General features: G+C 38.8%; 2 protein-coding genes across 2 annotated transcripts in view; one reads left to right on the top strand and one right to left on the bottom strand.

Annotated features, from left to right (window-relative positions):
• Positions 1 to 5487: 5487 nt before the first annotated feature.
• Positions 5488 to 50203, top strand: caln1 (calneuron 1). The gene is made up of 6 exons (XM_068317982.1): positions 5488 to 5606; positions 13770 to 13891; positions 22261 to 22404; positions 28349 to 28461; positions 46028 to 46184; positions 50076 to 50203. Exons 1-6 carry the CDS (start codon positions 5530 to 5532, stop codon positions 50201 to 50203), a joined length of 741 nt encoding a protein of 246 aa, XP_068174083.1. The 5' UTR covers positions 5488 to 5529.
• A 3902-nt stretch (positions 50204 to 54105) lies between these two features.
• Positions 54106 to 60948, bottom strand: part of galnt17 (polypeptide N-acetylgalactosaminyltransferase 17) — a 13262-nt gene continuing 6419 nt past the window's right edge. Inside the window, exons 5-12 of the mRNA XM_068318286.1 lie at positions 60319 to 60493; positions 59639 to 59836; positions 59041 to 59158; positions 58181 to 58366; positions 57909 to 58046; positions 57480 to 57575; positions 56493 to 56654; positions 54106 to 55356 (exon numbers count right to left, since the gene is read on the bottom strand). Of these exons, the coding sequence (XP_068174387.1) occupies positions 55222 to 55356; positions 56493 to 56654; positions 57480 to 57575; positions 57909 to 58046; positions 58181 to 58366; positions 59041 to 59158; positions 59639 to 59836; positions 60319 to 60493 (1208 nt within the window). The 3' untranslated portion in view covers positions 54106 to 55221. The remainder of the gene's footprint in view (positions 55357 to 56492; positions 56655 to 57479; positions 57576 to 57908; positions 58047 to 58180; positions 58367 to 59040; positions 59159 to 59638; positions 59837 to 60318; positions 60494 to 60948) is intronic.

The raw sequence follows: 60948 nt of genomic DNA, 5'->3' as shown, positions 1-60948 counted from the left end.
TTATTGTGTTGGGATTTTAAATATCACTCCATTATTCCTGTGCCAGGCACTGGTTAGGATAAATTATGCATAATATAGAAATGGTTTTCTGTTGAAGTCACTCAGAATGAATTCTGAGTCCATTTTAAGACCTTAAGGCTACTTCTATCAATTTAGCAGAATGTCCTTGTGGCCAAGGAAAGATTAAAATAGACTTAGTCCTCAAATACAAATAACTTACGTAACTCTGAAGTGTTTGCTCTGGAACATCCGCTTTCAAACTGGATTGTGGGCTCACTGAAATGTTAGGCGAGAAGCCTTTGTATATTTTATTACATAATAAAAAGATAATATCAAGATATCCCTCTGCATATTCTCTACTTCTCTTTACTTTTCTTTCTAATTTACAATCCAACAAGATTTTTCTTGCACCGTTATAGACTGCTGTAGTTTGTAAAGAGCTTTGTTCAACGTTTTGTAAATTAATATGATGTTGTTATTCCTTATGGGTGTATGGTAATCCCACACAAACATAAAACTTTGCTGAATTATTCAAATGTGCCCATCTATATTCAAGGAGAGCACACGGGACATGCCAGCCCCAGTCTCAGGCCTTGTCTGCTGACAGGTAAACGTGAAGTGGAGCGCTTTGTATTGACAGCAGGCTCTTCTGTCAGGAACAAGGCAGCTGCAGGTAATGGATTAACAACTTACCTTACCTTACCTTACCTCCTCTTAAGCATGTTCAGCACCTTAAAAATTCTGCAGGGTCTGGTGTAATTACTGGTGTTTGCTCATTCATGCTTACATTGCATTCACGTGCAGTTTTTATAATTTTATCATCATGAAATGGTAAATTTAGAGCTGCTCATAAAGGAACCAATCCTTCTGCTCTGAGGAGAATCTGATATTGACTGTTGGGTGTGAATCTCTTGAACCATCAAAGAGGGATTAGTGCACGGTCATAGATGCTCCCTTCCTTTCACCACTGCATGCTTTGGAAGGAATCATCCTTAGTTCTGTAAACTAGTATACGGTATTGACATGTTAGCTGATGATTTGACTAGAAGAACAAATAAAGGAAAGGATCAACTGAATTAGAAATAATTACCAGCTAGTGTGACTTTGCCTCCAAGGCTTAATGTTATTTTAGACAATACAAGAAGGTCACAGCTCCTCCTAAAATCATTGAACATTTAGTGCATAGAAATGTTTCACAGTGGTGTCGGGTCAATTAAAAGCATTCCCTCTATTTGCCCCCTGCAAAGACACCAGACAGCCAGTGGCTTTTGTCCACAGCAGCTGTCAGACGCATCAGTGGGGACTTAAATAATTTCATTACAGCACATGATAACAGACATATTGACTCATCAGAGACTCTTCTGAAGAAGTTTCACAAAACCACAGAAACAGAAACTGTGTGACTCATTTCATCACGAACACACTGAGCACACACACACACACACACACACACACACACACACACACACACACACACACACACACACACACACACACACACACACATACACACCATACATTGCTCAGACTTGCAGTCAGTCACACTAGTGCACACACACCTCATGTTGAGGAGCTTTCAGAGGATGAACTGGTGCGGGAGCAGAGCGCCAATGAGACGGGACACATGACATGTTTGTATCTGCACACGCATGACATGTCTATGACAGGAACAGAACACGAACAGAGACACACGTTACACCCACACCTGATAAAACCGCTGCCGAATTCACGTTGTTGATTACTGCGGAGTTCCTCTGCAGTAGTGTCTCCTTATTTGAATTTGGTTATGTTCATTCTATATATGTTCATTTTGTTCTCGGTGGCGTCTGTTTGATCATTAGGTTGTTTATTTGTTTGACAGTTAGCATCACATAAAAATAATAGAGTGATTTTTATGGAGTGTGTGTGTGTTTGCATGGTTGTCTGTCTTTGTGTGTGGCGTCGTGCCCGGAGTGTCTCCCGCCCCATGCCCTATGCCAGCTTAGATAGGCTCCAGCTCCCCCGTGACCCGCTACAGCAGATGAATCGGCAGAAAATGAATGAATGAATGAATGAATGAATGAATGAATGAATGAATGAATGAATGAATGAATGAATGAAACATTCAGTTTCATTGTGATCTAGATAGGGGAGCAGATTCAAGCCATTTTTTCTTCTTTATTTCATATACTTCTTGATGGATTACCATAAAACTGCATGGGGTGGGGGGTAAAGGCCAATGGAAAGCATTTTGCATAGATAATATTTTACATTAAGATACAATCGAATCCAGAATAAAAGTATCAACCATTTAATAAATAGTCCTCTCCAGAGTTTTTATCAATGTACACTAAACTTATATAAAGATAAATGATTTTATACACTCACAGGTTGTTCCAACCTAAAATATTTATCACACACACATAATGGAGCTTATCAATCAGGGGAGTGGTGTTTTTACTAATGTATCTCTCTTCAGATTTGGATGCATGAAGACTATAAGACTGAGACAAAATGTCATAAATGATTGATTTGCCTCACACCCAGTGCTCAAGTGTAGCACAGAAACATTGATTTTTCTTCTTTTTTTTTTAATCACATGTATCTAACCACTCAGGAACTGTTTTAGCCATGTTTTATATAATCTGGTCACAGATGTGTTTTTCTGTAAATTCAGCTGACACAAACTTTTGCATTCTGTCCTAAAGGAGACATGTCACCGTTTTGGATAACTGACCTGTGAGGGACACTATGTCCTGTTTATCTCTCTTCTTTTAGTTCTACTTTCGGAGTATTAATTTAGACTGCTTGTGCATCATAGTGCAGGATTCCCAGGAAGGAAAATCTTGATCTCAATGGGACTTTCCTTTTCTGCCTTCTACAGGTCGTCAAGGTCTGTAAACTTGTGGTACATCTATACCAATTGGCTGAGTTACTGCCAGCTGTATTTACTACCTCTGCCTCTGCTCTCTCACAAGCTCATCACCTAATGTCTCCAGCTTCAGAACAAACCATGTCATCATAAGGAAAGCACAGACCTGAGGTCTGTCAGTGAGCCATTCTGATTTATTCTGTCTTTCATCACAGAAATAGTGGCTTCTCCATCTCATCATGCTTGTTTCTGGCTCTGTTGGAAATCAGTCTTCTGAACTATCTGGGGTAGGAACCACACAAACTGGGTTTTCTTCTACTATAATATGTAATTGAACCAAATTGAGTCACATCACGCTGAAAAAGAAGAGCAAATGAACAAAACACCCCTTTCTTCAAATGTGTTTTATTTGTATTGTAAAGATAAACTATTTAAGAGCCATGCTTAAGAGTTGTGTTATTGTGTCTAATGGTAATACATTTTATGTTGCCATCTGACATATAGTTTTGGTTTCTTTGACAATTAAAACGGTACTCTGACTCTCCCCGGGATGAAATGACACAATAACCCCGCACAGAGTAAGAACAGCCAATCCCTGCGCTCCTTTGGACGCGCATCGGTTTGATTGGAGCGTCCCCTTCAGACTCCGGGCTGCTCCCATCAATATCCTCGGCGCTGCGCACCTGTGTGTGTCTGGATGTCCCCACGGAATCTCACCTTACGGCCAAGTACGGTAACAGCAAACGTCTCCCTTTGACTAGAGATCACTTATCTTCAATATTTACCGAAACAAAGCTGAGTGAGAGAAGAAATTACAGCACATTCATTCAGTTCGGTGAAAAGTGTAACTCGGTTTCTCGGAGCGCTGCTGCTGGTCTTCATATTCAAAGAATAAGAACCGACCCGAACGGTGTGACTTGTCGGTTTTTGTGTTTGTTTGTTTTTTCACGATGGAAAGAAATGACTGCGCTGCATTCCGAAAATAAAGGAGTAAAATCTTTGTCCACTCAACAAACACCCCGGATCGATCAACGAGGCTGATTGAGGAGTCCAACTCAAGTCTCAAACTGGATCCTTCTGTGGGCATCGATCTGCGGATTTGACTGATCACCTCCAGGCACTAAGCAACCTCATAGGTAAGTTGGGGGAAATTAGACAATAAATTGACCCCTGGGGTAAATTAGAATCCTTGTTATTACCGCCTAGTGATGTTTGTGGTGAGATGTCCTCGTTTGGATTGGTTTTGTGGATGTGCTGTCAGGGGAGTCTGATAGAAATGTCTTTCTTTTACTGTCTGGAGAGATGATTAAAACTGAGAAGAACACGGGAGAGAAGTAGGATTTTAAAAAGAGTAAAATTCACATTATACCACATCATTATCACGGGTCAAAAAAATGCATCAATACGTGTTCTGAGCTATGTGAAGTGTGTTTATTATTATTATTATTATTATTTATTTATTTATTATTTATTATTATTATTTATTAACCAGCGACATGATTAAGATAAATGGTTATGAAATGTCCCGCATGTCCAACACACCACACGCTGCTTTCAGAGGCAAACTGGAGCTCTTGAGAAAATCTTAAGCATCGTTTTTCTCCCACTCGCCATGACATGAACAGAATTCGCAGCAGAATGTCTCTCAAACAGAACACGGACACTAACGCGTGTTGGTGACGATCGGAGCTGTGAGATGAATTTCTGTCACCCTCAGGACGAGCAGCTCACAGACGTGTGTGTGCGTATGCGTGCGCGTGGAGCTGTGAAGGGGCTCCTCGTGGCCCCCATAGTCTGCTGGCCCCTCGCCCCCCACCATACGCACACCACCACCACCACAAGCACTTTCCTCTTGGGGCGCAAAGCGCGACGCGCGTTCTTGTTCCACGCGGTGGCGCACTCCGTGACGCATGGCGCGCTCTCCTTAAGAAGTGTCCCTGTCGTATGACGCGCTTTTACGGCACACCGTGCTAACCTGCAGAACGCAGTCTAAGCAGAATTGTCTGTAATGTGAAGGCTTTGTCCATGTGTGCGCCGCTTCCTGGGTACGCACTCTCAGTCTTGTTCTTTCACCCCATCAGTCATTCTCTCCTGTCAGCTCCTGTTGGTCTGTCACTCTTGATTTTATTACACCTGTTTGTCTCTTTCTCTGTCACTCTCTGCTGCTGTCTTTTCTCTCTTCTCTCCTATGTGTGTTTTGTGAGCACAGCTGCAGGCAGACTGGAAGGTAGGGCTTAGTCTGTCATTGGGACTCACTAATGAGCCCACTCTGTCTCCCCATGTGCAGGAATGTTTGCATTGTACAGTGACTGAGAGAGGAAGGGGGGAGTCAGGGAGAGGAAGGGAGGGAGGGAAAGAGTGAGGTACCAAGGAGTGGAGCATGAGAGGAGCTGTCTTACCTGCATCTCTCGCTGCTCAAACATTTACAACGGCTTTCTTGGAACTGATGCCCCCGCTCTGAGACAAGCCCAATTGGTGGCGGCAGTCAGGCTCGGTGGTTTGTGCACAGGCAGTCTGCCAATGCTGCTAGAGGCACCACTGCATCTAAGAGTCTGATGGAGGAGGAGGTCACAGAGCCTGATCCACATACAGTGGAGCCCACCGGTATGCCACCGCCGGGGAAGCACTCAGAGGTAAATGGAGACTTGCCAGGCAACCCGTTCCTAAGAGACGAGCCGATGGACGTGATGGAGAGTCCAGCGAGGGAGCCTGTTCCACTGCAGGATCCAGCTTACAGTCAAAGCCAGCAGTGTGGGTAAGAATCAGCCTGAGAGAGACAGACAGAAAGAGAATCAGTTGCTGCAGGAAGCATGCTGGTAATACATGCAGAGATGTAATACTTCTTTGGGACAGTCCTTTCTTTTTTTTCTCAGTTTGAATAACAAACATCTGGCTCCTGCTTTTGCTCTGAATGCTTGATGAATTGTCTCAGATCACTGCCTTTTAATGCATGTAATGTTTCTCTTCTGCACAGTCCATAGCACCGAAAACCCATTCAAGCGTAAAATGCTTTCATAGAAGGTTTAGCCATGTGATTTGTCTATGATTGTTTTCAGCTTATTACAGCGCTGTTACAGCTTCGGGTGTCTGATGTTTGTGTGTGTATCTAAATGTCTTCAAATAACATGTAACAAAGGCAACCTGAGGAAACAGTAAAAAAATATTTTTTTTATTGAACCAAAGAGGTTATTGAATACTACAGTGCTTTACAGTGACACAGTGAGACACATCATTTATAAATGGAGTATTAGAACAACAGTTAAACTGTCCAGAAGTGGCTGACCTTCAAAAATTTCAACAACTGCAAAGAAGTCTCAAAAGATCACAAACAAAACATCCAAACAGCTGCAGACAACTCTCATCTCAATAAAGGTCAGTGTTCCTGGCTCCACCATAGAAAAGACACACAGAAACAACATCTGTGGTGAAGAGAAAGGCATTGCTAACCCAAAACAGTCTGAATCACAGCACGACTCACCTTAGTGAAGCTCAGAGATCTGTGCAGAATATCCTCTAAAGTGATGAGTCATTAGTTGATGTATTTGGAAGATAGGGGTTTCGTTATATCTGGTATAAACCAAACAGTATTCACAAAAGAGACTTTATCCCAGTGGTCAATGATGGAGTTATCAGTGTAATGTTGTGGGGATGCTTTGCTGCTTCAGGGCCAGGAAGACTCCATAAAAACGATAAGGAGAATTATGCTCCGTACCAGAAAATCCTGAAAGAGGTTGTCAGGTTATCAGTCTGTGAACTGAAGCTGAAGTTCTGCTGGGTCATGCAGGATGACAATGATTCAACGTGCAAGAGTGACACCAACTCTAATTGGCTCACAATGAACTAAACTGATACCTTTTAGTGGCTTTGTCCAAGTTTGTTGTGTTTATTGAGGTTTCCTTATAGTTTTATTTATATTTTGGTTAAAGGTCTGATGCAGTTTAGATGGAGATTCACACAAAATAGAGGAGATCACGATCAGACCCAGAACTTTGTCACACTATTGTATGAAAACTACGTGGGACATATTTTAATTCACAAGTTAAATTAGTTTTCTGTGTTGTATGACTTGTCTTATGCCGTTTTATACAGCACTCCTTAGGAACTGGTTGAAAATGTAATTGGGTATTCATCCATCCTAATCATTTTACTAGATGGAAAGCCTAATATAGTTGAAGTTTCTCCTCTACTTGACTGTTGGTCGATATTGTGCGACTGGTCAGTTAGTTAGTTAGTGTTCACTCAAACGTCTAAAGAAGCTTCAATAGTGCCGCACATTAAAGTGAATTTAAAATAATAATAGGTCAATTATAAACAGGGTAAGAGTTCAAAATGATTGTGACTTGTGAAAAAATTTTTTTTTTTTGATTTGGAGTTATAACTCTCAGGCTCATGAGTTATTGTTAGGGTGGAGAATGGAACGCTTCCTGCTGCATACTTAGGTGTTCTGTTAAAGTGATCACACCTGAGAAGGTGCTTTCCTTTCTTCCTTGTATATCTGTGATAATGTGATCCAAAGAAATGAACTGGAGGCCAGTAATGCAGTGTGTGTTTATCTAGAAAGAGAAGCTCACCTTTCTTTTGATGTTAGAAATGAGTAGTTATTCTTTTCCATCTCACTGGTAATGTTGCATACTTCATCTACTGGTGTATTTTGTCAACATAGATTTTTAGACCAACTCTCAAGGATGTCAGTTTTTCATGATCTTTTTCACACAGCTGATTTTCTACCTGGAGGCTCTGCTTCGAGTACCCAGTCGTCCCATCATGATTGGCTGCTACAGGGTATGAAGTGAGAAATTGCCTCTGGCCTGCTTGTCATACAGAAAGTTTTGAATGCAGTTATGATCATTTTGTCAAGTGCCGCTGTCCTCAGACATGAGGACTGGTATTTCTGGATGGTTGTGGGTTGAACTGTCAAATCATGGAAGTAAAGACCGGCTGCTCATTTGACCTGTAAAGATGAACATATGAATCAGCGCATGTTTAGGTGCTGTGATTGTAGACGAGGGTCAAAAAGTTTGTTCGGCCTAGCAATGTACATTTGATGTTTATAAAAAGTAGGAATTCCATATAGTTTACTTTTTATTAGGGCTGTAGCTTTAATGCGTTAATTAGATTAATTAATTATGCTGCAAATTAACGCGCTATAAAAATTAATGCAATTAATCGTGAGTGGCAAGTCAATGTGTAAGCATTTTAAATTTGGCCCATTGAGGGACCCGTAGGCTGCAGTGGCGTCACTTCCTACCTGCGCCACTAGTCAAAAGCATTGTAACTGACAACAGAGATGGACGCGACACAGGAGAGCGAGGCAAGACCACTCGGACCTTTGGGTGGAAAGTTTATTTATAAAAAGAACAAAGACGGGACTATCAACAAAAACACAGTGATTCTGCGCTGCCAATCTGCGCTGTAGACGCCTCCGTCAGTCTGCCCCAAGGCAGCTGTGGCTACACACGTAGCTTACCATCACCAAGTATGAATGGGGAGTGAATGAATAATGGATCCGATGTAAAGCGTCTTTGTGTGTCCAGAAAAGTGCTATATAAATCTAATCCATTATTATTATTATTATTATTATTATTATTATTATTATTATTATTATTATTATTATTATTATTATTATTATTATTATTGTATTATTATTATTATTATTATTATTATTATTATTATTTTACTATTATTATCATTATTATTATTGTTATTATTATTATTATTTTACTATTATCATTATTATTATTATTATTATTACTATTACTATTGTTATTATTATTATTACTATTATTATTATTATTATTATTATTATTATTTGTACCTTTTGTAAAAAAGAATTTTCAGCAGCTCCAGCCTAACGTATCATTTAAATGCAAAACATGTCAAGGACACAGAGTTGAACGTTAGCTTACCCTTTTAAAGGAAAAGCCTGTTGGCATCTTACTATTGATGATGCCTTATTTAGAGGCATGTTATACTATTCATTTTGAAGTGTTGTATTGAGTCAGCTTTAGTATTAATTTTGATTGAGAGTCTGCTTATGTGCCTATTTGAGACTCAGCCTTATTTTATTTCTGAATTGTATTTATTTTATTTAACTGTATTCATATTGTATTTTTGAGAAATGCACCTTCGTCTAATTGGTTTGCTGATGTGCTTGGTCTTTTTTCTTTTGAATTTCATTTATCGAGCACACTTAACCAATAAAAATGTGGATTTCAAATCTTCTTTTCTTGGTGTATTCTATTGATTAGTCATACACTACAATTTTGTAATGTCCTAGAATTCAAATTCTTTATTTGGGGGCCTTTAGCAGGTACGAGATTAAAATGCGATTAATTACATTAATTAATTACAAATCCTGTAATTAATAATTAATTCGACTAATTTTTTTAATCGCCTGACAGCACTACTTTTTATATGATGAAGCCACCACGGTGTGCTGGAGACACGCCCAGAGTGTCCCCTGCCTTATGCCTGAATAGATATACTTCAGCAACCCGGCAGACAGCGGAAGAAGAGCGTACTGAAGATAAATGAATGAATTAATGAACAATGAGACCATTATTATACTATATTATATTATACATGATTGAAATATATTTTGAATGTATAGTGTGAGTAGTTAGGACAAAAATGAGCATGAACGACAAACATATCAGCATTTTCACTGCCGTACAAGAATAAAGTGTAATTTCACATCCGCTACAGCAGGTGGCAGTGGCGCTTTCATGTCTGCTTGTAGTATGCCGTTAAATCTAATGAATAGGTGTGGATTTCATCACACCAAAACACACACACACACACACACACACACACACAAACACACACACTCAGTATGTAAAGAGTTCCTTTCTGTGCCTCAGGTTTGTTGGCAGCAGGGTAACGCCTGAGGAGTTTCCTCCAGGGTCAGAGTGCTAACTGGTCGGCAATCTTGGTCTTATCCTTGGTGTGTCAGTGTGAGCACAGTTTAGATGAGCATCTTCTGCTGTGATTGGGTTCAGTTTTGACAAAAAATGTTGAATAATGCTGGAAAAACTGATAGACTAATGGTTTGTTGTTCATCTGCCTGTCTAGCTAAAGGAAACAAGACCTAGAATGGTTGTTAACTTCTCCAGTTTGCAATTTTCTAAAAGAAACTAGAGCAAGAATTTTTCTGTCCATTCATTCAAAGTAAAAGTCTTTTCATGTTTTTCAGTTCTGAAATCCAGTTCGTCATTAGACTTCAGACACCATTAAACCCAGCTGTCATCCTCCACGCTTCATTGTTCAGGCTTTTATCCCTACAATCCATCAAGTTAAAAGAGAAGGATGACTGTCTGTGTGCTGTCTACATAAATCAGCATTATAAAGGCCTTCGAATGCTTCATAACAGTAGTGTCATATGAAGTATTTGGGTGACGATGCTGTACAACTGAAAGAGAAGTTGACTTTATTTACTCTCTGTGTGTCAGGTGTGCTTGATCGTTGAAATGAAAGAATAGATTCTGAGCTCTAGTGACCCGGCTGTCAGAGATGAATCAACTGTTGATGGTCGATCATAGTCCACGTCCATGTTCTGTGCACATGATACAACAGAACATCAGGATGCAGGAATTTACAAATGTGTTAATTCAAAGGTACTTTGAGTCACACCAACCTGCTCAACGGAAGTAGCTTTTGATGACATCATCAGCTCATGTCTTCAAGGTGATAAAATCACATTCAATTTCTCTTAAACATGATCAGATTTTGTTTCAACATTGTGTTCATGCGTGATTTATTTGAATTAGCTTTTCTGGTCATCCTAAATGCAACTCCAAAACAGCTCAGCCTCTTTATGCTAAGAAGAATGTCTGCGAGCTTTGAGTTCTGTTGGGCTCCGTCTGTAAAAGCGCTTCGAAATGTCTGTTGATGTGATTAAGCACTTTATAAACAAAAGTTAACTGAAGTTGATTGAATCAACTTTATTAATTCCCTGAAATTATTTTTCCACTCTAGTTGTTAGTAGCTTTTGATCACGCACATATTTATTCATACATACACACATGACGGCATATACAGAATAGAGGTTTGATAAACATCGACGAGGTCCAGTGTCTCACAGACAGCAGTGATTCTTTTTTAAATTAAGTAATTACTGTATTCCACTCTGGTCCTGAAGGGAAGATTAGCTCAGCTGAGACCTTAATCAATTTAATCAAGTGTAATGATGCTGAAGGAGACAAGCAGCTCCGTTCCTTGTCTTCCGAGGGGGCTGGAGAGCAGTTATTTTAATGTTTAAACACACAATCACAGCTAATCTACTGCATTCATAAACATGATCTGTGAGATGTTACAGTAAAATCTTATATTAAATAGTAAATCCTGCTAATGTGCCATAACATCTCTTTACTTTTTAGACATGACTACTTCTCCGATGTCACACCAGGATAGATGGAAGTGTCTGTTTCATCAATCATCATAGAGGACAGTTTGATTTGATGTGAAAGGCTCTGAGCTGCTGGGAAGATTCCACTGGAGAAGGAATTTCCAAATAACCAGAAGCATTAGATCTGAGTTACATCAAAACTACCAGAATATTTCATCAGTGGAAGTATTACGGCACATGAACCACACAGATTTATTTAGGGCAAACATAAAAACATTATGTCCTGTGATTAATACAATACTGATGTGCATTCTTTGGAATTCTTTGAATGAATATAATTAAATATTAATTCCTTAATTTCCTTAATTTATAATTTTCATTGCATTTATGACACTTATGGTAAAGATATTATTGCTGCAGGGTATTTAGTTTGATAAATGAATCATATGGTATCCTGAGACAACACACCAGTGGAAAAAAGTGTTAATGAACAAATACACAGTACATGTCAGTGCTGACAAGCAAACTATAACCTGTTAAAATAAATATGTCTGTCAAACTTTAAATATTGAAATTGCTCATCAGTGAAAACTCAAATAATTTGAATAAAAATATCAAACAAACAAAAGAAAACTTTCACATGTGTCACAACAAGATTCTTTTAGAAAGGAAGAGCCACTAAAGGAGAGTGTTTACTTCTCGTTCAGCTGTAGAGTATTCTGGTCCTCGCTGATGATCGCTCTCTGCTTGGTGCTGATTAGTGTAAATTATTAAAAAATGCAGATCCAAGGGACAGAAACGTGAGAAGGCTTACTGGAAGTCTGAGTCATCCTGCGTGCTCATGCTGCACATGCATGACTGACATTTGAGTTGCTTGATATGACAGCCTTTCATTTCTTAAATCACTTTGATAAAAAACAAAAAAAGATTCTTGTTTTAAGAAGTTATTTACTGAAAAATATGGTGATAAATTATTTGTACATGCTGTAAATCATTCCTAGGATAGCTTGCAACTTTTTTCAAACTGTATATTATACCTAACAGCCATTTGGGTTGTAACATTAATATAGAGAGAGGGGACAGAGAGCGATGATCGTAATATTCATAATGGCAGCTGAAAGACTTCTGAATAATTAATGAATGAGGATGTGAAAAAAAGTCTTGACAATGCCTGCAAAGCAAGCTGGCCGTAAAGCTCCAGGCGTTCTGCTTTCTTGATATGTATGCTTATTAAACTGACAAACAAGAAAGATGTGGGGACCACTTTTCAATTTGCGAGGTAGCAGCTGGCTGACAGCTCCAACCATGCACATTGGTAAGCGCTGGACACAGCGATAAAAGCCTCCAAAAAGTGTGAATGGTAGCATAAACTAGAACAAAAACCTGTACATTTATCATTATTGACAGATATTCCGCTATAAGTTTCTTTAATGGTATGTTTCCATGAAAGAAAATGTAAAAATAAATTCCGTTTGCAGCTGTTGACATTGTCTTAACCTCCACGTAACTCAGTGTAACATATTTATTTATATATTGAAAAGTCTAGATTAATTTACTGAGCTCAGATATAGTGTTCAAGATATATATATGTGTGACAGCTGATAAATTGCCATTTTCTAATTTATAAATGTTTACTAATGTATCGGTAATGAACCTGATGAGAACATTTGGGTTTCCATGTTGTGAAGTCTTTCTGCTGGTTTGTATCTGTCTTAACTTTGTCTGACAGACAGGATGACTCACTTCTAGATTGATGCATTCTCCAGTGATAGCCCATATTGATGAATTTGATTGCTAACCTGAAACAGCAGCTGAACATTATATACATTTCAGGAGATTTGTTTGCAAAATGTTTTTTTGTTTTGCAAAAATGTAGTAGCTGAAACTTTCATGACATTGCAGAAATTTGATGTAAAATTAGAAGCAGGTTGAGAAGTCCAGAACTTCAGAGCATCCCAAAACGTATACACTGCTCTTTGCGTAATGTCTGAGCTCATTCTGAACATTTTATTCTCTCTCACAAAAATCACACACACACACACACACACACACACACACACACACACACACACACACACACACACACACACACACACACACACACACACACACACACACACACACACACACACACACACACACACACACACACACACACACACACACACACACACACACACACACACACACACACACATTGTATTTATGTCCTGCTATGAGCTCCGTTCACTGTGTGACATCTCATTTAGTGAATGAGTTCTACTTCTTTATCGATCATGTTTCTGCTGTGGACCTTGAACACTAATGTGTTTGTAGATTCACCAGAGGAACAAACAAGCCCAGACAGGTGTCTGTTGCAGTGAGTTGTTTACATTGCAGTTTTCTTTTCTACATTAATTCATTTCAAGTATTTATTTACCTCACAGGTAAAAAGGGAATTTCCTGATTATTTAGAAACATATGAAAACTGTTGAGCATGTAAATTAATGAATCTTATACCAAACCTAAGGGAGTAATCTCTTCACCTTCTTGCTGTGGGTTTCTGCTGTCTAACTGTCTGCCCGCTGCCTCCAGGGAGAAGATGCCGTTCCACCATGTGACAGCAGGCCTGCTCTACAAGGGGAACTACCTGAGCCGCTCGCTGTCCGACAGCGACAGCGACGTGCTGGCCAGCATCTCTGTGGAGGAACTTGATGGTAAAGCCTCTCAAAATACTGTCTGGCTGTTGTCCCACCTTTAGCTTAATGCCCATTTAAAGAGATTTGGCTGCCGTTGACTGCTTGGCACATTCCATGAGAAATGAAGATGAGCAGAATGCATTTTTACATCGAAAAGATGTTACCGTAACCCGAATAATACACTTGATTAACTTGTTTTAGTAGGATTCATTTATTTAGTAGCATTTCGCTTATTGCTGATGATATAATCAAAGTGAAGCATCTCTTTTCAAATGAGGAAGTTTTTAATTCCAGGAGGATAACACATTGTGTCAGGTTTGCAGAGATTAAAAAGACAGTGACGTAAAAAGAAAGTGTTTGTGCTTGAATAATGGTTTTGCATATAAAGGATATTAACTTTAGTTCCACTTCATATCAGCTTCTACAAATTTACTAGTAGTTAAAGATGTTGGCTGAAGTAGAAATAGCTTAAAGTAGAGGATTGGGAGAGAAGTGAGTATTGGTTGATGTGTAACTGTGCAGCATGTCGTGAAAGAACAAGAACACAAGGACAAGAGTATCAAGCGCACAGAGTCTGAGCAGTGACGACTATCCGGCACACACTATGGTTTCCACAAACCATAAGCAAAAAATAATCCATTTGTTTAATAAACTAGACCGGAAGGCTAAGTTCTGATGGAGTGAAATATTTAGTTTTGAAGAACAAGGGCTGATTCATCCCAACCAAGTCGATTTTATAGGCAGTAATGCTATGAAAGAAAACCCCAAACTACAAACCAGCACTGAGCCTGGGCCAGAGAAGGGCTGTAATGTATTGTTCCCTGGATGTTTTATGTTACTAGAAAAATTTACCTCTGCTTGTTCTTTAGCCGGTTTGGGGGTTATCACCTGGGCCCAGAGAACACAAACCTGTGTATTACAGTCTAGTGGAGTTAGCAGTGGCACACACAGTCACACACAGCACAAATAAAACACTCCACTCCAGTCCGACAAAATATAAATCCACTGATGCAACATTAAACAGCCCTCTGGAAAATTGGTTGACAGCACACAGTAATAAGCTGATATTCCGTCAGGGTTGAGTTTTAATATGCATGGAGACATTTGCAGAGTATGCCTTTCATTTCTATTTCAACAGGTTCATTTTGTTTGAAGAATAAGCAGCTTGTGTTTAATGAGGTCAGTTAAACACTGGGAAATGGTGCCTGTTGACTGCATAATTACCTTATCAGTGTTTACTATATTTTATATGCAACATTTTGGTTGATTATTTGGTGGCATCACACCAGTTAGAGGGTCACCGGCGTGGCTGTTTTAGACTCTCTCTAGTTATCTGAGAACTGAGTGGGAGGAATTAGTCATTCATAATGTTCATTCACGTTGCCTGTCATCAAGCCACTGAACCCATGAAAAAGCTCAGAGAAATTAGTCAAACCAGAGTGGGCAGATGTCACACAGACAGCTTCACTGCAGATTTGTCCTTGCAGTGATGACCCTGAACAATAAAAGGATTTGAAATCACATAGAATATGAAAGATCTTCTTGATTGTGCCTTGCAATCAACAAAGCAGAGCAATTGTTGCATATGGACAAGAAACATTTATTTATCTTACTATTCAAATAAGAATGAGAAATATAATGTGTGTATTTCATGAATACAATTAGGTTTGAGTCCTGTCATAATCAAACTCTTATTTATTCAGCAATATATGGACTGTTAAATGTGGCTTAGAAACCAAATGAGGAGTACAATTTTGTAATTATGTCATATGAAGGAAATATTAAAGGCGACTTATTATATATATATGTTTAGTTTGTAAACAATCAAAAGGTATTTTGGGGTGGCGCAGTGGGTAGCGCTGTCACCGCACAACAAGACGGGTCCAGGTTCGAGGTGCCCTTGAGCAAGGCACTGTCCCCCTTACAAGTTGCTCATTTGGGCGCTCAACATAGGAGCTGCCCTCCACTCTACCTCCCCTGCATGCGTACAGGCCCCCTGTGTGTGTTTGTGTGTTCAGGGCCTGTACACACATATACTGTATATACATGATTTAACTAACTAGAGTGTGCCACTAATTTCCCTGCAGGGATTAAAATCAGTATATAATATTTTTTTTAAAAACCCAAGCAAACATATTTCTTCACTCTTGATTGCCATTTTAATATATTAATTATTGGCTTATTAAATGCCAAAAAAATATTCTTTAAAAATGTATTCAGGTATAGACAAAAACAATTACAATTTTATTGCACCCTAAGTTATTTTGAATAAATGTGTGCATGCATACTGAAAACATGCAGTAACTAAAAAAATAAATCATCCTTCCTAGCAAAGGTTATTAGTGCTGCAGCTTTGAATGTAGTGTTGGCAGTGTGGACATGTAAGGATTTAATGACACATAATTATTTTTCCAAGCATTAATAACAACTCCTGTATTTATATTTCCTACTGATGATTCCCCCAGAGCAGCTTCCACATTGTGCACAATCAGCACTTCTGCTTCACAATATTAAAGGATGCAATTTACTGAATTTCTCCTAGTCATTTTAAAGGTTTTCAGCAGCAGGGCTGTCAGTTGGTTGTGGATATGGAATCAGTCAGCTGGGATGGTTTTATAAATGTCTCGTGCCTCAGGTTGTCTTTTTGGATTTATGAAGATAACAACTGACCCTCTAGTCTGCCTTACTGTGTTGATCATACCTTCAGAACACAAGTCAGTCAATGAGAGGAAGCTGGCTATATTTATCTTACTGTGAAGTAGTCAGGTGTTTTCCAGCAGCTTTACAACAAGAAGAAAACTAATGTGTGATCATCTGATGAACTGTAACTTGGAGTTTTCTCTTTTTTAATGTCATAACAAGTTATTCGCATCAACAATTAACAAACTTTGTTGAAATAAAAAAAAAACTTTTTGGGGCATTTCTTTATCCGTTGTGGTGATGAAGTTGCATCATTACACTCATTTTAAAAGCAATGCAGGGATCCAGATCACAAAAATTCCTGCCAATCTGTGTGAACACAGACACCAAGCCTGGCTTCAGATCTGAGCCTCTGATCTGTGATTCGCTCTAGAGACTTCACTGCTGCCACTCAGCAGAGGACTGGCTGTGAAGATTGCTGTTTACAATTAAAAGATTATTATAAAACAATGTCAAACAAAACCTGAGGGCATGCATTGCAGTCCCTTTGGGGATGCACTGCTTTATGATAGGAGCGTACCCTCTAAGAGGAATCTAGAGGCCTGATCATTTTGCTTAGTTAAATTTCATTTTGCTCACCGTATGAATGACAAACTTATGCAGATTGATTCATATTTCTGGTGTGATTTGGGGCTGATCTTACATTCTTGCACAAGAAACATAGCGAACATCACACAATATGAAAAATAAAACAAGAACAGAGTTGCTTGTGCAAAGAGTTGGATTCCACATTCCCACAAGAACAACTGAGGGGATGAAAGTGCTCTTAAATTGAACATGATCTCTCCTTGACTGCCTTATCTTGCAAATAACTTTGCCGACAGAATTACCTTTTATGCTTTACACAATACAATGAATGCTGTATAGTGATTTTTTTTTTTAAAAACCCCTCCTGTTCTTTTTTCTTCAGTTGCAGCAGCTGCTTTTTTGTCTTTGCTATATGTTTGACTTTTGCTGAGTGAGACGCTTGCTCTACTTTTAAGAAAAAAATGTTTAATCTTATATCAAATTTTAAACCACAACCATCATAAGTGGACAACATTGCTGTACTCTCTATCTTTCTTGCATTGGCGTTACAATACACCAATGTGAAATCATCAGTTCACACACATTACAACTTATTTATTTACATATTATTTAAGAGTGTAAATAAATAACAAGTTCCATGGTTAGTCTGTATGTAAAGTCTGTTTATCATTTGCAATGGTTTCTCACACCACATTGTTACAGATATACATTTCAACCTGTTAAAAATGGTGATGATCAACTGTGTGTCTGCATATGAATAACATACTACATCCAGTGAAATCCCCTGTAATTTGTACATAAGGTAATACTGTATATATTCCCATTCAGAAAAGAGATAAAACAAGTTATTTTTTTCCAAAAGTTTGCTATCAGAGCCAGAATTGGCTGCACATTAAGTAAAACCTGAGAACAGTGGGACATTAATGCTTTTTTGTGTTAGGACTAAAAAATAACATCATTATTTTCACCACAGGTGTTTGATGAGGGCAGTGTTTTCGGTGTTTTTCGCAGTGTGTGCTCTATGCATTATATACAGTATAAAAATTAAGGGCTCCAGTCTGGCTCTAACAGCTGACTGCACCAATGCTCAACAGAGTCGAGTATCCACACACTCTCCACATGTTGAGCTGAGAATGTTTCCACAGTGGTTGTCCAGGGTAAATTTGAGACACACTTCACAATATAGAAATCCTGGACAGGCTTTAAAGCAAAAATAGGATTTTTTTATTAAAGGCTCAGTGAAAGGGCATGAGAATAAATCCTATAGCAGTTTTCTCTCAGTGAATGCTGAGCTGAACCAGATGGCAGTAAGCCTGCAGAGGGTTTATTTCTGCTCAACCCAGCAGCATTCATTTTTCCTTGAAGCAGAGCAAGAAGGAATCGGGAAGCTACCAGGCACCGGTGTTCAGCAGTTTGTTTCCAGCCTAATAGGCATGTAGAAGACAGTTCCCTCTTGGTAGCTTTTGGACACACGTTGGGCTGAGAGATTTGATGGATTTGGAACCAGCTGCCAACTGAAACAGCTTCTCTCAGCACTAGTTTGGGGAGTGATCTGGAATACTGCCAGATTTGTTTTGCGTCAATCCTGCTGGAATTTTACAAACATGTAGTGAAAAAGGATTCCTGGAAATTATACAAATGTAAAAATAAGATATTTTTACATTTGTAAAACATATTCTCAATATCATGTACTGTATGTGGTTCTACATGACCTAAAATATTTAGTTAATTATTTCAACAGTCAAAAGAATTTATTTTTAATAACAGCTAACTTTGGTTGTGACATGGGTATGTCCAGTTATCAGTTTATCACAGGAAAACATGAAAGACAATATAACAACATAATACAATAATATTCATGACTTTAAACTGAAACAAAACTAGAACCAAAGCAGTCAGAGACATCCTTACCCTGATCTACTTTCAGGGTAGGTAAGGGTACACTGAAAGTACCTGACTAGTGAATAGACTAGTGCATATGGAGAAGTCCAGTGTAAGTAAGACCATAGATCCAAAGCTAATGCATATGGTCTTACTCGCACTGGCCTTCTCCCTCGTCTTTCTATCTTATCTGGTTTCTGAGTGTACAAAAGTTGAAATTCGACCTTGGTCAAGGTCATCATCTCATTTTCATCCCCTTTGCCGCCTGAGTAATGTGCTTTTTGTTTCATCTTTCTATTTGCAACAGTTGCAAAAATATTTGGTGGACATGAACGGACGAACACAGACAACTACAATACATCACCGCTTTGAAACGGGATGTAAAAACATTTTCTCATGTCTTGTTTTTATGTCCTGTCATTGTTTCTGGTAATTCTTAGTGAATAGTACTTTTGTATTTAGAGTAGTAATGACGTTTAAATGACCTTTTATGGTGATTATAGATTGAAATTCAATAAATAACAACTCATGAACAATTCAGCGTACGAACAACCTCTCTAAACCAATTATCTTCCCAGCTCGGGGACTACCTGACAGAGCTCAATCTAAATTGAAGTGATGTTTAATTTAATGCATGGGCGAGACCCTCTTCCTTTGTTTTGGGTTTATCAAAATTGTGTATGTACAGTATGTCCTAAAAGTCTGCAATGCACTGGTGTCGCGCCTGGAGTTTTTCCCACCCCACGCCCTCAGTCAGCTGGGATAGGCTCCAGCTCCCCGCGACACGCCACAGTGGATGAAGCAGTAGATGATGAATGAATGAATGAATGTCCTTATTGTTTCTCAAGTATTGGTAGAAATGATGAAGATGCATTATTTGCTCGGTGCTAAATGTGAACATTCACTGTCCATAGTTTTAAATCAATTTATAATTGAAGCTGCATTCATGGTTTGTTGTTTTAACTGTTTTGCCAGCAGACCGGCTCAGGATAGGAACATAGCAGATGATAAAATGAGCGATGGTCCATTTCTTAAAACTGTTATTTGCGTCAGTTTCTGGGTCAGGCAGTTGTCAAATTCTTTGAGCTTGTTTGTTCCCTGACAAACATGCTAGTAAAGCATGTCTCACTTAGTTGATTAAATCTTCTTGTTATTTCTGAGATATTTTCCTTTTGTCCTCCGCTGCATTGCTTCCAGGTTACTTGTGAGAGCACTGCATCAAATTCCTGGAAACTGACTTTCCTTTTTCCAGTATTGAAAAAAACAAACAAACTCTCAAACAAACTTGGACATGAATGAACTCATAAACTGTAGTTGGTGAAACTTGCAGAGATCCATGTCCCCTTAAAAACTAAAACGCAACCTTTTATTTCCTGGGTTGATTGAAAGCCGTCTCTTCCAGTTTCCACGCTCAGATTATTCAGTGCTCAACAGTGAGCTCAAGCGTGTCATGCAGTCGGTGTTCTTCAGAGGTGACATTCCATCTCTATTTAAAAACACCAGATGCCTGTCAGTCTCCCTTCTCTTGCCATACGCCCTCCGTGTCTGTAGGCACACTTGTGAAATATGTATTTATGAATACATATTAAAGCCTGCTGACTTCCTGCATTGACATCTTGTTCACACACTAGTGACACAGCTTCTTACTGGATGGTGTATAAATGAGCCGTTTTTCTCTATGCTGTGGGAGTGACTTAATTTAGTAGCTTTTAGCATCAGCAGGACAACATGTAACATGTACATGTAGCTTAAGACCAGATTTCACACATTACAAACCCTTTCTCCAGCTTGCAATCATTTTTAAGGAGGTATAGTGAAACCTGAGCCTGTGGAGTTGTCTTGGACATTTTATGCTTACATCTAGTGCATAGTCTCAGCAGGCCTAGTGAGTGTGTGGCGTGTTTCCTTCCTAGCCACAGTTCGTAGCCTAATCAAATGTGTGCATAGTTTTCCATGTGCAATACACAGGTCAGAGTACAGTTCTCAGAAAAGTAGACCTTCAACTCAGACGGATGTGATTTGAATAATCAGTATCATTCAAAAATGTTGTCGGTGTCCTCAGAAATTAATATTATACTGTCATCGCATGTAATGCTATGCTATGCTATTCAATGTTACGCCATACTATGCTGTGCTTTACTGCGCTATGCTATGCTTTGCTTATTTCTTTGACAACTGAAATTCTCCATCAGGTTTCATGGTTTGATTGTTGTTAATTGAATTATATAAGATTTTATTTATGATATGGCATTTCTCAAACGCACTGGTCAGTAGAAAATATGAAAATTTTCCATCTTATTTTTTTTCATAAATAAAGTTGTAATTTGTCTGTGGACAGTTATGGAGATGTAATAGGTCACCATCAAGAACAAAGGAGTTTATGTGAAACCTGGTAAATGCACAGGACAGCAGTTCTCTGATCAGAGCATCTGATCACTGGGAACCATATTCTATATTATGGAAGACCTTCATTATCCTGAAGGTCACAGGTTTATTAATCCCCATCTGTCACTTTCCAACTGTCTGAATGTATCTTCAACTGGATGATCAGGAAATGAGATAGTCAGTCATCTTTAGATTACCGCTAAATCCGCCGCAGTGGGTCATGGGGAGCCAGAGCCTATCTCAGCGGCATAGGGCGTGAGGCGGGGGACACTCCAGGCACGACGCCAGTGCACCGTGGAGCACCATGCACACACACACTCAATCCTACGGGCAATTTGGAACGGCCAATCAACCTGAAGCACATGCTTTTGGAGGTGGGAGGAAGCTGGAGAACCCGGAGAGAAGCGAACTCCGCACAGAGCGGGACTTGAAACAAGGCGTGTTGTAAGGCGGCAGCGCTAACCACTGCACCAAAGGGAGACCATTGCCGCCCGCAATTGAGATAGTAAATGTCTTTAATATATGACAGAAAGACGAAAGCCTAAATGTTTGATCGTCTTTAGGGGACTAGGGAGGAATGGTAGTGACTGTGACGGCAGGTGGAAAAGAGCAATCAGTAGGTGGAATTGATCTTGTTGAAGCAGTGATGCGAGACCAATTCCTTTACAGGCAGCCAAAAGGGTCAGAAAAGAAGGGAGAGTGAGATACGTAGATAGAGGTGTGCAAATGATAATGACTAACTTATTATCTGCAAGAAGAATTGGAAGTTGTGACAAATAATGTGAAGGATGTCTGTCAAGCAAGCACACAATAATGTAAATTAATTTAATCATTTGTTTGAGGAAGTACTGGCTTTTGCTTATGCTGAGTCAATTTCCTGTTTGTCTTGGCAGAGATCCGGGAGGCATTTAAGGTACTGGATCGTGACGGAAATGGGTTTATTTCCAAGCAGGAGCTGGGAATGGCCATGCGCTCTCTGGGTTACATGCCCAGTGAAGTGGAGCTGGCCATCATCATGCAGAGACTAGACATGGACGGTGAGTCACATGCACACACACACACACGCACGCACGCACGCACGCACGCACGCACGCACACACACACACACACACACACAGGTTTATTGTGCAGTGTGTTCTGAAATGGCTTATGGCTTACTTCATGCATGCAAATTAAAACAAAAACTCTCTGAAATAAGAATGGAATTATGCTTATTCTTATTATGCTTATTCTTAAATACATTAAGAAATACAGTAAATAATGTTTTTCCATCAATTCTTGTTACACATTCCATTACAATTCTTCATGCATACCTGAGTTTGGACTCATTTCAATACCAAACACTCACACTTTCTTGCTTAGTACCACAGAGACACTGATGCATAACATAAATTAATGAGATATGTCAGGTTATTGAATTGGATGCATGTCAAGGTGATGGGGTAATTATTTATACAGAATGCATCACAAAAGTTCGGAATGCTTATGATTTCTGCTGTCAAGGGTTTTTATCCCCAGTATCTTTACCAGTGACCTTTTTGTCCATTGAGAGGAGTGAAAGATGCAAACGTCATCTATCCTTCTGCTTGTAGACGACATGCATATATGCAGAGTCAGGTGTTAAGCTAAGCCATCTGCATTAACTGTGACAGACATTACATAAAGAATTGGAAGTGGGAAATATAATGGAAAAATATATGCAAATGTCAGATCACGTGGAAATATTGAAATTCTTTACACTGCTATTGCAGCCTTTGACAAATGATTTTCAGTTTCACAGTTGAGAGAAAAAATCCTACAAATGTTACAGACTGAATATTAACGTTTAAGAAGTTGGACTACCTTTAGTCCTGTTCTGACTCATCTGTTTCAGAATCTCAGGAGACGGGAGCTGCTTGTGTGCCTCAGGATTAAGTCTGATGCAATTTGAAGAAGCATGCAAGACTCTTTAAAAGCTGACTAAGGTCACAGCAGCTCTTATCTCAGAAAGTAGGAAGTGTAATGTTGTTTATTTATTCATTCACATAGTTCTTATTTTCTCTCTGCCTGTGTGTGACAGATGTAAGATGGTGAGAACAGACCTTCACAATATTTTTAATGTGGGTGATAGATAACCACCAGCAGCCTTTCCAAATGGCGCCATTGTTGCAAGACAACTATTCCCTAATGTTTTATATCTGGCTTCAGTATTATGATGGGCCAGAGTCAAATCCTGGTTAACTGAGTTTTTGCTACTCACAGGTGGAGTAGGGAGAATATTAACTACATGCTGGGTTTGAACACTTTCCCTCCTTACAGTTGAAATACGACTGAGATGCCCGTTGATAAAGCAAAACGTATACGTGACTTTTACGTAGCCTGTTAACAGGGGGTCTGCGGTTCCTTTATTTCATCCTGACATTTTGTAGAAGGGTTTTAAAGGCATGAAGGGAAGTCTGTGTTGGCACCACCTCAGTGACAGCAATATACAGTGCCTTGCGAAAGTATTGCCCCTCAAAAATTGTGTCTCACATGTTGTTGATTCATGAAAAATATTTTCAGTTTGTTATCTTTAAGTTTGAAGCCTGAAATTTGGCAAAATGTTAAAAAGTTCTTGTGGGGGGGGGGGGGGGCAATACTTTCGCAAGGCACTGTGGGTAATGACGGTACAGAATCAGAATCTGTGTAAAAAACTCGAGCTGGTAAGGCGGTGGGACAGGACTGAGGTGTGATGTTTTGGCATCCTACTTAAAATAATTTGCTTGTATTTAGCGCTAACTGAAAGAGAAAATACAAATACGAATTCTTTCATGAAGGAAACGTAAAACAGATGATGAATGATGAATGTTTATGCCGTGTTAATACATGTGGACGATGACATACTAAAAGCTTGATGTACACAGAGGACAAATATAAGCAAAGATGATATCATTTTTCATACCTATTACAATGTGTATTGAAAATGATCAGTTTAAGCAAAGACATCCTGTCATGTATAAATAAGCGAGCAAAGGGAGACTGCTTCCTGCAGAGGCGGCGCATCGGCAGGTGAATTATATGATAGTGATGGTATCTTGGTGATGTGGCTGCTGTGAGGATTGTTTTCTTGGTCTCGGTCATTGATTGTTAGGCCAGCAGCCAAGTCCATCTGATGTTAGAAGATAGTGATGGATTATTCGTTCCGCTTTCTCTGCTGTCGAGACAGTCCATGTGTTTGCTGTTGGGCTCTGTTTGGCCTTCATGGAGAAGTGTGACGAGTCTCCCTCGTTCCAGATCCCAACATCACACCAGACTATAGCTCTTGCTTTTCCTTCTTTTTCTCATGGTGGTTGATGAACTAAGATAGTACAGCCTCTCATTTTTAAAGAATTTTCTTAATACGCTTTCAATCTCTTATCAGTAATTTGTTTAAAGTGAAGTAAGATTCAGGGTTTTGTCATAGCACAGTTTGTGTGTTGTGTGTGTGTGTGTGTGTGTGTGTGTGTGTGTGTGTGTGTGTGTGTGTGTGTGTGTGTGTAACTTTGCTTACATCCAAAGGCTTACATCTGTCCACATCTCCTTAAAAATCCCCGAACAGCATTCACTGACACTTCACACCTGCTTTGTCGGATCTCTTTGAATTTTGCTCTTCTTAAAGATAATTTTCATGTCATTTTCATGTTGAAAGTTTTGGTCAGTCTGAGTCAGCAAATATTGAGTTTATCCTAAAGCAGTTTCAGTTTGGAGCCTCAAATGCAAAATCACAAACTCAGCAGTAAATCAGTTTTGTACTGTACATACGCCATGTTTTTAAATCTAGCTGCACACTTATTTAAACCTGCATAATGAAAGACTTCTGGATTGTGTCAAATAAATTCAGTACTTTAACTCAGGTAATACGTTCACATACCTTTTCTTATGTAACTACTGGGTAAAAAATTTCATAGCAATGTAACAATGAATGAATACACAATAATGAATTAACCTCACTTCTTGCCAATTTGTTGTAAACTTCACAATCAGAAACAGATTCTTATATTAACATAAATCAGAATTATAATTTATAAATAGGTGTAGCTGCAAAATGGATCGAGGCTGTTAATTGTTGATTCTGTAATTTATTGTTGCTGGTCAGATATGCAGTCGCTTTCAGATATTGGATTTCAAGACAAAAAACCTTCACATAGTGCGACCTGACACAGCTCACCTGAGGCCTGTACCATAAAGCTGGATTACGGTTTAGCGAGATCACTTCAGGCTTAACCCTGGCTTTTCGGTACCATAAAGGTGGCTGACTTTCTATCAGGCTACGTTGTCACGGTAACCTATGCTGAACACCTAACCTGCTCCAGAGTAGGATAAATTCAGAATAAGAGCTCTGCAGGTATAACAGCCCCACCTACTGACCAATCAGAACTCAGTGGGTATAACAGCCCCACCTACTGACCAATCAGAACTCAGTGGGTATAACAGCCCCACCTACTGATAAATCAGTTCTCTTGGAAAATGGACTGTCTGTTTTATGAGAACCGGTGGATCTTGGTGCACAGATTGTGCGAAGAGCGCCAAGGCACGAGAGAATATTTAGAGATCGCTGTAATCCGTTTGAATTGCCTGAACTGTACGACAGGTACAGGTTTTGGGGAGAGGGGTTACATTACATCTGTCAGCTGCTGGAGCCGTACATCAGTAATGTAATGCAACCACGCGCTGACAGTCAAGCAGGCAGTATGCAGTGCACTGAGGTTCTTTGCCACAGTATATATATTTCTTGGTGATGTTCATAATTATTATGATGTCCTTAAATCCCTCGTTGGATGGGTTACAAGCAAGCCACAGATAAAATGCCATTAATCAATCATTTGTTTCAGTAAATCATGGATTGATTCATTCATTCATAGGTACTTTTATGTATTGTGTTGGCGATGCTGAAAACTTCGGGAAGAACATAGTATGTAGAGCTATTCATAAAGTCGAGGGGGCTACAATCACATGCCATAACGAAAAATGTTGTACACACATACATTTATAGAACACACAAATGTTACTGTAGTCAGATATTCAAGTGCAGTCATAGTGGGGAAGTAATATTATAATGGAACTAACTTCCTCATTGACACAGTCGGCGATTTTGTGCCAGTGATCCTTGCGCCATTTGGCAGCTGCAACTGTGTTGCTTTTTGCCTGGAGTATTGATTTGCATTGCTCGTATTTATTAATTATTATCGTTTGCTCCTCTGTTGTGAAATATGCGGCTCGGGCCGGTTTGTTGCATGTTTGTGATTGGTCGCATGCAGCAAACCCCGCCCTTTTTATGTGAGCACGCACAGATCTAGAGTGGACATGCCTGAATTGAATTAGTGAGTTGATAGCCGGCTTTATGGTACCGAAAATCCGGAGGGCGGATGTCTCGGTAAGTGAAGCCAGATAAGTAAGAGGAAGCCCGGCTAGGTTCATCAAGCTTTATGGTACAGGCCTCAGGTCATAGCCGATACACAACTGCTATACTTCATCCTCTCTTACCTTGAGTCTGTTTACTTACAGTAGTTCCCCTTCATCTCTTCTGCCATCCATCCTCTCATCCTGACATCCTCAGATCTCACTTGTGCACCATCTGGCCTGTGGCCCTGCCTTCACCCTGCTGAATATGCATGGATAGAAATGCAGTCAGTAGCATTAAACGATTCAGTGCCAGCATCCTCCAGAGTGACGACCACAGTCAGAGCAGCCGCAGAGGTTCTGCTGTTGTTGGGGGCACATTTAGTCACGCTGCACGGGTAACTTTCCACTGACAAAGTCCTGGTTTGGTCTGTAGATACAGCGCAAGCAGCTGACGAGATGAGAGGAAGCAACATCAACATTTTTGTTAAGAAGGAAACACAGTGGAGAATTTTTTGCTGTGAATTTACCAATTTTCTCTCACTGGAGGTTTTATCTATAATTGCTTTGAATGAGATGTTTTTGAAGTGTGTCTCCATGGATCATTCTTTAGAAATGTCAGGTCTGAATTCTCAACTAGGTTTGCTAAACCCTTCCAGCGGTTATTTTAGGTGCCCTGTAATCTGCAGGAAGAGTACGCAAGTGTAGCTTTAGTTTATGAAATCATGCACATAATAAAACAATATAGACATGAACAAGGGACATAAACAAAGCTCGATCAATACGGTAAATAAAAGCTGAGAAAAGCATTCATGGACTTTTTAATCAGCTAAATATGAACCAACAAATACGCTGTTGTTTTGAATGTGTTGCATTTGTGAAGTTAGATTTATCTGCTGATCTCAGATCATTGCTGGAGGAATTGATATACACATAAGGCTTTGTGACTGGAAACGTGGATCTGTGAGTGAGAGATCATTGTCTCTGTCTCTCGTTTCAGTAGTTACTGGTGTAGTGAACACATGTGAACACATGTGATTTGTGATTTGATGCAAACAAAAAAAGACAAGTATTTCCCTGTAAATCCAGACATTGTTTAATATTTTGTCTACAAAATTCTCAGAAACCTTTTGCAACCTTTAAAGCTGAAATTACATTTGTGCCATAAACCCATTTAATTCAAGGTAAAAGTCATTGTTATTTCCTTTTTCCATCAGCGTACAGAGCACTATGTATTTTATACCTTGACACTAAGCTGATAGTGTCAAACTATAAACTACAGAGCGCTCTGCTCAGGGGCACGTCAGCCCGACCTGTTCAGGACACAGACATCGTTTGTTATTCACTAAGTCTCGCCCCTGACTCCAAAATAATCAAGAAATACCAGCAAGGTTGTTGTCATGCTGTGTTTATCATTTTCGCAGTGCTGTGTAGTAACAAGAAGACAAACTCAACATTATTTTTATTTCTGCAAGTCATCACTGTTCAGAAAACATCATCATTTTATCAAATGGAAGAAAATTCAATCAGGATGACCAAGATGATCTATCTCCATCGGGGCGGTGAATAAAAAATGTTCATGATTGGAAGTGTCATTTACAACCAACAGCTAATTTTACAGATCAATCTTTTGTATCGTACCAGGTGATGGACAGGTTGATTTCAACGAGTTCATGACGATCCTCGGACCCAAACTCCTGTCGTCTGAAACGAGAGAAGGCTTCCTGGGCAGCACAATAGATACCATCTTCTGGCAGGTAAAGCTTTATTCTCTTGAACACATTAGCACTGATGACCTTGTTGAGAAATGAAAGCTATTTGTTTCATTTGCAAGGTAATGACTGAATTTGAGCTGGAAAATAAGAAGAATGATTTTCTTTTTTTTTTTTTACTGCAAACCTTGTCCTTAGATATCAGAAGCCTTTTTTTCCCATTAAACGCTCTGGTTGTCTTTGGTCCACGGCCCAGTTCAAGCGACCTCAGCTGTTCTCTTGTGCCTAAAATTGTACCGTGATGTAAAAACTAAAAGCATTAACCACTCTGGGACTTTAATACAACATGACGTAGATGTGTATGATATGTTTAAAACTTTTAAACCTGAAAGGAATATTTGGTCCTGAAAAAGGATACTGACTTCAAATCTCAGCACATTATTTTTACATCAGTTTGCTCACATCCACTTATGATAGCATGATCTATCCACATGATCTATCCACATGATCTATCCACATGATCTATCCACATGATCTATCCACATGATCTATCCACATGATCTATCCACATCAGTGTAAGGCTTTGGAACAACATATGCTGCTGTTCAATGTTTCCTCTCCTGTCCAACATTCATTGAATACCGTGGACGTGCAGTGGGGTGTTTGTTCGTCCACTTCCATTGTAAGGTTAATGGTGAACAGTCCCAACTATTTTTGTTTTTTGGGGGGTTTTTTTCGATCTGCTGCAGGCATCAAATTCAGAATGAGAGTACATTACCATATAAAATAAAGAAAATAAGTGACTGAAATAGAGAAAATGTGATGAGAGAAAAGTATGCCCCAAGGTCATGATTGTTTGATGAATGACCTTTTTATATATTTAAACAAGAACAACTTTTTTGGGGTGTTTTACTGTATTTTACACTTCTACATGATTTTACCTGAAGCCATCATGTGAGAATAACATGTGAAACATGCTCAACGGTCTACTCATCAATTTAATTAATTTATCTATTAATATTATATTTTCATTATCCAACATAATGAGAATTTCATCTATACAAACTAATAATGCACAAATTTTTTACTTTAGGTAAATTCATGCTCATGTTCACCACATACTTTAAGATGCTCATGTCTTTGAATTTAAGAGAAGTGCATTTTCCTGAAGAGGAGTATTTCTGCCTGGAGGGAGAGATTGTGGCCACAGAGTAAAGCATTCCCTACCCTCTAATCTAGTGCTATAAATCATGTTAAAGAAATTTGAATCTACTAAATTCAGTTTTACTATGTCAAACAAAACAAATCCTTAATATACTGTACCTGGCAGCCTGTATATATTGTGACTGATGACGTAACATGTGATCTGAACAGATGTGTCTCTGTACAGATGTGCAGCCATGTTGCTCTGCAGTAATCCGCATATAGAGTGAAACATATATACAGTAAGTGACAAAGATCGACTGAGTGACACAAAGAGCAGTAGCTGTGGAGACAACTGAAAGAGTGAGAGCGCTTGGATGGTGATGATGTCAAACTGAGCAGGTGGGAGGGAAAGAACAGGTCATTTGGCTCTGATAGTAACACTTGGCAGGCTCGTCCTCTTGATGTAATGATCAGCTTGTCCCATGGATTTTATAGGGAGCAGGCACTTGAGGTTTATACCATGAGGACACAAGTCTTTAGAGGTTGAATGCAGGCTGGGCCGACGTGCTGCCAGCTCCATTTGGCTGCTGCTATAACCTTGGCTTGTGCATGAAAGCATTTGGCTTGAATGTTTTTTATTTTTACTCTGGTGCTTGTGGGTTGAGGTTGGTGAGTTCTACAAATCCAGATTTCTTTCTGATGAATTCATGTCTAGAGGTGTGAATCAGAAATAAATGCATCATCTTATATGTCATGCATCTTTAGAGAGAAAAAAAAAACTTGACTGAACCCAGATTTGTCTTGAGATTTTCTCAAAATGTCTCACAGATGATTGGTTGCCTGATATACTTCACTTTTGCCTCATTTAGTTTGTTAATGGGCTGTGGTGTGTGACTCAGCCTCTTCTGTTCTGTTACTATACTTGAAAATGTGTTGTGACGTAAACGTGTTTCCAAGCATTAGAGTAACAGATCAGCTTCGCGTCTGGTAAGATATCCTTTTTTTGAGGTATTTCTGTTGTTATTACTACATACATTATGAAATGGCAATAAAATATTTGCTCAGCATGTCAGCATAAGCAGCTTAATGTTTGTGTGTGGCCAGAAAAATGGAAAAGATCTTAGTAATTCAAACAAATATGAAGAATATTAAACTGCTGTAAAGCTGACCAAACAGTTCAGCAGACACTGAATAAACCATAGAGGCCACCTCATGGTGTTGGCTCATTATGTGCTGCTCATCAACATTCAGAAACTACACCGAATCCTAAGCAACAAATATTGAATGCTTACAAAAGCTTTCTGGAGCTTTTCCACTTTATTCTTTGCAGAAAAAACCATAGAGATGGATTCTTGAAGCAGTTATTTTGTTCATTTTTAATACATTTTCTTTTAAATAATATACAAAACCTGACAATAATGTTCATCATATTGGGGTTTTTCTTTTTCAATTACTTCCTGCACAATATTTACTCAAATGTGTCGTCTTGGAACTCCATAAATCATCAAATGCTGAGATACAATCTCTTTTTAAGGATACAGGTTCCTAATCCTCAAATAATTATTCATAGACATGTGTAAATAGCACGTCACTTTACGATATATATTTTTCTCACCAGTCAGATACTCTGTCACTCATTTCTTGTGTCTTGAAGCAATGAAAAACTTCACCGACATTTTACAAAAACCTAGCTCTAGCTCAGAATATGGCTCCTTGCTTTCCAATGAGAGACTAAACAATGTGTGCTCGCTAGTTACTCTCATGGATAAAAAGTACTCCTGTGCAGCTAAAATCATAAATCAGTAGGTGGTGAATAAAACAATCTTAAGAAATGTCATGAAGAGAGAGATGGAAGGGTTTTATTTCACAGACAATCTCTAAAACACAGAGGGACTAACAACTACCACTTTGTGATTCTGGTGAGTCAGAGAAAAATAATGGTGATATCTAAAGTGATTGAGACTTTGTGTGAATGACTTTGTCATCATGGTTGAAGTTGTTTAGCTTCTTTCAGCTTATATTTTTGGTTCCATGACATATTTGTTGTCTGGGTCAGTATTCTATCATTTCAGCAGTTTATAAATAAAATATGTTAAGGCTAATTATTAGTTTTGATGTATTTGTGGTCATAGTGAAAAACAACAGCTCAACCAGGAGTTTGATGCATGAGCTATCTTTGGGCAGGATGGAAATAACCACTAACTTACATAAAATAATAAAATATTTCAGTGAACTGAATATTTATATGAAACTGAACTTGTTTTACTTTCTGATTTTGATTAATGATAATACACCCTTATCTGCTTCATCACCGCCCAGTCTTCACAGATTCACTAATGTCATCATTCATCCGCTTCACCAAGGTCATGGGCCACCACCGCCACCAGTGTCTGGACTCCACTGGGGACTATACATACCTGTATATGTCTTGTTGTTGCTCAGGCCCACTGACCTTTTCAGATTTGTCTGGAAAGTGTAAGCATCAAAGATTTTCTGACACTCTAATTATCACATGTCATCTGGTGTAATAATCAAACTCACTTCAGCCACTAGTATCTCCCAACTGAAGTAGATTTTGGGACTTTTTGGGATCATTGGGTCATTAAGAGTAGGTTAAAGGCAACGTTGAATTATTTAGCTGACATGGAAACTGCTGTAGGTATAACCAGCCTGTACGAAAAGATAAAGAAGACAGTCAACAAGGGAGGAAACCTATGGGACTTCATAATGTGTAGGATTTGGTGAATGAGTAGACACGTGTCTACACTATATTTGACTCCATTCTTCAATAACCTTTACTGTAGTATTATATAATGAGAGCGATTATAATATAATCTTAAGATCTTGTGAAATGTGGAGCCTAAATATTACCATTGGTCATTCAGTTCACATTTGACTGGATCTCTGACGATTTAAAAGAACCTGTCAGTTCTTTGGTTTCAGGATGATGGAGTCTTTTTCCTTCAGATAGCATTTTGTTGAATGTTATGAAGTATTTATTTTCCTGTGCTGAGTTTAGGCGACAAGTGCATTCTGGCTAACTCCTCTGAAGACCATATTATATTTGGTTCGGTCACAATGAACCATGGCAACAGTTCAGTTCCCGTCTACTGAGAGATTTCCTCATTCTACTAATGTCAGGGAAAGTGTCAAATCCTCACCAGCTGGAGTGATGGGATAATGATTCACTTGCTGTCACACGATCACCTTCCTACTCACTCGTTTCTGCTCTTGAACAGTTTGTTAATGCAGCCTTTTTTGTGAGGGTCCTTATGAGCTTCCATTGGAACAAATGTATAATGTGATCTATATTTTCATGGAGATAAAATTTGATCTCGAGTTAAGTTATATTTCTCTTTCTTTCTTTTTTTCTTTGCCAATAATTTGTTCACGACCTCTTTGCTTTTGAGGATTACATTTACATACCTTTGGTTTGCTCATCACATATGAGGACTTTATTCAGTGTGCGATAAATTAAAGCATATTGTGGACGTGTGGAATATCAAGACTTCTCTGTGTGCTTTTAATTGCAGGTCAGTTCCTCTTGCTCGGTACTAATAATCCCCAAACCGAACTCTGGCTCATCATAGAGATGGTAACTTATGCCAAGTGATTATAGGGTTCTGAATGAAACTGGAAGATATGCAGATCAAACTACGTATATGAGTACAGTCATAATTAATAACGTGAGAAAACTCATAAGCCTTCACTTGTCAAGAGTCATAAGTCATAATTTGTCAAACACAGTTTGTGCCATCTCTGTGTGCTTGAGATGCATCACATGACATCGCTTGTGGAGAACAGAGTGAGCTGATCGAGGGTTATGGTGACGATCATACTTGTCCTTATTCTCGATAGACAGAACACAACATTATATACAAAACACAACAATGTTTGGTTGTCTGGAGCACATTATTCTCAAATTAATACTGGATGCTTCTAGTAGTAGTAATATTTCATTCAAATGTATCTTACTTAAGAAATGAACCCACAGACAAACTGAAGCCTCCTTGTTTGCCACAGGCCATCGTGAAAGGAGTATCATGTAATACGGAAATGCTTTACTAAACCAAAGGAGTGCGTGAGGAGAGAAACAGGAACAAAGTGAAAGTTAATGAATGAGTAGTTCTTTACCTATATGTAAAATGTTTACATTTTCCTGTAATACATGTAGATTTCTGGGTGTGACAGTGAAATTCAGCAATATTAATTAATTGATAGGAACTCTTGTTCTACCTTTAAAGTGTTTTTCATAATAAAATCATATGATGAGAAACAGATTCAAGGACTATTCACAATCATACTGGGGTATATGTAAAAAATGCAAGTGTGACTTAAAATCACTACATTTAACTTCTGTCTTTCTGTCTTTCTTTCTGTCCCAACACTTGAAGACATTGTCAAATGCAACACAGATTAACATGAACAGAACAAAGACTTGTGGAATGTCTTCGAGCAGTGCTTCCTGAAATGGGTAATCACACTATTTAGGTTCTCAGCTTTTACTGGGATGAAGGAGAAGAAATATTTATAGAATGAATTTAAGACTGAAATTTTCTGATGACAAGTTAACAGTACAGCATTATGTGAGGATCCAGAAATAAAAAGCCAGAATAAGGGGCAAATCTGGGGTGTGCTGTGTTAGACCTGTACTTTATATTATATTATATGTATATGTATCTAAATGTGTCTGTTAGTACTGTACTTTACAGTCAAGTTCAGTTTCAATTCAGGGCGTTTCCTATTGAACACGGGTGTTTTACTGCCGTGCGACTCACTATAACATGTACATGATTATATAATACCTGAATGTGTTTAATTTGGGCTCTTTGACAGATATGATGACAAACCTGCCTGTAGGATGTTGTATAATTCATGACCACCTTCATCTTTTCCCCTGACTTCTTTTTAGACTTTGGTGTGTGTGGTTTGTTATTTTTCCTTCAAGCCATTTATTCCATGCTATCAAAGTGTACCATGATGCTACGTCAGCCACTGCAAGTGGTGCTCTTAAATTTTGCATGAATCTATACATTAAATGTTTAAAACCACAGATTGAAGGCAAAGTTAGATTCTTAAAATCAGTCTGTGATGCACTCGGAGTTATACCTTCACACTTTTTTTTGTTTGAGCATTGCAGGTTTTCCTTGCAGTGTAATGGTTTGAAAAATGGGCTTTCAAATGTGCAATTTTTTTTTTGGAGACCTGTGTGGCTGTGTTTGTACAAAACTGCGTGTCTCAGCGGAGTATTTGGTATTCCCAGCAGCATCATGCTTATTATTTAGTGCTGGCTTTAAAAGCTGGCTTATTATTTATGTCCTCACTTGTGGGGAAGAACAAGCCAACTTTTACAAGGTATTTTTTTGAGAAAGAGTAAGAGTATACGGACTTTATCCATACACCAAATACAACCTTGAATGAAAAGATGGAATACCAAGATATTTTTAGAACAGCACATGTTGATCGTGTTTCTTCAGACACCTGCAACCATCAAGTGCTTTCTATTTTTATGGTCTTTTATTAATATTTTTTGCTGTCCCTCCTTTGTTTAACACATCCTGCAAAGAAGTTTTACGATAAAATCTTTTTTTTAAAACATTTTTTTGTAGCTGTGAGGTTTTTCAGAGACTTGTTTAGAATATTGTCTTACATCCCATTATTTATCATAGTTCCATACCAGTGTGGAGATGCACAACTTGAAAATCTAAACTGGTTCCTATCTTAGAGAGTTTTATGGCGTTTCAGCACTTAATGCTTGTGCCATTGTCAAACTCACATCATTGCAAGGTCAGCTGTGTGAGTACTTTATTCCTTGCGTCCTTGTCCCTGTCAAAATGAGCTGGTTGCATTACCCACAATGCAACTAATCCCGCTGTTTGTGATGTTATTAGTACCTAATGTAGCCTTGAAATGCTAACAGTAAGCAGAGATGAGGAGCAATCCACAGTATAATTATGCAGTAAATGTTCGCAGACTCAAGCAAAGGCTGAGGTGATTGTTGGTGCCAATCATATATCTCTCATAAATATTGTGATGCCCCCCACCAACAAACCCTTCACTCCAGGAACCTGATTGGTGGGGTTGAGTTGTTTGAATGACTCAGATCAGCTGGACTCACGTAGTCATGGACATGTGACACAGTCAGCCCTTGCCCGTCTCACCTGGCTTCAGTACATTTTTGTTTTACTCGATTTGTCTTTAAGTTATTTTTTGGTTTTATGAAGTTCTTCTGAGTTCCTCACCTGTGAGATCTATCCTTCTCCGTCAAGCCTTGAGCATGGTTTAATAAACCTGACAAGCCAGGAGCAATGTTTTATTAACGGACGCCTTCGCATGAAGCATGAGTGGGTTTATTCAGGAGCCGTTTGCGCCACAATTATTCTTCCTGCACTCTGACTAAACACCTTCTTTGAACATGATGTGTTATTGCAGCCCTCAGAAGGAATATTGATGGAAAATGAATGCAAATGAATATGACACAAAAAGTTGAACACCCTTAAACATAGTGTAGTTGTTGATGTGTTCACTCTCTTGTTCATCTGTGGGTCAATTCAAATTTGCTTATGTAGAAAGCAGAAAACGTCCATACCCTACCTGACCATCTAGCATTATCAGTACTGTCAAATACACATTAACATGTGAGAAAATTTTTAGTAATTTATAGAACAATTTGTCCCGATTGATTGACATTATTCTCAAATAAAAGTGTTGATTGTAAGGAGTCGGGCAGTTTATGAAAGAATTGTTTTGTTTTCATATCATTAAGATTTTGGAACCTAGCTTGCATTTTTAAAGAAGACGTGCCACAAATTACAGCTATAGAGTAGCTGTCAAGAGAAATATTCCTTACTTTAGTAACTCAAAATGAGCCATTTTAAAAAACAAACAAACAAAATGTTTCTGGTTGTTTTATTCGGATTTTAGAAGAGGCTTATGAGGAGAAAGAATCATGGTGAAACTCATAGAAACAACATGTATTTATTAGAGCATTGTGTTTTTGAGGAGTATAACAATAAATTAAGATTTTCAAAAATGAGCAGGATTGAATTGAAATCTGAGTTTTAAGCAGCATTTATTGTTGTGCACATAGTTCATATAGTTTATTTAAAAATATACTGCAGTTCTGAATATTAAAAACTCAAGGAAACTCAACACATCAATATACAGTACATAATTTAAAGTGGAATGATGCATTTTCACTGTAAACACACATGCTTAATAATATTATTAATAATAAATATTATTAATAATAATAATAATAATAGTAATATATGATAATAATATATGATAATAATATATGATAATAATATATGATAATAATAATAATAATAATAATAAATATTATTATTGTTGTTGTTAGTGTTGTTGTTATTATTAATAATAACAACAATAAGAATTAATACAATAGGCTAACAGAAAAAAATTACCTTTCTACCAGGATGACTACAGGATCGGTAGATTCTGCACTCCTGAGAGTCAGGTGTTAAGGTATTTAGGTATTCTCATATGTTTGATTTTTGCAAAAACACTTTAATCTCATTCAAACATTTTGCAGTTTTACATTAGATGAAAGCATTTAAGTGCCTCAGAACATCTTTTCCAAACAAACTTCAATCACATTTAACATTTAGAACATTTAGAACATTTAGAACATTTGAAAAATAGGCAATATTTCATTGCACTTTCTTATACATCTATTTGACAAAACAATCACGTAACCTGCTTCTGACACTGTCAGTACCAGAGCTGGCCTTTCTTAAAAATTATTATTCAGTTAGTAATAATTGCACACAGACAAAGAGTAAAACAATTATTTACTGTAGCTCTTCAAAGTGTAGCGGGGTTTCTCCTGCCATCATAAACTTCAAAAGCAGCATCCAAGTCATTTACAAATCTCCTGAGCTCAATGAATATAAAATCAGCCAAAGCATTTATGCATCATGTGCATAAATATATCATATATAAATATAAAAAACATTATACAGTAAGACTTTTATAGAGATTAAAGCTGCAGTTATTGTAGTCATTATGCCGAATGCTGTGTGGATGTAAATTCATTCAGTGAGGCTGCTGAGCGGGACAGAATGTTCTCCTTCCAGAAAACCAGAACGATGTCTGAAGTTGTGTGGTTGTGGAGGAGCTGCGGCAACGTGTCAAGCTTCCTGTGAAGAAAAGCACTTTTCTGTTATTATCCTACTTCCTCTATCATAGTGGGCCACCCTAAATGATTTAGAGGTGCATTTCCTTTGGTAATGTGGGATTTTTTTATTTGTCCACTCCTTTTTTTAATCATCCATTTGGCTTTAATTACACATGGTTCAGCTTTTCACCTCAATGATTGCCTTCATTACAGATAGTTCTCACACAGGCTGCAGCACTGAGAGGTGTCAGCAACACGTTAATGCATTTTCTGCACAGTGCTGACTTGAATGCACACACTCAAACATTCACAACAGAGGATTGCTTAAGCTCGAGTGCCCCAAATTGAATTATGTATGTGTCAATGAAACTAAAAGCCTCTGACTAAATCGTACTGACATGCTGGATGTCTTAGATGGGGTTTTTTTCATTTCTATAATCATACTATAGAATCCTATTTAGAAGACTGAAGGCAATTTACTAAGTGCTGTTGAGTGGATGGTCTGTTTTCAAATATTTGGTCACTTTAGGATGTGTTTGACCGTATGAAATTGCTTGAAGGGGGCTTCTTATTTTTCATGTAATTAGTAAGTCATCAAGCCTGACAACAGCAAAGATTAAAAGTGAATGTGAATTTCTGTCTTCGAAACTCGTCTACCATTAGCTCATCATTCATCATTTAATGCTTTAGTTTTACATGAGATGGTAGGACCTCATAAATGTGCCAGAGTCAACAATTTCTCCTCATTTTTAACAGCAAGCTTTCAGTACTGCAGTCCTGGACCTGATGTGGCTTTTCTGAAAAATAAATAAATAAATACATAAATAAAAGAAAAATTAATGTCAGATATGTGAGCAAGCATGCATTCTGGATGCTGTTTATCAGGACTTTGTGACACTTTTTGTGTCTCATGGTTTCCATGTCATGTTTTTGAAAAATTAAGATTTAAAAATATCAAGGTGAATAAGATGACTTGGTTCAAATCTTCTGAAAGCCAACTGGGGCTGTGGCTGGCTGTGTCTTCACTTAAAAAGAGTGCGGTCCACTTATCAGAAGGTCAGAGGTTTAAGCCCCAGTCCTCTTGAGGAAGATTCTTGACCCCAACTTGCTCCCCAGAAGCCATAAAAGGGTTGTCCACTGCTCCTGAGGGATGGGTTAACTGCAGAGAACAAAGTCCCTTGGCGGAACTTCCCAAACAGGATAAGAAAGAAAAAAAAAAACATGAGAGTGAGAGGAATAGCTCTTGAAATACTTTGTCTTTAATGCTTTTCACACCCCTCTCCAAAGGGTGCTGGCGGGTTACCCTTGTCTGTACAAACATATAATGAGGAGTAGTCTATCTCCAGCCCCTCAAAAACTCATGTTGTTGTGAATTCTCTTCCAGCCACTCAAGAGGCACATATGCAAAGTACGCGTGAATATAAAATGAAACTTGTTTGCTCCAGGGAGGATCACGATAAGAACATAATTGAAGTCACACCAGAGCCACACTCCTCCTGGAACAGACCCTACGACTGTCATGTTTAAACTTAGATTGCTTTTTTTCTGAAGTCAATTTACATTTTGTGGCTGACCTTGTCCACAGCAGGACTATGCTCATCTATTGCATTTAATAATAAATAAGACTGACAGAGGTTGGGTGACTCTCCCTGGACAACAGCGCTTAGAAAAAGGGGGTACTGACTATTTCCAGGTGTAGATTGGACTGCGGTTCAATGTCAAGAGTCGTACTCGCTCTCATGAACAGTCTCTAACTCTTCCCATCCATCAGTGTGTTTGTTGCTGTCCTGAAATAATTCTTCCATCTATGATCTCTTCGGCCTCCGCTCCCTCTTTTGAGTAACGATGATGAATTGCATGCAGCAGTGCATATAGAGCCACTGATTTCCACTAATGAGTATTGTGACCCTCAGGCAGCTCCTTTGCGTTATTTGATGGGAGCAATTTCTTCACAGTTAATCATATCAACAGAAATTGGTTATTGATAGGTGCTTAGTGTTTTCTTTTTTCTATTACACGTTCTTTCTTTTTTTTTTTCACAAGATCTCCTCTTAGTAAAGTGCTCTTTTGATTTCAATTTGCTGCCACTCCTGATATTTCATTGTACTTGCAGCAAATGGAATGTTAAGTGAGTAAATGCCTTCAAAGGAGACCGTTACCTTCTGAACTGAGAGTCAAATAGATTTCCCGAAGGATTCACAGACTGTTAGATGAACTGTGTGACCGTTTATCCGTGCTTCTCCGGTCCGTCTTTCCAGTCGTTGCTTCTGATTGAGGTCAACAAATTTACTCTAGATGAAAATAAGTGTGGCTGCATGGTGGGTTGTTTATGTCAACTATTTGTCGATCACAGGGAATTAACCACTTTAAAGTGTTCACTGAAGCTCAAACTCCAAAGATCTGTCTGCTCTTCTCAGAGCCTAAGCACATCAGTCTTCATCGGTGCCCCACGGGGTCAGTATTTCTGTTACTCCCAACACTGTTTCAGATATACCCCCCCCCCCCTGCTGTGACGTTCATGGGGCATGTTATGTTCTCTTTTTTCCCAAAAACTTTTCATTCCGCTGACGGCTGCATATTGCAGCAGTAATGATCCACGTGAAGCCTCTGGGGCGGATTGATTTCAATCACATTTTACACGTTCAGGTCCAGACTTTAAGCAGGAGCAGAACTTATGAGGGCCACTAGATGGGTTTGTTTTCCTGAACTGATGATCGGCTGTAATTGTAATGCTGCCTGCTACGAGAGGAAACCACAAGTTCAGACATTTGGTGTATGTGCTTGGCTGAGGAGCCAATAGTGTGAAGCTACCATCTGTGGGATTATGAAACGCTAAACGCCTCTAAGTCAGGAACCCGCCTAGACGTAAGGATAATGACTGTACTAAGATTAGTCTGGCCTTATTACCGGAGCCGAGCAAATAGAAATACATCACAGTCGATGCAGGCATTTAAATGTCAGTCTTTTTTAACATTTCTTATTCACTTACTTGACTTTATCCTGGATTTGATGCATATTTAGGGAGATGCAGGTCACTCTTCTATAATGAATAAGATTTAGAAAGGAGGATTAAAGATGCTGGAATTTGATGACATTGTTGCTTTTAGTTTCAACAAATGATTGGCTGTCATTGGGCGCTTGTGAGGCAAGAAGAAGCAGACAGGATGGATGGATGGATGGATGGATGGATGGATGGATGGATGGATGGATGGATGGATGGATGGATGGATGGATGGATGGATGGATGGATGGATGGATGGATGGATGGATGGATGGATGGATGGATGGATGGACGGACGGACGGACAGACGGATGGATGGTGTCGTCTTTGGTCGAGGTCAATGAAGACACCATTCAAGCATCAGCCATCTGCTTTTCAGGCATAAAGTGATTTCGTTATGTAGGAAATGAAACGACCGGATTGCTCAGTTACTTCACTTGGCTCTTTCTTAGTTGACAATTCAGTGTTGCCATGGATGAAGAGAGTTTTCTAAGATAACTATGTTTACAGACAACAGGACATTAAACACGGAGAACAAAAATTCGATTTAGATTTTGGATTATGTCTAATTCAGTAGATCAAGGTTGTTTTTGTTTTGCACATGTACCCTACATGAATCCTGTAAGAGGATGCCATTCCTAAAGTGAGAAAGCCAAGATAACTTCCTTAAAACTGAGAAGTGTTGACTTGGGAAAACTCAGATTCAGATGCTGTAACTAATTTTAGAGAGTGTAAAAGAACGACTTTGTAAATAATAAATGTCCCAGCACCAAATACTGCCAGTCGTAAGCAGTATAAAGGTTTGAAAGATTGATGTGCTGAAAACTGATGGCTCATATTATTTGATGGAGTCAAGTAATGACTTGTCTTCTCTCATACAGCAGCCGATGAGATCAGCGCTTACAGCTGTCGAAACCCCAGCCTGTTGACTCTCATTGTTTCTGACAGTGATGAAGGGTAGCGTCACTGCTTTAACATGACTCCAGATATTCAGGAGATGAACAGTGATGAAATAGCTCCATTAATGTTTTTTTTACAACCGAGATCTGCAAAAGACCTAAAGGAAAAAAAAATAGCTGAGAAAATAGCTACCGGCATAGATTTTCAACCCCACATTTTGTTGTATTTGTATTATCACATACAGTACATCATTCTTTGCATCTAAATCTGTTCTTGTCAGCTTTTTCCTTCTCCTGATGGACACTGTTTTCCCTTGAGACATAGACGACTGATCTGACAGGATTCGACACTTTTCGTACAGCCACCGGGTGTCTTCGCTTATTGTAGGTTTGTAGATTTCTGCTGCCAGATTAAACACCTTTGATCTTCTCACACAAATATGGGATTTCTGTAGCTGTTGAGCTAAAATCCTGTCAAAACCATTTATTGCTGATAGAAACTTCTGCAAGTTATGTTGTTAGTTTTGGTTTATGGTTAGAAAATCCTTGCCAAAAATCAAAAAGTAATTGTAAAGGGAAGTAATCAGATCCTGGACTTGAATTGACTCTCAGATTGTGGGGTGTGTTCCTCACCTGGTGTTACCTTAGAATGAGTTTTGGTTCTTTCCAAGGCAGACTCAAGAAAGGGGAACCAAACCCCACAGTCTGGACTTTTGAGGAGATTATGAACTGGACAAAGCATCTTGTCTAAATGAACAGAGCTAATTGCTCTGCATTCATTTGGAGACATCAATTTGTCACTGCATGAAATGTGTTTAACGTAAAATTTGGCTGATGGATATGAACATTTTGAGCTGGGAGGACAATGTTTAGTGTCGTTTTTCTGCTATTTCAAATTAAAAGGCTTGCCAGGCCATTACTTTAATATTTAATTAGTGAATATAGCTAATTTTAGGGGCGTGCAGAGCATTATCTGCAGCCTGTATAATTAAGCTGTGTTGCAAAGGGCTGGACTCAGCAGATGGATGGATGCTGTCTCTTGGCACCTTCACACCGCCTGTGTGTGAGAGCAGCTGAACACGCCTCATTTATGAGTGAGGAGAACAGAAGTGTTTTCTCTGTAGGGCGGCAGCCTTCCTCCTCCTCCTCATCTTCAGGGCTGAAAGCAGTTAGCAATGGGAAGGCAAAAGATAGAACGATAACGGTTTAATCCGAGGGCCGTGTCCCTGCCAGTTTGTGAGATCAATTGATGAACTGATCAAACAATCAGTCAATCGTCTTGACTGATGTCCAAAGGTTGAGATGTCTAAAGTCATTATAGTTTTGTTTTTTCAGAAGAAGTTTAGAACTACAGTCTTCTGTTAAAGATCTTTTTGGTTGTAGACTTTTCACACCCATAGGTCACTCATTCCAACCACCTTATCTCAAATAAAGGTCATTGCAGTCTTAAATATTACTGTAGCCTGAGAAAGCTGCAGGATGTGTCAGAGAAAATGAAATGACTTTTTCTTATCTGCCATGGAAGCCCAAAAGGGAAAGGAATCCATCCTCAGGCCCTTCTCTCTTTTCCCTAGCTAATGATGTTCAAGCTGTCTGCTGACGTCCTCCAGAGATGGCTTCACTGGCAGCAACAAGGTTGTACGAAGGTCGGGTAAACACAGTTCAGCCCCAAACCTCAGACAGAAGTGACAGAGCTGGCTGTACTGTGTCTGATGTTTTCAGGAACACTGCAGGTGGCTCTGTTTGGGGTGGGGCGGGGCTTCATTCCAGACGAGAGAGGAGATAAGCGGAGCTCTGCTGTGTGTGGGACGTTTAAATCTGTTTTCTAAAGCAGAAATAAAGCATGATTCACGCTCGCTCACATGATGCATGATATCATATTGATATAGACAAGCGTACTCAGAGTTCCAGTGAACGTCTCTTGTCTGTGGACACGGAAATCGTTACCTGGAAGTGTGCACCAGCTCATTAGCATCACAAACTGATTGGAGGTATGACATTTATTAACCTTTTGACACCAAGAACTGAATAAACAGACATGAGGGATTTTCACAAATTTGATGAAACAGTAAATCCATTTCAGGTTAGCTTTTGAATTTGTTGAGGTGATTTGTCAGTCAGGAAAATTAGAATAAAATCAATATATTTGGCATTTAATTTTGTTTTTGTGTTCTCCTGGAGGCCAGACAGATCAGAGGCTTAATAAAGTGAAATACTGCTTAGAACTAAATGTTTAATGGCTGCTGTAATAAATGCTCATTGACTTATGAGTTATAACTTTTTGAATGTTTACTCTTTTTTTAAAGCAATAACCCATCTTAGTATGTTACTTTTATCCAATCATGTCCCACTGGGATATTCATACAGTCTATTTTTGTGACTCATGGTTTTAATATCTCCATTATTATACATTTTTATTACATCCTGTAAATGTATACGTTACACTATTTTCTTCTTTGAATAAGTAGATGGAAAAATGAAGCTTTAATAATTGCTTTAATAACAAGTGACTGGCATGAGAGTTCTCCAGCTCCCTCTGAGGTGGACAGATGACAAGTGGTTATCAATGTAAGTGTGATTTATGCCCAACATTGATTTATGCTGTTATCAGTGTTGCCAGGAAATCCAATGAATGTTCCCCTCCCAGGACATGCATCATTCATCACAATCCTGCAGCGTGTTACAACAGTGATTTAAGATTTGTAAATAAAGAACGAAATGTGTTGAAAGTCATGTTTCATTGTGAGGAATTTATATTATTCTGTGTTTTTCCATTTCTTTCGGCCAGTCCTATGAGCTTTTTGAAAACGTCTGGGCTGTGTTTTTTTCTTTAATGTAAATACATTTCACACTGCAAAGGCAACCTGTGTGTGTGTTTAGCTTTAAGATTGTCATTTTTTAAAAACTGCAAAGACCCATCAAAGTCACTGACATTACAGTAGAGACTTCATCCTTTAGCTCAGTCCGGCAACTAATACAAGGTTACTGAAGGAACACTTCTGCTGTATTTGTAACAGGATTGCTTACTGTATCTGACACCGCACCAGAGATTGCCTAAAAAAAATTTCAGACCATTAGAAGAATTGAAATTTGAGATTTAGTTAATATTAATGTTTGGCCTTGAGTCACTGTTGTCAGTCTGTGTTAAAAATAGCTTCCAAACTATGATTTGATGTTTATTTTAAGTGAGTGCGGGTGTCGTTTGTCTTTCAAAAATGTTACTAACATTTCAAACAAGTGTCACTTCATTCATTAGAAAATTAGAAAAGATATCATTAAATTGTTTCTTTACTTAGTTTTGTTTAATAAATACAGACCTGATCTTTGCCCTCAATATGTGATCAGTCCTGATGTTGCTCCTTTTATCGTCCTCCTTCTGGTGAAACTTCATTTTGAGACAGAGAAGAGAGATCATCCTCCACATTTCCTTGTTCCGTTATTTGTCAACTAAAGACTCATTGACATCAAGTGCTTCTAGATTCTGTGCTGAAAGCTCTGTTTCAGATAAACTCATTTGCTGCAGATGACATCTTTTTCTCCTGTATTGAAATTCCAAAAACTTTTTTCATTTCACTCGGTACATCAGAACATATCATCAGTGGCCTGAAAGAAGGAAATCCTGAAACTGTCATAGGAAAGCTCTTCAAAGAAGGCGAGGACCCAGGTGAAGAGATGAAAAACTGAACACAGGTTTATTAACAACAAAGTTCAACAGAAAATCACCGTTCAGATTCAAAATACAAAAAGTTAACAGAGTATCAACTGAGGATCTACCACGAGGGGCAAAGTAACAAATAAACATAACCTCCACTAAGGAGAATACTCCAAAAGTCCAACTGAAAAACCAGGATTTCAGGTAATAACAAAAAACATGAATACTTCTTGAAAAACTATTGCTTGAGACAAAAGGATGCACAAGACCACCTGCGGACTGGGAAGCAAGAGGCAATCTTCAGGCTTGGCCCGCCTCCTGCCACAACACAAACAGAATCATAACAAAAAGTTGACCAAACTTGTTCATAAACGCTAAGAATTTGTTTTTTGTTCTCAGTGTAACCTTCAAACTTCTCAAATGCTCCCAAATAACATTAAATCCATCACGATCATGTTGTAACTCCAACACACTTAATCATTTCATTTGTGATGCTCTAATGAAAGTGGTGTCAGAGAGACGTAGGTGGACGTCACATGGATGTGCATGATGAAGATTGTGATTTATGCTCTTTGGGGTTTTTCAGTGCAATGTTTATTATTTATTTTAGTAGTTTACAGCAGATTTTTCTTCTGCATGTTCGAGTGTGACGGGTTTTAAAGTCGATTTGTGTTGTTTTACTGGAGCTTGAACACAAGTTCAAGTGTTTGAGCTTCCAAACTGCAGAACTTTATTTATGTGAGGAGAAAATGAACAAACCTTTCCTCCTGCAGTTTGACATGCAGAGGATCACACTAGAGGAGCTGAAACACATCCTCTTCTACGCCTTCCGTGACCACCTGACCATGAAGGACATTGAGAACATCATCATCAACGAGGAAGAGAGTCTGAAGGAAAACGCTGGGAACTGCCAGACAGAGTTTGAAGGAGGTGAGTGAGAGTCCCTGAACTGCCACATGCACACACACACACACACACACACACACACACACACACACACACACACACACACACACAAACGCACACACACTTGCCTTAGTAGCAGATAGACATTAGAGTGCCTGCTGGGTTTGTAGTGAGAGATAAAGTAATCTATGCTGGCAGGAGGAATTTGAGATGTACAGCCAAAAGAGTCACAGCACTCCTGCTGATTTATTGATTTGGGTCTGGTGGGTACCGGCGTCAGCTGGTCACCAGCTCAGAAGTAGCAAGGATGAAATATGTATGACTTCACTCTGCAATAGTAGCCATCCAAGATTTATGGACCAGAGTAGGGTATTTTAGGACATGTTAACTGTCTTTCAAAATGAGAGATTGTTTATTTACCATTTTTTCAGGTATTTTTGGTGCCCTGCTGCTGTTTTTGGTCCATATTCTATTGTTGACGGAGACAATTTTGAACTGAGAAAAATGTGGAACGAAACTGACTTTACGTTAAACATATGATTTGAATTTACTTTGAGCCCTAATCTTAACATTTACATCTCTTATTAAGGTCAGAAACATAATTATGGAGATTAAAGGGGAAAACAAAATTCCATATTTAAAATTTATTACATATTTGGAACTTGTGATCTTGAACTTGATAAAAATTGAGGTCATGATGTGTTCAGAGTTGTTTGTTTTCAGACAAAAATGAAATTTCACAGTTAAGTGGAAATGTTCTCCTACATTAAGCTTTCAATCACAGAAATCTGAAAACAAGACATTCTAAGAATGCACCAGCATCCAGTCCTTCTCTCATTATTCACATGTATTCGATATGCAGGACGTATAATATCTTAAGATCTCATATACCCCGATGGCAGCATGTTGAAGCTGGACCGATTCTTCTTCTAATGGGGCAAAACTGTTTGCAGCATTAATACACCCTATGGGGGAAATTTTGGAACATAGACATTTTTTTACTTGTCAGTTTTGTGTATTTTTTTCTGGGCTGACATACAGAGCCCAAAGAGCACTTCATGGTCCTCCATCAGTCACAACCTGCCTGAGAGCCTTGTCTGTTAACGTGGGATTTCCCTGGCCGACACTGCTATCAATAAGGATCGGATTGCACCAGCACTTCCTCAGCATGTTAAACTGGATTTGAGTAATGAGAGCACTTGGTTTATGATGAAGACCAACAACTACATGATCACACAAAACATCATGTCTGTTGGTCTGTCCTTGAGTTCTACATTCCTCAGTGGGATAACAAAATGCGCTAAGTCAGGGAGAAATCAATACTATTTGTCAAAGTGCAATTCATACAGAGTTCAATTCATCATGCTACTCTGGTGCTTATTGCATCAGCTTGGTGATATATGTGGTAGCATAAAAGGGTCTTGATTTCCCTCTGGCTTCACCTCGCTGTGCAATCGATTTGGTGCAGAGTAGAGAAACAACAGACTAAAGAATGTAACCGCTGATCCATAATAGTTCACAAAGTACTGATTCATTGCTGAACAAATTGCAGCAACAGAGTAAAGAGTAAAGAAACATGCTGGAGTAGTAGCCGTCTGGGGAGTGCCTGTCTCCCCAGGTAAAAGAACCGGCTTTGATTCATGAATATCACAGCTGTGGTGCACGTGAATAGACCTAAAGCCCCATCTGAGCAGTTTGTAGTCTGAAGTTGCATGATGTACATCTTTATAGTGTTACTTGGTAAGTGTTGATTTTTATATATGTATGAAAACCAATTCTACTGCTCCTGTTCGAAACTCAGCTAAATCCTTTATAGCACAAGCATAATGATATTGCACTGGATCTTTTTTTTTCACTTGAAAAAAGTCAATGACACCTTTAGTTTTTTTGGGAATTTAGATTTTATTTGACAACCCTGTTTTGTAGAATAAATAAACTTCAAACGTTAGCCTACTTACCTTACATTTTGTCTGTTATTATTTTTAAAAAGTGTGATTTTTGTGCATCCTGATATTAGCAGCCCAGAAACAGCACACACACACATACACTCGATTACCTTCATGACCACAGTGGTCTCTGAAGATGTGGTGGTTTATTTACAACTGAGAGGGTGTTTTATTGGGTTGAGAAATATTATTAACTAAACCCATCTCAGCAGTTGTCAGCAGCTGAACACGATTCTGTGTTTTATATATCCTCCAGATAGATCCTTTAAATATAAATACGACTAAAAAAAACGTCCAAATACAACTTGAAGGGCTTTTCTATACTCCACCTTTTTCTTCATGCAAGATATGTAGAATTCTGCAAAAATGACCACCTATATATAACCCTAAAGCAGTTGGATTCACTCGTTTTAAGGACATCAAACTGAGACTAAATGACTGGGCAGGGCGAGCTGTATGTATGTACAGGTATGTTACTATTAAAGTTAAGGATACGGATATTCCTAATATATTAGTCAGACCTTTAAGTGGAGACAAGAAAAACCTACTACTTCCTTAATTTCGCCCCTGTAGTTCAGTGAGGCTGCGGCTAACAGAGCAGCAGTGGATGGAGCACAGCCCCGCTGAAAACAGCTGTTCTTGATAAATTCCCTTTCAAATTGTAAAACACCCAGACATCGGCTATTGTGCGCAAAAAACAACTAAAATATCATATTGTCACATATTGTAATCTCAAAACTTATGAGCTCATTCTACACAGCTCATTTGGATATAAATAACCTCATATGTCTTATATGTTGTAAGACTATGAATAATATCTTTCAGGAATGAAGTTTCTACTAATGGCACTGTCTAAATGCCCTAAAGATGTACAAATCTCATCCTTCCCTATGCATTTCCTGTGAAACAACAGCCAAACAGCATTTTTTGATGACTTAGCGCTTTTTGAATTGAGTTAAAAATAGAAGGAGTCAGGGTGTGAGCCATGTGGCTGAGGGCCATTGGCCCAGCTCCTCTAATTACAGATCGGTAGAGCAACAACTTGCTGTTTACCGACTTGCTGCAGGGAGAAGGAGCTTCTGAGTCATTGGTTGACCCAGAAAATGATCCTAAATAGCTAAGATCTCTGTTGATTAAATGTCTGGGTTTCTGTTTATTCTGCTTCAAATCAGCAGTGTCATTGATTTTCATTCACATCTTTCATATCAATAAATGAGGAAGTGCTCATCACAAAGAGTACACTGCACTATGTATGTAAAACCAGTAGGGTGTGGTTGTTGTTTTCAACACAACAGATTACAATACTTAAAAATAAAAGTTGGGGTCACACCTCTGCTGGGTTTCCTTTGGCCCTGACCAAAATGAAAGAAGTGGAAAATAATATTTTACAGTTTAATTAATGTCATACATGGTCCATTGACACTGAATGTCACCTACATGTTAAAAAAAAACAACAACAACTTTTTGGAATGTTTGAGTGTCTCATCTATTTGTGCAATGAAGTGGAATCCACTGAGGTTTTAACAATAATTATTGTGCTTAAAGTTTCTGCATCCAATGCTAATTTTTACATTTACTATTTAAAGGCTAATTTTTTATCTTTTAACATTTGTCATTAATAAATATGTAGTAGAGTAAAGCTTCTCTGCCAGTCCTTTTTATTGTTCTACAGTATGTATTCCATTTTTCACTAAAGAAGATTTGTCCACAGAGGACTTTTGGCACTTTAATCCAGATACCTATTAAACTTTTTATGGTATTATTGAACTAAAGAAGTAACAGAGAGAAAGAAACCCCCCAAATACTAAACATTCTTGCCATCAGCAGAGCCACTGCTCTTTTCTTTGTTTGAATCTTTTTTAAGAACATAGAACAATAAATCCAAAGGTGTCACAAACAAAAATGATATATTTTAAACCAGCGTGAGGAATATTTTCTCTATGCTGTTCTGTTTACTACTTTTTTTCAGTCCACCCTTCGAAGAAGAACCGTCAGACATGTGTGAGGAAGAGCCTCATCTGCGCCTTCGCCATGGCATTCATCATCAGCGTCATGCTCATCGCAGCCAATCAGATGCTGAGGAACGGCATGGAGTAGCTGTGCCCACTGTGAGCGGGAAACAAACCAGCCCGCATGTGCATGCAAGTGGGTTAGGTCAAATCCTTGCTGACTGAAGAAGAGCTACAAGGAACAACACCCAAAATAATCAAAAAAAATATTTTTTTTTAATTATTATTATTTATTTTTAGTTTTCGAGCAGGTGGCACCTTTCCACCCAATGTTCAACAAAGCCAGCATGAGGGGTCATGCAGGACTCCTTCCCACTCAAGGGCTGACATTACACAAATTACTCTGATGCAATAAAAATGATTTGCATGCATGAGTTCAGAGCTGCTCACTTTACCAGCAGGCGGGATGAAAGTGTGTGTCTGCAGATCTGTCACCCACCAGGAGTCTGAGGAGCTGGGGAGTGGGGGTGGGGGCAGCAGTCTGGCCCCTGGGAGCGAATGGGAAGAAGGGAACAATTGTCCTCTGGTTATGGTTCCTGGATGTCTGATGGCAGAAGTTGTTGAAGTGAAAGGATCTGAATGTGTCACAGCTCCTGGAACTCTCGTGGTGCTGCAGCTTGCCAACTTCTGCCATCATCTACTGTGTCTGTGGATTAATGTGAGGAGTCAGCATCAGGTCATTACTCCTACAAATAAGAAGTGAAGAGAAATGATGACAATGACTTCAGGCCTCAGATATTTAAGAATGAAAGCAGGAACTCTGGACGTTTGGTGAGGGATCTACTTTCTCCTGCACATGGGTTAATGAAAAGGTTTCTATGTCCTGTTAGATCAGAATATTCACCCTTTAAAAACTCTCACACTGTTACTGATCCCTTATCTGTCATGTTCAGCGTTACTTTAATGAAAGTGATTTAATTCAGCGTTATGGTGTATCACTTTCTCTCAGTCTGCCTACGTCTGTCTTAGTTTGCACCCCCCCCACACACACACTCCATTTCCTAAACTTACTTTAAGGGATCACAGAGAACAGATGTTGCATTCAGGTATGAGGGAGCAGCGGTCAAAACAAAATAACATCACAAACTTTGTGCTCTAAATCCAGAGTGTCTTGGGTTTTTTGACTGATTCATCATCGTTTACATGTACTGTAATTGGCGTTTTACTCATTTTTCTGCTCTCAAACTTACCATCAGCTGAAAAATATCTGAAGCTACTTCACGTAGTTTGGTTGACTAATAGTCAAAATATGAGAACTTACGAGAGTCAAAGCAATGAATGGATAACTCAGTTCACTGCCTCAATAGCTGTGCCAAAAAAAAAAGTTGGAAAATTAGTTTTGCCTGTGATTTCTGAATTATTTCTGTCATTAATTCGTTTTTAAATTGAAGTCTAATTGTGAAACTGAAATTTTATTTTTGAATCAAATGGTTTTGCATTTCTCAACATTTTAATTCTTCAATCATAACAATTAATTTACATGCATCTGAAATGCATGAACTAAATTTGAATCCCTTCTGCTACAAAACATCTGCAAAGTATTCGCTCATCTGTCCTTGAAATTATGATCCGATTAATTCCTTAACTATTAAGGAATTAATCGGTAAAGAATATGTTATTAACCCATTCTGAAACATGACAATATTGACAAGATTCTTTTTCAACAGATGTGATTTCTTTTCAGACCAGATCCTGTTGAGGTGGGCTCTGAACTCTTGCACTGACTGTTATGTTATGTTAACCCAGTTGGGGGGTCAGACACACTCATTTTATCAAGCGCACGTGATCAAGTTTAGAGTTCAGTGTCATCTTTAAACCACTTCTAACGTCTGTTTCTGGTGTTCTGTGTGTTTTTCTGTGCATGACTATCGGTGCTGTCAGCTCTCGGGTATAGAGGTGGTGGGGGTGGGATGGGGGGACAGCCAGCAGACGGGGTCGCTTCATCACAAGGACTTCAAACACTGGAGGTGAAGGCGTTTTCTGTTTCCTCTTGATCCTCTAGCCAAAGCCATTGAACTCTACAAAGGTTAACCAACTTTATGCAGGATTTGGTTTGTTCCTGTCGTTGTTCGTGAACTGCATCTGTCGCTCATTCCAGTGCAATGAACAGGAGGGGGGGGGGGGGTTATGTGTCAACATGCCATGGAGATTTGCTGGTCTCCCATCAGTGTCTGTATTCCTCTCTCTCTAAGCACCATAGATTCTGTGATCCCAGACAGCATCCTCTTCACCGTGTCCGGCAAAAGTTGAACTGAAATGTTAAAATATAGTATTTATGTTTAATGTGTCTGCTTATTTTGATCTACCAATGATGCAGGTGGAGCTGCACTTGTATATGAACTCATTTAAAAGCACTGTATTTATGGGACTCAGTTTCTTGCCTATGGCAGAAAAAGACCTTCTGAACCTGTAAAAGGTTTCATTCACGGATGACTTACCAACATCATGTTTTACTAAAACCTTGTAGGTCACACTGGTTTAGATTTTTTTAATCTTAAAAAAAAAAGAATATTACTTTTGTTTTCTAATCTTGGAGCATTGGTGGGAAATGAATAAGAGATTCACTGCGAGTCACTGCTGCCATGTAGTGGTTAAAGTGGGGAAGTGCTTTACTTATTTGACAGGAAAAATCTTTTAAAATGGAGTTTGAGAATTTTTTGTTTGTATTTTGCTTTTTTTAGGGGGGGGGTGTTTTTGTTTCTTTCTTAGGTTTTGGAGTTTACAGTTTTGCTGTATTGAAACTGTTCCTCCCCTTAGAGAGCAGTTGCATGTCTCGATCGCTGAAATTGTGTTTTATTTTGGAGGGTAACCACAGAGTCTCTTCAGTAGCATGGTAGAGTCCCCCTGTTAATGTAACTTTGTACATAGCTAATAATGCAGAATATCTATTAGACAAGCACACAATATACATTCTTTGCATGTGCAATATTTAAACAATTAGATTAGAAAGACTTTAAGTTGTACTATTTAACAGAGGAATAATTGTAAATAACGAAATCTGTACAGATGTCGAATGATTAAGCATTGAGGCAATAAAATGATCTTTTTTTAAATGGTGTTGTTTTATTCTGTATTGTAGTTGTGTGTTGATCAGTTTCAAACCCGCTAACGCAAATCAACATGCTTCACATTCTTTATACTTTTAAAGAAATTACTGACGCCAACTCCTCAGTGACATGTTGTGTCAAAGGAAGATCCTTTGAATGAAGTTGTCCTCATCAATATATGGGACAAAAAGGAGCATTACTTAACACTATGATGTAAAGGGATGTGAACATAAGGACAAGTTTACACTTCATGAGATCAAGCAGGGAGGTCATTCCTACTTACAAACATAAAAGATGACAGATTATTTGTGTTTGGGAAACTATGGCTTGTGATCCAGCAGACTGCTCCTGTTTCTTGAGTGTTGAGTCGATTCTTCATCCACTTTTCTCACAAACTCGATATCCATAGGGCACTGGACCACCTGTGTTTGGACCACCTTACATTATTTTGGTGTAACACTTTTATAAAGAATTGGCTGTCCTGCCATTCGGAACCCAGGATGGTGCTCACAGTTGCACTAGATGCCCTGAAGCCCAGATCTGAGGGTGGAGTACCCAAATCTTTTTTTAGAGATTGTTTATAGACTGAATCTCACAGCAGGAAAAAACATCAAAACCATGCAAATGGAAGGAACAAAAAAAAAAAAAAAACCAGCAGGGAAGCTCTTACACTGAAGCAATGAAACACTTTTAACATCTGAAAACATCCATACTAGTATAGTAGCTTACTAACAGTAGTATACTGTATTAGTGTCCATAAAATAATAGCAGTCTTGCTGAAAGGACAATCTGATTTGCTTATTGGGAAGAGCTAAGTTTAAAAAAATAAATAAAAGAATTCTGGGTTGGCCACACAAGACTTATACAGTACACAATTACTGCATTTCAAAAGCTGCTTCTACTACCACGTTCTAACTGCTATTAGAAAACTGAAAGAGGCAAGGACAAGGAAACCAGTTGTTTATTGGAAGACAAATCTTGGGTGCAAAAATTCAGCTGCAACCATGAATAAATTGAATATGACATCTCAAAACTCACAAAATAACCAACTTTAAAGGCCTCCAGTTCTTCATATTGATGCAGTTGTGATCCTTGCCTTGACTGATTCAATCTTCTCAGAGTCTGCAGTTCGATTTCTGCGTCCGTAAGTGCTTCAGGCTGCAGCTTGTTAGTTTTGTCCATCTGCAGCAGTTATGGCACTTGGCAGGTAACAGAATAAATTGGCTCAGCTGAACTTCATGTTGACCTCATGTTTGTCCAGTAGTTACAATCATGCAAGATGTATCGCTACAAGATGGTGCTACTGGATGCAATGATTAGAAATGTCAATTTAAAAAAAATACAAAGGATATGGAAAAAAAAATTATAGCACCCCGACCCTCAACAATGCAATTTTTTTTGAGGCAATGTAAAATTTCTTACAATAAAATCAAAAACTACATCAAATAATATTCACTGGCAAACTCTTATTAAAATTATTAATATTATTAGTATTTACAGGAGTATTTACAGGAAAGAAAATCACTTTGGGGCGTTAATGTTTAATGAATTGTTAAACGTTTGCCTGTGGTAAGTAAGGCATGCCTTCATTTTCATGTATCTTAAGCTAAAATATTGAACTTCTGATGAAGCCCTTTACAAAATTCCACTTCTTTTATTATTTTACCCTTGAAATATAAAACTGAATAAAATACTGCATAAATATTTTATGTATGAAGCTAGAAATCCTATTTTTTGCTGATCGTTTTTCAATCCTTAAACCTTAACACAGAGTAGAGGTGGGAATACACAAATTATAGCAAACTCACAAGAGAAATGTGTCAGATTCACAGGGGAAAACCGTCTTCATGCTAAACTTGTGTCACTTTGAAAGTCCAGTTTATAAAAAATAACACCGTTCAACAAAAAAATCACAGCTCAGATCACTTTTGAACCATAAATCATTTTCTTCAGAAGATGAAGGGCCTCTTCCTCATCAATTGACCCTTACCAGAGCTGACTGGACATCTCTTACAAATGGCCTCTGGTGTCATTGGTCCCAGTGAAATGGACTGGTTTACTATTGCTTCATGGTGTTCTTGATGGTCCACCTCTGTCCAGAGCAGGGCTGCAGGACCAGCAGGTGTCCAAAGTAAACGTTGGCCTGCACCACCTCCAGGCAGCGTCCCGTGGCTCTGTTTATGATTGAGTCATTCTGCAGGGCGGGAGGAGAAGCAGTGTTCAGATTCAGTTCCAGCAGACGGCCTGTGGATGTGTCGAAAAGTAACTAAAGCCAGGCTGGAGGCACATCTGATACAGATACAGTCATGCCTGATAAAACTAGAATAAGTAGGAAAGATGAAAAAGCCCGGCTGTTGAGTTTTGTTTGAAGATATGTGTCTTATTCAAATGCATCGACAAAAGTGAGTTCAATCCTTTTTTCCCCCTTCAAACATATCAATACATTTAACTGATCTTTTTAAACAAATAAAAAATTAAGAAATAAGTTATTTATCGTTTAGAGTTCAAATGGCTTTTAGAAAGTAATACTGGTAAAAATGTTTCATTTTTTAGTTTATGTCAGAATGTTTTAATTGGTTGAACAAAAAAGTGTTTAATCGTTTTAAAATGAAACATTTTTATGAAAACTATTAAAATATCCTTAAAATTGTGATAATCAATTTTTTCAAAAGTTATCTGATTCGAATATTTATTTATTTATTTTGTAATCTGATAATTTAATCCCAATTACATGTAATCCATTGCATCCATGTTGTTGGACTCATTTCATGATGTGACATTTAATCAATGTGCAGACTGTCTCATAAAAAATGACTTTGTGTTGTTGTCTTCAGTAAAAACAAAAACAAAATAAATCCAATACTTGGTGAAAGAGTCAAACTCTGTCTTTCACAGTGGCATCATTTGTTTTAAATGATGTAAGAATTTCACTGTATTCTTTCTTGTCTCTCATGTTCACATCAGGATTTGTGATTTCAAACTCACAGAAAACTAAATGTGTTGTAATGAACAAACACAATCAAACTGAAGGAAACTCAACATTTAAAAATATTACTGTCAATACTTTGATCTGTCCCACTGTCTCTGATTGGCCTGGCTTGATAATGACTTCCCACCTGAGTCTTGACTATGTGAGAATTAAACCAATCAGAGGTGGACTTGAACGTGTCACCATGTTACATAGTAGCAGTAATGAATCAACATTCTTCCAGATTACCCTAAAAATCTAATCAATAGTTGTTCCACAAAATGGCATTTAAAAAAAACTAAAAAAACCCCTAAAATACACCTACAAAAAAAACAAACGCAAAAAACAAACAAGTTCGTAACCTGAGAGAAATGCCACGTCTTCTGCTTAATGTTGTCCACTTTGTCACAGTTGAGGAGTTGAGGAAAGTTACTGATCTGTTCATCCACCACACAGCGAGTGTCCTCACCCGTGCTGCCCAGAGGGCCCAGGAACAGCTGACCGTCTTTGGTATAACGTCCCAACTGAAGGAAGACACAACACACACACACACGTTTCCCACTGAGTACACACCAAGCTACTGTACCTTTGTTTTTTAAAAACTTGATTAACCCTTACATACATACAGAGTGAATATTGTGAACCTCAAGTCCTCAGATCCAATGTCCATGCAATAATTTATGGCATCACACAAAAATTTATGACATCACATTTTCTTGTGCAGGTGATTTGATTACAAAAAGTAATGAAAATCTTACGTTTTTGTGCTTGTCTAGATGAACTCATTCAATAGTTTAAATTATTTTAAGTATTATTCTCTCCAACTCATTCCACATAGCTGTAATACATTTCTGACAGTCTGCTAATAGAAACACTGATCGAATGTGTGTTCTAGGAAAACGTTTACAACAGCTTGTTGAGCTTCAGGTCGATTCAATTCAGTCTTCATGTTCCGCTTGTTGTTTCTAGAGGATACTGCTGCATCTACAAACGTTACGCGTGAATGAACCGCTGCACTAATAAAAAAAAATTAGGCTTGCTATTTGATTTGTCAGATGGATAATACCGATACAACTTAACAATGTGCTTTAGTTTGATTTAGATTTTCGAACTTTTAGTCATGCAAACAACCTGTTTGCCAACAGCGAGCTAATAAGAGACCCGTGTGGGGTGAAGAGCTGAGGAACCAGCACTGGCTGTCTCTGGGATTCAGAACAATACTGTCTATCTATTATTCTGACAGAGGAACTTTTTCATTAATCCTGTGAGAATTATGTCAAATTTGATAAAATTGTATTTTCAAGAAGAAAGATGAGATGAGCGATGCAGCCTCCTGGTCCATCATGTACCTGAGGACCCCATCCATGGCAGGGGTGCAGGGTGGCTGTGTGGTTCTCCTTCATACCCTGATCCATACACAGGTGGTTCACTTTAGAGTTACGAATCTGAAATGGAACACCCTCTGATAAATACTGCCATCCGCTTTCAACAAGCACAATTCCTTTTACAAAAACATTATTCCCAAATAGCTTCTTGATACCAAGATGTGACTCCAAATTCAAAAAAGAAGTTCTCTTTTATTTCAGTCACACAGCTCAGACAGTGTGTATTCACTGAGTGCTGTTTCTTGTCTTTTTGTTTCCTGTTGAGAATTTCTTTATAACCCCCTCGGGATTTATATTTCTTACCTATCTGTCACTGTGTTTCATGCAGACGCACCATGCCTCACATGTAAAAGCTTCTCCCTCAGGTTTCTGTCAGCTTGACTGCCAACTCACCTCCCCGTAGAAGAGTGTGTTGTTGTACCTCCTCATCTCCGGGTAAACATTGTCAAGGTACCACTCGAAGCTTTTACACTGCAGACTCTTCCTCAGTGCAACCCTCTGAGAGATGTCTCCATAATCAATGCCATGATTCTACAGCAGTACAAGAACTTATTAAGGGATGTGTTCACACATGAATACCTAATATGATATTACTGAACACCATCTGTTTTGAGAAGCTGTAATGATGACATCCACTTTGCCAAGCAGGACTAGCAGCCCCTCACCTCTATGGGGATGTTCCACGCCAGGTAGACATTTGACTTGTACTCATCCATCCACACCTCGGCCACGCGTAAAGCGTTGCGCCGCGTGTGGAATGCTATGTTACTGTGGTAGGGTTTCTTCATCCGAGCAATGTGAGCCACCCTTGAGCAAGGCAGCACCTCCATACTGCCACCACATAGCCACACCTGCAAATGGTTGAAAAGACAGCAGGGAATATCATTTATGCGGCAGGTGATATTTCTTTGTCCACTAGAGGGCAGAGCATATCAAAATCAAGTAATTGAAACACTGCCACTATGAAGGTTGAGGGCAGTCCCCATGTTGAAACAATTTAAAAGGCCAACAGCAGACTAGAACCACATTTGTAATTTGATTCATTTTTCCAATTACTTTTCTTTGGATATTCAAATTATTCACTTTGGTTTTAATCAAGTTCCATTTGGCTCTAAATGTTCCACTTCCTATACTATTTAACCCTGGCTGTCCTTTTGTACATGGTGGGTGTCGTACAGTTATTTTATCACAGCATTTTGTTGGAAACATTCTAATGAATGGTGGGCCTGACTCCATTACTCCAGTAGAAACTGTTTTAAAAGACATCATACTCATCACAACCTTGCAGAACAGCTGACTCTTCAGCCTCTCAAGATATACAGTAATAAAGCCCCCAACCCTCCCTCTATGTGACCTATTTGTCTCCATTGCCTTGCTGTGAGCTGCTCACACAGGACCGGTCCTCCAGGACTCTTAATGGGGCCTCATTTTTCAGCAGTACCATGCTACAGTGGCCACAGCTCCATTTAAACCCACAGGGAGGAGGAAGGAGCAGGAACAGGAGGAAAATGGGTGACACACAAACCCTGATGCCCAGTTCGATGTTCTCCCCTCCATAAACATCCATGCCAGAGTCCAGAAGGCCAAGTTCACCAAAGTAGTTGCGGTTTGCGACAAAGGAGCAGCCAATCATGGCGGGGGTCCTGTGATGACAAAAAAACCCTCAAAAATAAATACATATGAATGGAAAGAACATGTACAGCTTCATAAGCGAGGTATGTATCTGTAACAGTAAGTCATTACCTCTTGTTTTGTGAATCAAATGTTAAAGAAGAGAATCTGTGCGCTTCAACACATTTAGACATGATGGGTTTTCATTTTGTTCTAAACAATATTGAAATTGATATCTTAGGAATAAATTAAAATCTGGTTTAATGCATATTTGGAAATGAAAATCAATTTGGGGAAAAATTATAGCATAAAGCTATTGTGTTTTTCTCAATTTTTTTTTGTTTTTCTAATCTCTTCTTTAAAGTTAAAGTTATTTAGTGTGTGTGTATGTGTGTGTGTGTGTGTGTGTGTGTGTGTGTGTGTATGTGTGTGTGTGTGTGTGAGGACAGATTGTAGAGGACAGATGTAGACATCCTGATAGGTGTGTGATCACTACGCTGACGTCAGCTTGCCTGATGGGTGCAGATATGTCCCCCTCGTCCCACCACTGTTTGGGCGGGTTGATGTACATGCACCACAACTCCCAGTTGTAGCCATGGCCGGAGTTCTCGTAGCGCTCCACCTCAAACGTGTCGTGTTTGATGTTGTCGATGGAAGGCAGAATGATCTTTTTGTGGTCCTCTTTTATTCTAGCCAGAACCGGCTCGGCCCTGATAAGCGAGAAAACACACACACACACACATCAGCTGACTTTACAGACACAGCCTAAAAGTAGAACAAACTTTATTACAAATTCTATTTGCTTCAGCTCAGTGCAGCTCTGGAGGGCATGTCTGTTTATGCTGAGTGAACTGGCTTGTGTACATTTTTTGAAGCTCACACTGAACTAGAAAACAAATGGGACACAAACAAAAAGGTGTTGGGTTATACAAAACATGTTGTGCCATTAGGCATTTAATTTTTATTATTGAAATATTGTGTCTTTTATTACTTGACAGGCACATATCATAGAGAAGGTTTACTTGATTCTACGGGCTCTGCCCTTTTGCTCTTATCTCAACAACTCCTCTCTGGGACGATGTGTAACAAACGATAAAAATAATTTTCGGAGTTTTTGAAATCATTCACACTGTCTATACTTGAATGAATGGCTGTCAATATTTTTTCCATCTCCCGTGCTGGACTTACTCACCAGGACGGGGTGAACTCCACATGGGCATCAAAAAATCCCGTCACCTCAGCGGTGGCCACCTTCCAGCCCTCAATCCTGGCTCGGATCAGCCCCTCTCTCCTCTGGTTCCTGACTATCTTGACCAGGCCGGGGTAGCGCTTGTTCACGTATTCTTCCAGAGGTCCTTTCAGCTGCTCTGCCCTCCGTACAAAATGATCACAACCCAGAAAATCAACACATAAGAGTCAGATGGGCTTTCCTCACAACTGACCACACCTGACCTGTTTGCCATGGGAGACCTTACCAGGAGGATAAAGCCCCCGACAATATAGCTCCTTGGATCATTCAGAGACTCAAACTCCCCCACCATGATAGGGCGGCAGTTCAAGGGGGAATCATTTATTCATTATTTAAATGTGCTTTATGTTATTTTTGCTGCACTAGAAATCACTCATGATGTCACTGCACTTGTGTGTGATAGTTCAATGACCTCATTGTCAATGAAAGGCTTTCCCTGCAGTTCAGATTGTTATTATCAGTCTGACATGTCAAGGAAAACATTTCTCCATTGCTGGTTTTCTTCAGCGTTTGGATCAATAACTGTTGTAAATAAGCCAGATTTACCCCTAAATGAACCCAAGTTGTGAGTCT

The sequence above is a fragment of the Antennarius striatus genome, chromosome 6, assembly GCF_040054535.1.
Source record: "Antennarius striatus isolate MH-2024 chromosome 6, ASM4005453v1, whole genome shotgun sequence".
NCBI classification, from domain to species: Eukaryota; Metazoa; Chordata; class Actinopteri; order Lophiiformes; family Antennariidae; genus Antennarius; species Antennarius striatus.
Note: the sequence above shows the minus strand (reverse complement) of the source record. Positions and strands in the feature narration are given on the sequence as shown.

Bases quoted from the DNA above. Each gene is read 5' to 3' on its own strand.
- caln1 (XM_068317982.1), top strand. From the start codon at position 5,530: ATGGACGTGATGGAGAGTCCAGCGAGGGAGCCTGTTCCACTGCAGGAT. The intron at 22,405-28,348 runs GTGAGTCACATG...GTATCGTACCAG, and splicing joins GCAGAGACTAGACATGGACG to GTGATGGACAGGTTGATTTC. The intron at 46,185-50,075 runs GTGAGTGAGAGT...ACTTTTTTTCAG, and splicing joins CCAGACAGAGTTTGAAGGAG to TCCACCCTTCGAAGAAGAAC.